The following is a 72,089-nucleotide window of genomic DNA, read 5'->3' as shown; positions in this document are numbered from 1 at the left end:
GTAAGGGCAGATCCCTACAGGGAGTGGCCAAAACTACAGCAACAACAGGACAACTCTTATGAAGCAAAGCAAACAAACAAACAAAAATCATGTGCAAAGACAAACTAGCGAGGAACATTTAAATAGGAAAAGAGTGGGTTCTGAAAACTCTGTTTATGGTATTTCCATACTTTCCCAGAATCCTTATTATTCTCTTTTCTTGCAATCACAAGTTTCCTGTGTGTACAAGTGTGTGTGTGCATGTTTACTTTGAGCCAGAACAAGCATTGCTCAGGGGGTATTTCTAACTCTGCACTCAGGGTTTCACTTCTGGAAGCTTTGGGGATCACTAGGATGCAGGGAACAGAACCCATGTTGACTGTGTGCAAGGCAAGTATTTGCTGTACTTTTGCTCCGCGCCTTCCTATATAAATCTCTACCAAAAATACCAGGAGTCCTGTACAAAGATCCCCACCCCGCAACACACACACACACACAAATAAACAAGTATCTTCCTTCAAACAAAAAAAGGAAAAAATTTAAAAAACAAGAACAAAAATCTTTACCCTTATATTTATCCCAATAGTCTCGGGTCACCCGCTCAGGAAGAGATGAAGAGTGGAGGATGCTTTGCAACTTGACATGAGGGAGATGAAAATCGTGATCTGAAAAAAAAACACCAATATTGTGGTTGGACAGACAATGAAGTCTGTATGGTACTTGCCTTGACCCGGTAAATTCTCCGCATACCGATGTCCCGCAGCAAAACCAGCAGGAATCATACCTGAGCCCAGAGCCAGAGGTAGCCCTGAGCACTCTGGAAATGCCCCCTCCCCCAACACCCCCCGAAAGAACCCCCAAACCAAAAATAGCCCCAAGAGAACATGTTCACTGGTAAACCCCAGCCACCTGCAGGTCCACTGCCCCCGAATGTCACGGACCAACGCGGCGGCAATTAAAATGATGAACAGCAAGGTGACCCTTGCCATCGGGGGAGAAAGGTGAGGGTGGCCTGAGGCTCTGCCCTTCAAGTCTGGAGGTACTTCAGCTATGAGATTAGGGCCAAAACTTCAATATGGGACTGCCGGGAGGGTAGGGACAGTCAAGCCCCCCGCCCTGTGCAGGTCCCGCACCCCCGTGCTCAAACCCAAGCTCATACAGCTCCCCCCACTGCCCAATCACAGAGCTAGAGGCCATCGTGGCCTCAGTGGCCCCCCAAGACCACGCACTCACACCTGCAACATTGCACCTCAGTATTGCCTCCTCCACAGCACCCCCAAATCTCCGCGTCCCCCTAAAGCCTCCACCACACCTCAGGAAAACCTGGATGTTGGGGAACAAGTGAGAAACCAGGGTGAAAGTGTCCCCCACGCCAGCGTGTCGCTCAAAGTGCAGAGAGGGAGAGTTGACCCCGTCCTACCCCAAAATTGGCCTCCAAGAACTGCCTCCAGCAAGTCCCAGGCCGCCCTTCACCCACGTAACAATAGTGGGACTGACTGAACCATCTGTCAGCAAGAACACAGGTACCAGGAAGGCCCTGTCTGTGACGTCACTTCCGTTTCCACCCGCAGCCTTAGAGGGCCAGGCTCCAGGTGCAGAGAGTTACTTTTGGCACACCCAGGGGATCCTATGCTGCAAGGGGCAGGGTCACAAAAAGGAGGGGGATGCAACTGCTGGGGAGGCCAGTCACACCATGGGTCTCTGGGGAGTAAGAAGTGCCCTGATCCTGCACTGGTCAGTCAAACATCGAACCAGTGCACTCATGCACGTGTCCATCAAGAAAAATGAAGCAGGTTGTTTCACTAACTGGCAGGTAGGTAACAGGTGGGGACAGCGAGTTTCTCAGGGAAGTAATAATCCAGATAGGAGTGAAAACAGTGACTCCAAAGCCAGTCTTGGAGAGGAATAGAATAAACCTGAGAGCAGCCACCAGAGAGTTGGAGAGAAACTGGAACTGGAGAAAAAGGCTGCTAAGAGTATCTAGAACACTATAGATTCAACGCTCTACCCTCTGACAACACGCCAGCAGTGGACACCTACCTACAAGGAATGTTCCACGAGGAGGCTTCAAAAACACACATTTTCAAACGCAAAGTATGGATCAGGTGGGAACAGTTTATTGCACTGGACTTGGTCAACTCAATCTCCATCCCTGGCATCCCAAATGTTGACTAAGAGTCAAAGAGTGACCCCTAATGAGTGCCAGGTGTGGTCCCCAAATAAAAATATTATCTAAAAACATAAAACCTAGCATAAGGACCAATTCGAGAATGGAGTTATACACAGAGTTCAGAGTTAGCAAATCTTACTGATCATTTTATAGCTTTGCTATCTAAGTGGCTTTTAGCATTTGAGTGGCCACTAGATTATTGGGATTTTAGTGCTTCCAAAATTAGATGTTTCTGGGGCTGGAGTGATAGCACAGGAAGTAGTGCATTTGTCCTGCACGCGGGCAACCTGGGTTCGATTCCCAGCATCCCATATGGTCGCCTGAGCACCGCCAGCGGTAATTCCTGAGTGCAGAGCCAGGAGTAACCCCTGTGCATCGCCAGGTGTAACCCCCCCAAAAAAGCAAAACTAAATGTTTCTGGTTTCCTTATCTCTAATAGTACTGAAATGAGAAAGGAGTGTTATCCAGGAATGTGACCACCCTGTATATCAGTAAGCACAGCTGAATGGAATTACCTGCTGGGATGGAGAAAGCTTGAGGTCTCTCCCATAGCCCCACCATTTGTAAAATATTTCACTCCAGGGACCCCCTTAACCCTTTAAAAAACTTGCACAAGTTCTTCTATGCACAATAAAATGAATTTAAACTGTCTTCCATCCTCCCTATGAAAGATTTCCAGGAACATTTTCTTAAGATGACAGTTTTTGGAAATAACATTCTCAATACTGATTTGAGTCTTCAAAAAATAAAAATCCCAGAATACAAGATATGCAAAGATGCAACAGTGGAAAATGTGCATGTCAGATATCCTGTATTCCAACCTCAGTGCTCCACAATATATGAGAATTCTCCCAGGTATGTAGCTCTTAGCTGAGAGCCAGGTGTAGGGCCTGAGCACAGCGCCCTACAATATATCACAGAAAGGCCTGAAGAATGAAGGTTTGGCTGATTTTTGATTGAAGACGATTCCCTGCAGCACTGCAGTTGGTCTCTTCCAACCCCCCCCCCCAGAAAACAGTGTTTTGGGTCATGCCAGGATCAGAGCAAAGAATGGTCCAGCGGTGAACCTTGACAGTCCAGAGTGAGGGGTGGTTATTTATTTACTTTACTAAAGAAAATTAAAACACCAGTTGTTGATACAATTGTATATTAAAATTGATGAGACAGGGCTGGAACGATAGTTCAGTGGGCAGAGCAATTGCCTTGCATGCGGCCGACCCGAGTTCGATTCCCAGCATACCATATGGTCCCCCAAACACCAGTAGGAATAATTCCTCAGTGCATAGCCAGGAGTAACCTCTGTGCATTGCCAGATGTGACCCAAAAGGCCAAAACAATAAATAATATTTAGGAGATAACAAATTTGCAATATTAATATCAATAGATGGAGAAAACAAATTTATGTGAACATTGTTATATCTGGTTGTAGGGCTGGTAAGATTGTCTCATTCATTTTTAAAAGCTTTTGTAGCTTCAAGAGGTTTTTCCTATTTATTTTTGGTACTTATATAGTCACTTTCCACCTGGCTTCCATCACCAAGACTGTTATTTACAAGTTAACATACATGTGAAGTTCAAATGCCAGGACACTGGCATAACTATAACCCTGCCCTGCTGATAATCACCGAGTACTTTTCCCTTATAGGTTGATGTCACGGGAAGCTTGTCATGCTGGATTCTCAGCTTCTTGTCTGCACTTTTGGAGCCCCCCAAACATCCTGGTCTAAATAAAATGTGTCTTCCCTGGGGGATTGTTCTGAACTTGGGGATAGTACTTCGGGGTCAACTCACCCCATGTGCATTTTACAATGACTACAAAGGCTAGAGAGGCACACAAAGGCCTTCCTACATTACAAACATGAGTTTTCCCTCCAGTATGTATTTTCCTATGGATCGTAAGAGTTGAGGGTTGAGTGACAGCCTTCGCACATTCCTGACATATGTAAGACTTCTCTCCACTATGAATTTTTCTATGCATACTAAGGCTTGAATATAGAGCAAAGGCCTTTTTAACATGTATAGGGTTTCTCTCTGGTATGAAATTTTCTGTTTAGGAAGACATCAACTTTGAATGAAGGCCTTCCCACAGTCCTTCCATATGTAAGCTGTCTGCCATATGAATTTTTCTGTGATCACTAAGGCTTGAGGACATAATGTAGGCCTTCCTGCTTGCCTTATATACATAAGGTTTCTTTCCAGTATGAATGTTCTTATATGTAATAAGGAGTGAGAGGTAAGTGAATGCCTTCCAACAGTCCTTACATATATAAGGATTCTCCGCAGTGTGCGTTTTCCTGTGCTTAGTGAGTTCTGAGTACAAAGTAAAGGTCTTCCCACAGTCCTTACACGAGTAAGGTTTCTCTCCTGCATGAATTTTCCTATGCACAGAAACTCCTGAGAAGGAAATAAAGGTTATCATACATTCTTTATCCTCACATGAATAAGTTTTCTCTAAATGAATTTTCCTATGCATACCAAGTCTTGAGGTCTTCCCATATTCCTTGGATGAATAGCGTTTCTCTCTTGTATGAATTCTCCTATGTATAATCAGGTATGAGGATCCATCTAAGTCTTCTCACATTCTTTACATGTCTACAGTTTCTCTCCTGTGTGGATATTCAGATGATCACACTTGTGTAGTGGCTGATTTAAATTGTGTTCATGCTGCTAACAGCTCTGGGATTTTTCCCATCTGAAGACTTCCTGCCTGTCTCAAAATCCCCACAGTGATGCAGACACCACTGCTCACTCGAGACTGTCACAGTGCCCAGGATCAGAGACATTCCACTGAGGCTGGTTGCTTCCCTGGAGAAGAGCAGAGGAGGATTCCGAATTTTTCTTGATTTCTTGAGAGTCTTCATGTAAAAAAAAATGTCAAACCCTGCAGGATTGATGTCTAACATTTCCACCATGGAAATACAATTATCGACACATATATGGCTTTTCCTGGAATGACCAAATAGTTTTGTAAGAAGGACATGCAAAATTGACAAAAGTGTTGTAATTAAACGTGTGTACATTTTTTTCTTAACTCAATGAAGATCACATTAAGTGGAAATAATTTCTATACTGAAAAAGGAAGCACCAGTTTTAAGAAAATAAAAATACACCGGAGTCTGGGTTTGGTTGTAGCTCAGTATGGAGCTCAGGATGAATGTATGAAGGCAAGGCTGCGTCCCCACAAAGCTGAGAATGCAGGGGCCATTGAAATCATCTAACCGAGTTGAATCAATGTCAGGATCAATGAGGATTTTGGGGTTTTTTGTTTATGTTTATATGTTGGGACAGTGTCACACAGAACAGTGCTCATAGTGCTTTGCAACTGGCCATTAGGAAGCAGAAATTCTTGACCTAGAAAAAAAGACATAAAAGTTGGGACGAGAGACAGTAAAGCGGGTAAGGGACTTCGCCTTGCACGTTGCCAACCGAGATCAATCTGAGGCATCCCATATGATCCCCGAGTACCATCAACAGGAATTCCCAACTGCAGAGCCAAAAGTAAACCCTGAGCATCTCCAGATATGGTACACAAGCCAAACCAAAAAAATTAATGAAGGGGCTGGAGCAATAGCAGAGCCGGCACAACATTTGCCTTGCAAGCGCCCGACCCAGATTTAATTCTCAGCATCCCATCTGGTACCTTGAGCATCGCCAGGAGTAATTCCTAAGTGTAAAGCCAGGAGGAAACCCTGTGCATCCGCTGGGTGTGACACAAAAAGAAAAAAAAAAGAAAGAAAAAAAGAAAAATAAAGAACGAACAAAGAAAAAAAGTTTTACTTCCAAACCTCACCCACCCACAGGGAATGAGCCACTGGGTGGCCTTTTCCCATCACAACAGCCAATCAAAGGACAGAGGAGAACTGGGTTTCCTGCTGCAAGGGGGTTGGGGCCCTGCCCTTGGAAGTGAATCTGAAGGTTCTACACTAGTGATGCCAGGGCCAAAGGCTCTGGAAACAGCCCAGCTCGGCCCAGTGCTGGCAGGTTTGAGAGGGCTAAGCTCCGCCCTGTGCAGTTCCCTCAGCCCCACACTCACCCACCTCTGAGCCTTCCCGGAGCTGGAGGCGATCCTGGCTAAGGGGACCCTCCCACGATCAATTGCTCACACTTGCAAACCTTGAACCCCAGCACAGCCCCCACTCCACTGCCCAAAGCCTCTGGGTCCCACTAAATCCTTTGCCATACCGCAGGAACCTCCAGGATATTAGAAACGAGTGAAAAACAAGGGCAAAAGCACCCCCCATGCTGGCCCACCTCTGCACTCACAGTGCAGGAGACTGGGAGGCTGCTAGTGTCCTGCCACAAAATCAGCCTCCACAGTCCCCCCTCTGAAACGAGCTGCCAATTCCTCCTCTACCCACGAGACCAATGGCAGCCTGAGCCAGGCAACCACAACTAGAATAGAAAGGATGTTGAAAGTACCGGTTCTGTGACATCACTTCCGCACCATACAGGATCCTTAAAGGGCCATGGTCCAGATGCAGAGAGGCCCTTGGTCCCCTTCCAGGTCAATTGGTGCTTTAAGGGGGCTGGGCTGGATAAAGTAGTGGAGAGGCAGCTGCTAGAGTGGTGGTTCACACAGTGGGGGCCTGGGGTAAGGACACGAGCCCTGATCCTGTACCAGTTAGTCAAACATTGAAACAATGCTCTCACAAACAGTCCATCAGGAAAATAAAAAACATGTGGGTTGATTCAAGGTCAAACAGGCAAGTTGGTACAAGGCACCTGACATTGAGTTTCGTGAGGAAGTAATCAAGATTGGGTGAAAGCAGTGACTCTGAAGCCAGCCCTGGAGATGCAGAGAAGAACAGGTCTAGCACCAGCCCAGAGAGCTGGACAGACACTGGAAAGGGGAAAAGCCTGTTAAGACCATAAGAGAGCACTGTCCAGCCAACATGCTACCTCTTGAAAACGCCAGACCAGTGGACTCTTGCCTACAAGAAAACCACAGGAGGCAGTTTCAGAAACACACTTTCAAGTCCAGAGTATGGACAAGAGGAATGGTACAGTGGGGTAGGCGCTTGCCTTGCATGTGGTCAATCTAGGTTCAATCCTCATAATTCCAAATGGTCCCCTGAGCACCATCAAAGTGAAAATCAAGGAGTAAGCTCTGCTCACTGCCAGGTGTGTACCACCAACAAACATACATATATATATATATATAATATATATATACACACACATATATATATATATAACACATATATGGAGCGATAGCACAGTGGGTAGTGCGTTTGCCTTGCAAGCAGCCAACATAGCGTACCCTAGTTCGATTCCTCCGCCCCTCTCAGTGAGCCCGGCAAGCTACCGAGTGTATCTCACCTGCACAGCAAAGCCTGGCAAGCCACCCATGGCATATTCAATATGCTAAACACAGTAACAAGGAGTCTCAAAATGGAGACGTTTTTAGGCCCGCTCGAGCAAAATAGATGAACAACGGGAGGACAGTTTTTTTTGACATATATATAATATGGAGTATTTGTATTATACATAATATATAACATATAAAATACATATATATCAAATTTATACATATGTACGGCAGAGTGTCCTGCCCCCGTGCCTGGCTGTCCCCGCCGGGGCTCCTTGGAGGGGAGCGAGTTGAGTTTCCCTCCCCGCCTGACTAGGGCTCCGGCAGCCGAAGACCTCCAGAAGCAGTCACCACCACGCTGAGACCACTCTCCACACGCATGAAGATACTGGCAGAGGAACAAAGGCATGCAGGTCCCAGGGCTGAGATCTCCAAGCCTGTTCGGATCAGGGCTGAGCATCCTCCACCCAGATCCTCCATATTCCAGTAGGTAGGGGTCACACCCACCAACTAGCCCCCTGGACAAAATGGTAGGCTACCGAATGTAACCTGCTTATACGACAGAGTCTGGCAAACTCCCCATGGTGTACCCAATATGCCAAATACCGGTAACAATGATGGGTCTCATTCTCCTAACCCTGAAAGAGCCTTTAATATTGCACTTTTTGAAAAATCTCAGGGCTAGGACGAAGGAGACATTACTGGGGCCTGCTCGAGGCAATCGACGAAGAACAGGATGGTCGTGATCATGATCGCGATATCCATGTACATGTATGTATACATAAAAACCTAGAGTATATTCCGACCCTAAGAATGGAGGATAATAGGCAGCAAACCATTCCAGTCACTTTGGAGCCTTTTTGGCCTTTAAACAGATCTGAATCCTTTTTATCATTTTGGTGACTACGAGATTGATGGAACTTTGCTCATTCCAAATACAATGCTTATTTTTTTTTCTCTGATATTATTGAACTGACGGGTGGGATCCAGGAACTTGACCAACCTTGTGAGTAATCACAGGTAAATGGAAGGTCCTGCTTGGATGTGGGGAGACTGGGGGGTGCTGGGATGTGGGGAACTGACCCATATTCCCAACATTTGTCAGTCATTTGAATCAAAGGACCCCTTCCATCCTTTCAAACATCTTTCTTCTCTTAGTAATCTTCATAAGCATTTGCTTGTGATTTAAAAAAAATTATTAGTGAAACACCATGAGGTACAGTTGTAGACTTACAAATTTTTGTGCTTGGGTTTCAGTTATACAATGATTGAGTACCCATTCCTCCACCAGTGCCCATTATCCACCACCACTAATCCCAGTATCCCTCCCACCAGCCAATCCCTTCAGTCCCCCCATTCCCCACCCGCCTCTGTGGCAGAGCTGTCTACCACCACTAATCCCAGTATCCCTCCCACCCCCCAATCCCCTCAGTCCCCCATCCCCCACCATCCTCTGTGGCAGGGCATTCCCTTTTGTTTTCTCTTTCCTTTTGGGTGCTGTGGTTTCAGAAGAGGCATTGGGTGGCAATCATGTTTGGTCTATAGTCTACTTTCAGCATGCATCTCCCATCCTGGGCGGATCTTCTGAGCACCCTTTATTTGGTACTCTCTTCTCTATCTGAGCTGCCTTTAACCCTAGAGTGTGCGGCTGGCCTCGAAGTATGTAAATTTAGTGACTCTATTTTTTCACCATGACCACCATTTTTTCATCATGACCACCATGACCAAGTGGGATTCATCCCGGGGATGTGAGGATGGTTTAACATTTGGAAATCAATCAACATAATCCATCATATCAACAAAAGAAAAGATAAAAATCATATGATCTTATCAATAGATGCAGAGAGAGCATTTGACAAGATCCAGCACCCATTTGTGATGAAAACACTCGACAAACTGGGGATAGAGGGGACTTTCCTCAATATAGTTAAAGCCATCTACCACAAGCCTACAGTAAGCATCATGCTCTATGGGGAAAAACTTAGAGCCTTCCGCCTAAGATCAGGAACGAGACAAGGATGCCCACTGTCTCCGCTACTGTTCAATATAGTACTGGAACTACTTGCAGTCGTGATTAGGCATTAAAAAAATATTAAGGGCATCCAAATAGGAACGGAAGAAATCAAGCTCTCATTATTCGCAGATGATATGATACTATACTTAGAGAACCCTAACACCTCTACCAAGAAATTCCTAGAAACGATAGACTTGTATAGTAAAGTTGCAGGCTATAAAAACAATACCCGAAAGTCCATGACTTTCCTATACTCAAATAGTCAGAGAGAAGAAAATGACATGAAGAAAACAATGCCGTTCACAATTGTACGCCAGAAAATCAACTACCTAGGAATTAGCTTAACTAAGGAAGTAAAGGACTTGTACAAAGAAAACTACAAAACGCTGCTTCTGGAAATAAAAGAGGATGCGAGGAAATGGAAAAGTATCCCCTGTTCATGGATCGGGAGAATTAATATTGTCAAAATGGCAATACTTCCCAAAGCACTGTACAAATTCTCATCAATTTTAATCCTAAAATTTTATTAGCAGTTGCGGATTTTTCTCATTAGTAAATTAAATACATACATGCATAACCACCCCTCACTTTGGACTGCCAAGTTTCACCATTGTCTCAGTCTTTGCTCTGATTCTGCCTTGGTCCAGAGGCCCTGTTTTGAAGGAGTTTATGGCAGAGATCAATCATAATATTGCCGAGAATCATTGTAAATCAAAAATCAGGCAAATCTTGATTTTTCCCGACTTCCTGTCTTATGCCTGAGGGAGCTGTGGTCAGCTGTGGTCACCGTCGTATGGAGTGGGATGGCAAAGTGTGTGCAGGTTACAGGTGATCCCTGACTTGTTGGAATATCTCCCCAGTTGTGAGATACTCACAACTGTGAGATTATTATGAGTCCAACTTAATTTTTTTGCTTTGTTTGTTTCATCTTGGAGGCCAGCTGGTGATGCACATGGTGACTCCATGTTCTGCACTCAGGAATCACTGCTGGTTTGATCCTCGACATCCAATATGGTCCCCAGGCATGACCGGGTCTATTTCCTCAGCCCAGAGCCATGAATAAACCCTATACATTTGCTGTGTGTGACTCAAAACAAACCAATTTGTTTTGCTTTTGCTCTTGGTATTGTTTCAAGGACACACTTGGAATTTTTATTTTCTCTCATTTGAAACTTTTAAATTCCATTCATTTATATTTTGGCTATTGGGCCACACTCAGTGGTCATCAGGGGTTACTCCTGGCTCTTCCCTCAATATTTACTCGTGGCAGTGCTCAGGGACGATATGGGATCCTAAGATTCGAACTCCGGTGGTTTGAATGCAAGCCCTGCCCGCTATGCTGTCATTACAGCCCCTAACATCATTTATTTCTTAGAGTCTCACACCCTCATCCCAGCATCCCATCAGTGGTGGGGGTCACTTCACGTGATCTTGGGAGATCAGGTGGTGCCCAGCATCAAATCAGAAGTTCCTGCATGCAAAGCATGTTTCCGAATCCTGTGCATTGTTGCCCTGCCTTCATTGGACTCTTTTAGGTTTTTAAAAATTTGTTTTGGGCCAAACCAGCAGGACTCAGGGTTTGCTCCTGGTCTCTGCACTCAGGGATCATGCCTGGCTGGTGATGGACAGTATGGGGTTGTCGGGGTTCAAACCTGGTCTGACCATTGGCAAAACCATTGCCCCACTTGCTACCCTCTGCTGCCCTCCCCTTTGTCTTTAGCTTAATATAAATTTGGGACAAAGCGACAACAGTCAGGCAAAACTGTCGATTGAATATGATGTGGTCTATTTCGTTGTGGAATCGTCCACCGGGAGACTCCCATGTCCATCGTTTAGATTCTGCCTTCTGGAACTGTGAGTTACCATGAATGGTCTTGGTCAACATGATGAACTCAGACAGTCTCTCACCCTGTTCATTCCGTTCTAGGCCATGGGTCCCGATGTGAAGTTCTTCAGCTGATCTTCTCGGTCCTATCTTGGCATTAAAATCACCCACAATGATCTTGTAGAAGGTGTGGTCTCCTTTATAGAACTTCTCTAGCTCCATGTAGAACCTCGATTTCTCTGTCATCATAATGAGATGTTGGTGCGTAGACAACGAAGATAGAAACTGCAGGCAGTGAGTCACATCTATTCAAATGTAAACGTCCGATTCGTGTTGTTAGGCATTCGAATGAATCAATGCTCTTGGCCAAGTTTGTGTTGACAAGGACACCGACGCCTCCAACACCTCTTTTATCGCATGTTCCGAGGAACAATTCTTCTCCAGTGTCGAAAACGGCATGGTGAGATTCGTGCCTTCTTGTCTCGGTCAGACCAATGATGTCATACTTGATCATTCGCGCTTGTACCATCAGTTCCTCGATGGATGCATCTGATGCTAGCGTACGTGCATTGAAAGTACAGACGATCATTTTTGTCTTCCTTCATTGTGGCAGCCTACGTCGGCCTTGAGATTTTGCCGGCCTCAACTTTCTCATCCTTCTCAGTGCTGTTATGTCGGTGAAGCCTTCAGGGTCAGGTGAATGAGACCAGTTGTAGTTACTGGTTTTGGCATATCGAATACACAGCGGATAGCTTGCCAGGCTCTTCCGTGCGGGCGGAATACTCTCGGTAGCTTGCCAGTCTTTCCGAGAGGGATAGAGGCTTTTGGGGCGACCTCTGATCACCCTTGTAGGTGTTACCATATTTGAACCCTATCAAATATGGTACGACATTTCCGGAAGATGGGTATTTAGTGTCTTATGATGTGTCGCGCGGGGTTCTAGAAAGCGTCCTGCAGTGTGGCGACGGCTGGGTAGTGGAAGTAGTGGAAATAGTGTCCCAAAATTTCGAACGGGATCGGACCACCGTCTCCTTTGTGCAAAATTCTACTTAACAGAGCGGGGAGAAAGGGCTGCAAAGTTCAAAAAGAGAACTCCCAGAATGACCACCAACTGGGAACTCTTTGGTACTATTGCGGCAACATGGGAAGATGCCATTGTTGACAACATTGACGAGGAATACGATCAACTGGTTCAGCACCTCCATGAATGTGCGAGGAACGCCAAGAGAGAGATAGCCACAAAAAACCGCCTATCTTTGAAAACTCTTAAGCTAATTCGCCAGCGTGGTTTGGCGCATGCCTCAGGCAACCGCAAGCTAACGTCCGAGCTCGCAAAGCAGTGCAGAGATGCGATCAAGGAAGACCTCAAAGAGAGAAGAGCAGAAGTACTGGTAGATGCGGCAGAAGCCGGGAAAAGTATTCGTAACGCCCGCCTGTTCTTCGCCAACTACAAGACCAAGATGACTGCCCTCCGACGTCCTGATGGATCCATCACATCCTCCAGAACGGCAATGGAGAAGATTATCCATGGCTTCTACTCAAATCTCTTCGATAACCATGTCTACTTGCCGACATACCAAATTCCACAGGATGGATATGTCGTTCCCAACGTTCTCCCTTCCGAAATCCAACACGCCATTTCGTCGGTAAAGAAACAAACAGCACCCGTCCCAGACAAGGTCAGACCTGAACACCTGAAAAACCTGCCGTCAGTACTCATCAATACACTGGCTCGGCTCTTCACTCGCTACCTGTCTGAATGCAAGGTTCCGTCCCAATGGAAAACCAGCAGGACCGTACTACTGTTCAAGAAGGGAGACATCCATGACATTGGCAACTATCGCCCGATCTGCCTGTTGTCTGTCATCTACAAGTTGTTCACTCGAGTCATCCTAAATAGGATTGGCAGAACACTAGATGAAGGAAAACCATGCGAGCAAGCCGGGTTCCGCAAAGGATTCAGCACCATCAACCATGTCCACACAATAACCAAGCTCATTGAGGTTTCTCAGGAGTTCAAGATGCCGCTCTGTTTAACGTTCATTGATTTAAAGAAGGCCTTTGATTTTGTTGAGATGGAAGCGGTCATTGAAGCCCTAGCCAATCAGGGCATTCAAGCCCAATACATCAGGATCCTCCGTGAGCTGTATTGCAGATTCACTACCAGGATCTCAGCATTCTACAAAGAAGTGATCGTTGATGTCAAGAGAGGGGTGTGGCAGGGTGATAGCATTTCACCGAAACTCTTCAGTGCCACCCTCGAGAGCATCATGCGATGACTGGAATGGGAAGGAATGGGAGTGAAGATAGATGGTCGGCAACTACACCACCTCCGCTTTGCTGATGACACTGTTTTAATAACACCAAACATCAGCCAAGCGGCACAAATGCTGGCCGACTTTGACCGTGAGTGTGGAAAGGTAGGACTACAGCTGAATCTTACGAAGACAATGTTTATGAGAAACAGCCTCGTTCCTGATGCCCCATTCGCTCTCAATTGAACGACCATCTCCGAATGCAACAGCTATGTGTACCTAGGTCGAGAGGTCAACATGACAAATGACCTGGCACCCGAGCTGCGCAGGAGGAAGAGAGCGGCTTGGAATGCCTTCAAGAACGTCGAAGAAATAGCTAAGAGGACGAAGAACCTCCGGCTCCGGGCACATCTCTTTGATTCCACTGTTCTTCCTGCATTAACATATGCCTCAGAGACCTGGGCCCTACGCAAACAAGATGAGAACGCTATTCAGGTCTCCCAAAGAAGAATAGAAAGAGCTATGCTTGAAATATCACGTTTCACTCAAATGAGAGAAAGAATCCGGAGTTCTGACATCCGTCGACGATCAAGAATCAGGGATGCTGTCTCATTTGCCAAGGTGTCGAAAATCAGATGGGCTGGTCATGTAATGAGATTTAAAGACGACCACTGGACTAGAGCTGTTACCAACTGGATTCCACGGGATGTCAAAAGACCGCGTGGCCGCCCACCTTCCAGATGGTCAGACTTCTTCGTCAAGATCATGAACGATCGGTTTGAGGTCCTTCATGTTCCTGGAGCGAACAGATGCCATTGGGCTACACTAGCACGCGACAGGGACAAATGGAGACGTTACGCGCCCGCTCGAGCAAATCGACGACTAACGGGAAGTTAAGTGATAAATTTGGGGGGCTTTCCATCCTTGTCCTTGCTTGGATGCTTGGGTTTACTCCTGACTCTGCACTCAGTGAGAGTGAAGTCAGGGCCTCCAGTTGCTGGTATCCTGGACACAGGGCCCAGCTGTCATTGTTCTTGTGGGTAAAAGACATAGTAGGGTCTCGTCTTGGAAAGCTGACTGTGAAGGCCATTTTGCGGCAGGAGACAAGGCCTCGTGTGAACACCCACACTTCCCTGTCTTTGCACTATAAGGGGGGTGTCTGCACCAGCTTGGGGAGAACTTTCACACTTTTTTTTCACTTGTTCCCTGAAAGTGGAGAAACAAAGAAATGGGAACCACAGATTGATGATCAAAATGGCCCATTTCATGCAGAGCTGAAAGCATACTTACAGAACAACTGAGGGGGGTGGGACACAGGACTGCATTTAGCTGTGAGGGTCATTTGCAGACATAAAATGTTGCAATGGGGGTAATTCTTTTGGGATTAACTCAAGAAGACATTCTGTCTGGCATCTCTGTGGGTTTTATTTTTTCCCTGTAGTTGTACGTATTCAACAAATAAGTTTATTTATGAACACTTGCAGTTATTTGGATTAGTTACAACCTCAGCCCTGAGGGCAAGCAAGGGTACTACTGTAAGTTTTCAGGCTGGTTCAGGTTTTCCTACCTCTTGGAGGTCCGTTTCCTTAAGTTACAAGACTTTCATGAAGACTGTGCTTTTATGCTTTCTAGACTGTCCCGTTTTGATGCTGGGTAGCTTTGCCGCTCTCCCCAGGTCCATCTAAGACCGTTGATGGGACCCACCTTTGTTGAGTGTTAGGAATTATGGCAACGGATGCTTTGTCACTAATTTGTGATTCGAGCTCTGTGGGGGTAGGGCATTCCCTTGGTGAAGGCTTCAGTGACCTCCTGGCTGGAAGGAGGAGGTCTGAGACCAGGGAGGAGAGGCATGTGTGCAGGTGTCTGAGGACCCTCCCTGGCGGAGCTCTGGACAGTGTGGGGGTGCCCTGAGTGCAAGTGAAAAACGCTGCTGACCCCGGGAGCCTCGAACTCCTGGATCCAGTCCTCTGTGCTGTGCTCACACTGCTCTTCACTCGTCTGGACTCTCCCTCAATTATGATCCTGCACTTTAGTTTCTTGGCATTGTTATTATTTATCCTGATGTGTTAGTGCATACGAATCACAGCCCTTGGTGTCCCGCCCCCCCTCCCCCAGTCTGTACATTAGCAGCCTGGCAGCACAGCCTACATTGGTCGGGTGCCTGCAAAATATCATTTGCCTTTTTCTGTAAATAGTGAATGAGTGATCCCGTAACAAAGCTAGTTTGGCCCTGAGTAATAGTATAGTGGGGACTGTGCTTAACATGTACTCCGCCGAACTTGTTCAATAATCTGCATCCCATATGTGTCCCCAACATCACAGGGTCTGGTCAAAAAGTAAAACCTGAACATCTTGTGTGGATTATCATGCTGCTCACACCCATTGTCTAATCAGATCTTCTGTTTGCTGTGGGCCTGTTTGGATTATGAGAACCAAGGAGATGTCCTCCACCCACACTGCCTCATTCAACTACATTTCTTTCAATGAATTCTTATACTGCGTATTGCATTTGATTTCAGAACTCAAACCGCAGATTCAGGATTTGACACTGCAGCAATTTGATATGGCAATGGTGTCACTGAGTATGAGTGAGCTGGTAAAATTTGGAACAGATATTATGCCGACAGGATACTTGGTGGACCAAGCATGTGATTTTTTAAAGTGGAGGGCTGGGCACTACAGAGAGGAAATCTAGAGCCTAATGCTTGGGGTTGAGGCTCTTAGCTTCACTGGGTGGTGAAATCACTGCTCAAAACCTAAAGAAATTTTATTTTTTCCTGAATCAAAAACTTGATATTCATTTGATTGAAACTGGAAAATTGTTTCAAAATAACTATTTGGGGCGGGAGCAGTAGTACAGTGGGTAATGACCCTATGGGGTGCCAGGGGCCCACTGCTGATCTTGTTTTTTTGTTTTGTTTTGGGTGATTTTGAAGAGGATGAGCCACACCTAGTGATTCTCAAGGGTTACTCCTAGCTCTGCACTCCAGTTATTGCACCTGGTATTGCTTGGGGGACCTATGAAATGGCTGCAGCCACCAGCCCTACCCATTGTCCCTGGCCTGATGTCCTTCTTCTTCCTCCATTATGCTGCCTTGTTTTCTTCCGTATTTATTTTTGTGCCACAGTGGAGGCGCTCAGGGCTTCATCTTGGCTCTGCCCTCTGGGTTCACAACTGATGGAATCAGGACTCCCAGGGTGTGTGGGCCCCATAAGTACCCTGGAAGCTACAGTGACTCAGTTCAAGGACATGTGTTTCCCCTCTTTTGTCTTTTCTGCTCTGGAGAGCCTTGCCTGCTCTGTCACACAGTCACATTCACACGATGCTGTGCACAATTCCAGGGATGGTCCCAGGGAGATGGAGCAAAGGACCTTTGGGACTGAGTCACTACTTTCCAAGACAGATTTCTGGCAACCCTGAACCAGGATTCTGAGTTCTACAGGCACATATGTCACACAGAGCTTTGAGTACCTCGCTGAACATTGAGTTTCCCTTTTCATTCCTAGGACAAGAGTTGTGTGTATGGGGGAATGCTTAGTGTTTGGGGCCACATCTAGGATCACTTTATTGGTCTCTTTGGGTCTGTGCACAGTTGTTATTCTGTAGGGCTCACTGGATCAGTGGGTTTGGCCATGGGGTATCTGTGTGTAAGGCTGACACCTAACAGGAACTTTGTACTATAGATTTCTCACATTTTATCAGATCCAGCTTCCTTAGAATGATTTCTGGGGCCTATCAGCAGGAATTTTGAGTGGAGGCTCGTTCATCCTGAGGGGAGACACCCTGAGCTGAACCCTTCTACATTCCTGGTGGTCTCCTCCTCACTGCCAAGGGAATGGGCTGGGGATAGACCCTGATTCCTGCTCCTATATGTGTCCTGACTCAGGATACAGTAACCTTTACCCATGTGGCCGTCACCTTCACCCCAGGCGTGGATGTGCCTGGCTGTATATGAGAGAAAGCTCTATAGGGATGTGATACTGGAGACCTATGAACATCTGCGGACTGTTGGTGAGAGCTGCGTGGGAGCATGTGCCAGGAGAGACCCATAAGTCATCTTGGGGACTGGGCTGGGTCTGTGGCCATTACTCTGACAGGCCAGGATGTTTGACAGCTCTGCATTTCGCTGTTTCTCTACATCCTTTCCTTTTCTCTGTTTTTGTTATTGGGCCACACCTCATGATACTCAGGGATTACCACGGCCCTTTACTCAGGGATCACTTTAGGTGGGCCTTGAGGTCCATCTGAGATGCAGGGCATTGAACCAGATCAACCACATGCAAATGAAGCATCCTCCGCATTGTACTGTCGCTCAGGCTCCTGCAAAATGTTCCTTCCATTGCTAAATTAAATTCTTATACTACCCTTCACTTCAGTGTGTTTGCTTTGGTTTTGTAAACTTGTAAACTAAATAAATTTCATATTCTTACTGTAACAAGCACCAAATCATCATAGCCAAACAATAGATCAAGAGATCAACATGTCTGAAAAAGAGGCTTTCTCCGGTACAACTACTCTACAGTTATTCTTTCCCACTGGTTCAAATTTGGAAGAATTATAGCTTAATAAATCATCTAGTACTAAAATATTAAAAGACTATTTAGCTGCACAGCAGTTAAGGGACTTTCCGTTCATTTGTCTGATCCATGTAGAATTCACAGCTAAGTAGACCTTGAGCAGTGTTTGAAGAGTTGCTACGCACAGCTCTCAAGGAATAACTGGAGAGCACCCTTTGCTCTGAACACACACAAATACATACAAAGGAATTTTTGCTTACACAAATATCTTCCCAGTCATCACCAATCCCTGAGTCCCCTTCTGCGGTACCCTGACCCCTTTCTGAGCCACGTGATTCACTTAGTTTCTGGCCCTCTCCTATCATTGTGAAAATAAACAGTTGAAGCTACTCAAGACCTGGACTTTCAGTGTGATATAAATGAACTTGAGGACTCAGAGAGAAGGTCTGGGTGGCTGTTTGCAAAGAAAATGAATTTTAGTTCCTTCGTCAAAACAAAGCCTTCCGATGGACGTGCTATCTGTCCAGTCCGTCACTCTCCATCTATCCCAGACCTGGCACACATCAGATGTCCTGATCACCTGATCCTATCCCAGAAACCTTTTTGACCAGGCAAGTACCTGGTCAGGAATACTTGAAGCCTGGCCCTTTAAGGCTCTGGGCGAACGTGCAGGTGACGTCACAAAATCCGCGACCTTTATCCGCTGGCCTTGGCGTTCAGGGCGGAAGTGCCGGCGGGTCTCGTGGTTGTGGAAGGTGAGGAGCGGGTGAGGGGGCACCCAGGGAGGCAGGGGGGTCCTGGGAGGTCGGTTTTACCGTTGCCCGTCCGGGTGGTCGCTCTGAGCGCCTGAACCTCCGCGGGCTCCGCCTTGGGGGCTGCGGGGTCGCTTGGTGGCGGTGGCCCGGAGTGGCGGCCCCTTACCTGGGACGCACCGAGCACTCCTGCCGAGAGTTTTATCTTCTTTATAAATTGATTTTGAGGGAAAAATGTTCGTTTTTACTGAGGAGAACTTACTTAGAAAGATGCATAAGGGGGGAACGCGGCCGGCCGGGTTCGATCCCGGCACGCCACAGTGTCCCGGGACCAGCCTGGTGTGAGCCCAGAGCCCGGAGTAACCCCTGAGCAAAGCCCCAGACCCCCCAGTAATGAAAGGTGGGTGGGTAGAGGAAGCACGCGGTGGAGGAGAAAAACGAATTGGAAGCGCGGAGGTCGTTCTGAAAGTTCCAGAAACAAGGACAATAACCGAAGGAACAAGAGAAAAAAATTTTTTTAAATTTTTTATGTGTTTTAGACCCTTACCCGGTGGCGCTCAGGACCCCCTCCCTGGGGATCCGAGGACCCTTTGGGGTGTCGGGATTCGAGGCCAGCGCCCTTCCTGCTGACCCATCACTCAGCCCCGCACAAAGCAGAAAGCATCAGAGCTAGAGGGAGCCCCCGTCTCCCCCCAGATCGGAGCTGGCGGGTGAGGGTACCTCAGCGTTATCTTAGTTTCGGGGCGGCTCCAGCACCTGGTCAGTCACAGGGGTGGTGGATCATCCCAGCAGTGTCCCCAGGACATCCTGTTCCTTGTCCCCTGTCATTCCTTAGGCGGATTGTGGATTCGGGCTAAAGCATGGGATTCCCTCATCAAAGGGACCTGGGGGTGCATTCTTTTTCCTCGTGGGGGGGTGTTGAGCCCCACCTGGAAATGTTCAGGGGTCAATCCTGGGGTTGCTCAGGGTACCCCATATCTGGATCAGCAGCATGAAGGAAAAAACACCCTCCCCTCTGTCCTGTCGTTCTTGGGGGGTAGCCGGACTGGATGGGGGAGGGGTGCGGTATATTCTTTATGTGCTTGGGAGTCAAAAGCATTTGGCAGAGCCTTTAATTTTCACTGGTTCTTGTGCATTCAGTGGGTTCTGGGAGTTCAGGGAGGTGGGGAGCTTCTCTTTCCTTTTTATTTATTTATTTTGCATTTTGGGTCACACCCAGCGAGGCATTGTGGTTACTCCTGGCTCTAAAACCAGCAAGCACTCCTAGTGGTGCTAGGAACCATGAGGGATGCCCAGAATTAAACCCAGGTTGGCCACCTTCAAAAGAAATGCTCATTTGTCTATGTTGTCACTCAGGCCCCAAGGTGTGGAGCTTTAAGCCAACTCAGGTTGCGGTCTGGAGGAGTGCAACAGGGTGGTGCTACAGTGGGTCTTGCAACCAAATATGCAATCTTAGCAGGAAGTAGCTTGATCACTTCCAGAGTGTGCCCTAACCCCTCTAATAATGCCAGGATTCAAACTTGGTTTGGCTGAGTGCAAGACAAGCACCTCACCTGCTATAATGTGTCTCCAATCTCTTTACACAGAAAATTCTTTTTCTTGGATTTTTAGGGTCACACCCAGTGATGCTCAGGGTTTACTCAGGCTTTGCATTCAAGAATCACTCCTGGCAGTGCTTGGGGACCATACGGGATTTTGGGAATCGAATCCGGGTTGGCCGCATGGAAGGCAAACTCCCTACCTGCTGTACCATCGTTCCGGCCCCAGAAATGTCTTCATTACTTAATTTATTGTACTTTTATTGACCACAGAGCACTCAGTGCTCATGGGTTACTCTTGGTTCTGAGTTCACGTATCATTTTTAGCAGTGCTGGAGTGGGTGAGCGTATGTCCTGTTGCATATTGACCCCGGCTTAGCTGCTTGAAAGAAAAGCACCCTATCAACATATTAGCTTTGCTAACCCTATGTGATTATATTTCCTCAGGAAAAAGAATTTCTGCCTCACCTGTCCAGATTCCAGGCATCCCCACTGTCCATCTCTCCAAGACCAGGGGTGTGCCCTGCTGTTGAAGTGAGTAATTGCAGAAAGGGGTTTTCAAGGGACCAGCTGCAATAGGTTCTAAATGCCTCACACTTAGGGGCTGGTGCAGTAGTACAGCCAGGAGGGCGTTTGTCTTTCTTGCGGTGATCAGAGTTATCCCTGCCACAACATCTCTAGGTGATATTGTCCCCTGAGCATCACTAGGTATGACTCCAACCCTCCCACTCCAGAATTTGTCTTGACACATGAGCATTCTTTGAGAAACTCTCCGCCTCTTGTGTCTGTGTGTCTGAGATGCAGGGGGAGCCATGCCAGGTTCCCCAAAGGTAAATGAGGTGCTCAGCCCTCTGAGCTCCTCTCCTTGGGTGTATCTCACTACTTGGGGAGCAGATGAGGTGAGATTTGGGGCCACATCTGGTAGTACTTGAGGTCTGTGCCCTGCTCTGTGCTCAGGGGACTAGTAGACACTGGATACCAGGGAAGGCCCTCTGGGCTCCCAGGTGGCTGACATCTTCTTCAGTCTGGTGTGCTCTCTCCTGTTTATACCTTAATGGAAAGTTCATACACGTGAAATTTCTTGAGCCCTTTCAACAGATGGCTGTTAGGGGAAAATGAAGGAGTTGGAGGCTCTGAGCAAAATTTTGGACTTTAAAATCTCGTTTGGGCTAAATTTAATTTTTCTTTACTTTTGTTTTCTTTTTCCTTTTTGGGACATAGCGGTAATGCTCAGGTGTTATTTCTGGCTTGGCACTCAGGAATCACTCCTGGGACTGCTTGGGGGACTGAGTGTGAAGCCGGGGACCGAACATACGCCCTGCCAACTGTACTATCACTCTGGATCCAAGTATAATTTTTCATCCTCTTTTTCTTTGATAAAATCACGTACCCATAGGAGTAAAATCCTAGTCTGAAAACCTGGCCTGTAAGCTCTGAGCACTTCTGGATGTGGTCCCAAAACAAAACAACAAACCCAGAGGACTGTCCGTTCAGAACATATTACTAGATTTCACACCTGTTCTGTTGGCAGTTAACTCCTCATTCCCTTTATTTGGGCAGGAGGAGGATTGGCTATGCAGGATTTTGCCAAACCCAGCAGTGCTCCAGGATCACTCCTTGGCAATTCAGGTTGTGAAGTTAAGTCTTTTGCGTTCATGACAAGTGCCCTGCCACTCACTGTCATCTCGTCAGCTCTTTGGGGCCGCTGCAAACCTTTGAAATTGCAGCCTGTACTATTGGCTCAGGTTTGAACCAGAAGGCTCCAGGTGCCAGCAACCCTGCCCTGACCTCTATCTACCAGCTGGGGCTCAGCCCTGCCCCCTGCCTGTATCTTTCCCACAAGGTTCACATTATTTATATAGAATTTGAATTCCTGGGTCAGAGATAGGCCAGGAATGCAGGAAGGGTCCTTGCAAGCAATCTGCCATGGTACAGTCTCCTGTACAACGCGGGATTCCCCAAGCACCACTCAGGTAAGCTCAAAGTTCTGCCACCTGTAGCCCCAAAACCCAAACCTGCATTCTACAAAACTGGTTGGTGGAGGTTGACTTGTGAACAAATTACATATATATATATATGTATATAGATATACATATACACACATACACAAACACACACATATATATGTGTGTGTATATATATGTGAATATATATATATATATATATATATATATATATATATATATATGGTCATACCCTGTGGTTGCTGCCAAAAGGTACCAAACAGTACTCAGTATGGTACTGGGATATACAGGTCAGCCGTGTACAAGGCCAGTACCCTACCAAACTATAGTTCTGGCACCTAAATTTATTGATTTATTTTTGGTTGGCTACACCGAATGGAGATTAGAGTTTACCCCGGCTCTGTTCTCATTGATAATGCTAGCTTTGGGGACCCTGTGAGGTGATAAGGATTGAACCCTGGTCAGCTATGTGCCCGACAAGCAATTCAGGGTCTGTGCTATCCCTGTAGCCATCATAAAAATGCTTTTGCTAAGTCGAGAAAGTTGTGTTTTTTTTTCTGATTAACTACACAATTCCCTTTTTGGGTTTTTGGGTCACCCCTGTTGATGCACAGCGGTTATTCTTGGCTCATGCATTCAGGAATTACTACTGGCGGTGCTTCGGGAACCATTTGGGATGCTGGGAATCAAACCTGGTTTTGGTCGTGTCCAAGGTAAACACCCTACCCGCTGTGCTATCGCTCCAGCCCCCCACAGTTCAATTTTTTTTTTCGTATCACAGCCAGAAGTGCTCTGGGCTTGCTCCTGACTCTGCACTCAGGAGTCACTCCAGGGGGGCCTTGGGGACCCTATGAGAAGTGGGAGTTTGAACAGGATTTACACATTCACAGATGTTCCTGGTCTCTCCTGGCGGCTCTCTCTCACTGTCCACATTTGGTGCTCTCGAGCCACTTCTCCACCCTGGACAGCTGTTCCTTTGGACCGATGAAAGTAGAAAGAGTAGAATGAGGACCAGGCTGGTTGCTGATTAGTTGCAGTTTATTCAGTCTCTTGTCTCTCCAAGCTCTGTCCAACCCTCTCTCTAACTTGCTCTCCCATGCTCTCTGTGACTAGTCTCCAATCTCCCCAGCCACTCTTACTCTCAGCTCTCAGCCTTCTCTCTAAGCCGGAACCGTGTCCTCTAACTCTATGTCTCTTCTTTTCTCACTGTATCATTCTCATCCTGTTGTTCATCGATTGACTCAAGCAGGCCCCAGTAATGTCTCCTTCTTCCTATCCCTGAGATTTTAAGAAATGCCACATTTGAGGCTCTTTCAGGGTCAGGAGAATGAGAACCATCATTTTTACTGGTTTTTGGCATAAGGAATACACCATGGGGAGTTTGCCAGACTCTGTGGTGTGGGCAGGATACTTCCGGTAGCCTGCCAGTTTTTCCATAGTAAGACTAGATAATAAGATTTCGTGTGGCCGTGCACTTCCCAAAGCACGGTGTTCTAGTCTTTGGGACTTGGCCATTGGTGGTATTACATGGCACCAGGGACATTTAATGGTTGTACGCCTACAGAATGGAAGATGGGAGATCAGGATGGAGGAGGCCCAGTCCCAATAAGAACAGCTTGGAGATCTAAGCCCCAGGTCCTGCACACCTGGGTTTCTCTGCCAGTTCCTTCATGCGTGAGGCTCGTCCGAACTTGTGGGACTGTGGCTCAAACCAGAGGTCTTCAGCTGCCGGGGCTCTGCTCGGTGTGGGGAGGGAAACTCAACACACCCTCTTCCAAAGCGCCCCAGTAAGACAGCCAAACACGGAGGCAGGAGACTGCGTGTTTTCTTCTAGGAGCAGGGTTTTATATTCTCTGTGTCTTGGACATTGCTGGGATTACACAGCACTGGGGGCAGTTGGTGGGTGTAACGCCTGTATACTGGAAGATAGGGGATCTGGGTGGAGGAGGACCATCTCTTTTCTCAGTCTCTTTCATTACCCATGTCTCCCTGAAGCTGCTCTTTTTTCTCTCTAACCACGACCCCAATCCACGCCTCCCCACGGGAAGAGCCATGAAAAATGGTTTTCCAGACTTCCCCATCACCTGCAGCCCACAATGGAAAAGCAGCCCTTAAGGTGTGTTACTCCTCTCCTTAGACCAGCAACTTAATTGACATATTTAGTTTTAATTCCTAATGATTACCATTCTGTATGGACACAGTAATATATACTTTTAGGGTTGTGGGTGACACTCCTGGGGACTTCTCTTCACAGATTCAGACCACAGTGCTCAGGCCGGATCAATCACTCCTAATCCCAGCAGCGTCCAAGTCTAGTTATTACATTTTGTTTCATGACAGAATTTGTTCATGACCAGGCTCTTATAGATAAGCATTATGGTACTTTGTCCAGGCCCATTTCGATGCCAGGGTAGCTAGCTCAACACTTGCCCTGGGTCCATCTAGCCCCTCATCGGACCCTTCTTTTGGGGATGGAGGAAGTAAGGGCAACTGAGGCTTCAGTCAAGAGAGTAGATGTCCAGGATGTAATATTATCTGGAGACTATCAACTCTCAAGCTCAGGCTTGTCTTTGTAACTGTGTTCCTGTATCCATACAAAAAGCAATTGCTCTGAAATAGCTAACCATGCAAAGGACATTAAGAAGAAGAGAAAGACAATATTTCTCAAAAGTCAAAGTCTGATCAGGAGACAAAGGTAATTGAAAGGTTGTGGGCAATGAGCAAACATAAGCTCTTACCCGCCAGGGAAAAAGGGCAGACCACTATTATCCTACAATACCTGGTGATCCTCAGTGGTTTCTCCTGGCTCTACACTCAGGTAGTATTTTGGATGGTGATCCAGGAGACTCTACAGGATCCTGGGGATTGAACCTAGGTTGGCCATGTGCAAGCAACACCCTACCCAGATCTACAGTTGCTCTGGACTCAGTTGGATTGTTTAGATGCACGTAACTGTGCAGAGAATGTCGTTTGAAAGGATGGAAGGGGCACCTTGATGAAATCTTTTATAAGTGGGAATATGTGTCAGGTCCCAAGCTCCACACATCCCAGCAGACCATTCCGTTTACTTGTGATTACTCACACGGTTGCTCACATTCCTAAGTCCCACCCATATCACTTTACTAAATATTAGAGGAAAAAAAGAGAAACATTTATGATTGGATAGGGCAAAATTCCATCCATCTATGAGTCAGATGGTGCTCAGGGGACCTTATGGAGTTATGGACATTGTACTAGATTGACTGCATGCAACGCACTGTACTAGCCTGATACTCTCACTTTGAAATCATGTTTCTGAAACTGCTTCCTGGGTTTTTCTTTGTAGCTGAGAGTCCCCTGCTCACGTGTTGTTAAGGGGTAGAACGTTGGCCGGACCTTGCTCTCTGATGTTCTTACCAGTCTTTGCTCCTATTTCATGTCTCCAACTCTGGGTTTCCACTAGGCCAGTTCCTCTCTGAATCACCAGGGTTGGCTTCGGAGTCACTGCTTTTATCCCCATCTCGATTTATTACTTCCCCAAGAAACTCATTGTCCTATACCCTACCAGCTACGTACCTGCAGAGCTTGATTTCTTTTGACATGAAAATTCTCATGTCATAGACTAATGATTGGAATTCTTCTCTGTTATTCTACATGGAAGGAGCCATCCCTGCTGGAATGTCTCTTCCTGCACACTGTGATAAAGGCTCAAGTGAGCAATTTGGCCCTCATCCCCACAGGGATTCTGAGACAGGTGGGATGTCTTCTGAGGTTGATCAGAAGATCGATCACTCTTCCCATTTCCACAGCACCATCACTTTCCCATAAAAGTCCATATTGGACAGAATTCCCAGAAATATAAGCACTGAGGACAAACTTTTGAGTCCAGCATCACCCCGGTGGGACTATGTGAACATCCACACAGGAGAGAAACCGTTTAAGTTTAAGGACTGTGGGAAGGCCTTCAATGGATCCTCATACCTTATACACAGGAGATTTCATACTGGAGAGTATCTATGCATGTAAGGAATGTGCTGTGACCTTTCTCTGACTCATACATCTTAGTATGCACAGAAAAAGTCACACTGGAAAGAAACCACATGCATATACGGAGTGGAAAGTTTTTGCTTATTCCAGAAGCCTTAGTACACAGAAAAACTCACACTGGAGAGATAATTTATACTTGTGAGCAATGTAGGAAGGCCTTTGCTTCTTCCTGAAATCTTAGTTTTCATGATTTCTGTTTCGTAGAAAACCCTTATATATGTGAGGTAGATGGAAAGGCCTTTCATTTCTTCTCAGATCTTTCTGAGCATAGGGAAGTTCATACAGGGGAATGAAACACTGTTCGTGTCACTACTGTGGGAGGGTCTTTACTTACTATTCAAATTTTTTTGTTCGTAAGAAAACGCACATTGTAGTGAATTCATATATATATATATATAATATATATATATATATATATATATATATATATATATATATATAAGGAGTGTGGCAAGGCCTTTGCTTATTTCACAATCCTTTTGTGACACTGAAATTTTCATACTGGAAACAAACCTTGTGTTTCTAAAGACTTTGGAAAAGCCTTCACTTTCCCCTAACTCCTTATTAAACATAGGAAAATTCATACTCGAAGAAAACATATGTAGGGGTGTGGGAAGATTTTTGCTCAATCCTCAAGCTTTGCTGTGTGAGAAAAAATTTATCCTGGATTGAGGCCTTATATATGTAAGGACAGCAGGAAGATTTTGATGCAATTGGCATAGCTTTCTGAACAGAAACATTCACAGTGCAGAGAAACCTCGTAAGTGTAAGGAATGTGGAAAGGTGTTCAGTTTGTCTTCAGCCCTTACTGGGCATGTGAAAAGTTATTTTGCAGTGAAACCTTATATCTGTCAGGAGTGGGGGAAGGACTTTCCTGGATGCTCGGGCCTTATGCATAGGAGAATCATAATGGAGAGAAGCTATATATAACTACATATTGATATATATATGTAAGAATATATATATATTTGTAAGAACATGGAAAGCGCATTATTCGCACCTGCGACTTTAAAGAGAATCCTGGAGAAAATACTGTAGGTAAGGAATATAGGAAGGCCTTCATGTTCCCTCAAGCTTTAGTAAATATAAAAGTTATGCTGGATCAATCACTTCCATGATAACAATGGCTGTCGTCAGAACAGGGCCCTGAGGTAAAACAATTTTAGTTTTAACAAGTGGGTGGGGGATTGATACAAAAGCACAGTAAGGAAGGAAATAATCCTGTTACGTGTGAAAGCTTCCTGTGATACTAGTACCATAACTGAAAGGTACTTGCTGATTATCCCCTGCACCATGGTTATGACAGTGTCCTGGCATGTGGACTTCCCAGTATGCTAACTGGTAAATAATGGTTCTTAGTGATAAAGCAAGGTAGAAGGAAATAAATAAGAAGTATATAGGTACAAACATTGCATTTTGCTGGGTAGGACTCACCATGGTTTCATTCTTTGCGGTGACTCTCACTTGGCTCAGAGGCCCTGGTTTGCAGAGGATCATGGCAGAGATCAACCAGGATGCTGTGGTGAGCCCTTTTGAGGTTGGATAGACAGCCAAACCTCCATTCTTCAGGCCCTTCTGTGTTCTGTTCTGGGAATCACATCCTGCTGTGCTGTCCATAATTTGTGTCCAGGTCAGCCACATGCAAGTAAGCACTTCACTCGCTGTAGCATATCTGCACTCATTGTATTCAGTTTTCCCGTTTGATTTACACAAACATTGAGGGTAAATGTTTTGAGACTTACACTTTGGAAGAAGTAAAATCCTAACAATCTATCATACACCAAAATGGGACCACATAGAATCCTGATGATTGAACCAGGGTCAGCTGCATACTAGGCAAACACCGTATCCACTGTGTTTTCCCTGCAGCCAAGGAGCCTTACATATTTACCTGCATTTTCCTAGTTGTTCTCTGCGCAGCTGGAGTCTGGCCCTTTAAGGCTGCTTGCAGAAGTGGAAGTGATGTCACGGCAGGGCATTTAGGTGTTTGTGTGCAAGAGTCTGGATCAGGCCTTCATTTGTTACGCAGGTGAAGGGAGAAGAGGCTGTCCCGCGTGGAAGGGGTCTGTGAAGTCCATTTTCATGGCAGAACACTAGTGGCCTCCAGTGAGCGCCCTGTCCCGCACCTCCCAGTCTCCTCACTGTGAGGGGTGGGGCCAAGCCAGCTCTAAGGACACTTTTAAGCTCCTTTTTCAACCAATATCCAGGTGGTTCCTGAGGCGCGCCAGGGTTTTTTTGGGGACGGGACACAGAACTTTGGTGAGTGCAGTGGGGGCTGTACCATAGTGCAGGGGTCGCTGTGTGAGTGTGTGGTTCTGGGGATCCCCTAATGCCACAGTCACCTTCAGCTCCACCATGGGGCAGTGGCGGTTTGTGCGGGGTGAGCACAGGGGCTGCAGAGCGTCAGGGCTGGGCCGTTCTGACCCCCCCAGCAAGGGACTGCTCTGGGCCTTGTCCAGGACGCTTTGACCCGGATCTCACAGCTGTAGAAGCTGCAGATTCTCTTAGAGGACCGGAGAGATAGCACAGCGGTTAGGGTGTTTGCTTTGCATCTGGCCCACCCAAGGTTAATCTCGGAGCTCCACCAGGACGGGTGCCTGATCGCAGAGTCAGAAGTTTCTCGTCCATATCGCCGGTGGTGCCTCCAAAACTAAAACGACTGTTCATTTTTGAGGGGCAGCTCCCTAATGGCAAATGACACTGTAGCCCTCGGTCACTATTCATTAGTAGTCTTGGTTTCCAGACCGTCCATTGGGCGTGGTTCTAGGGGTGGTTGTGGTTTGCAAATGAAAATTTACTTTGGGGCTATTTTTGGTTGTATTTTGGGCACATATGTGGAATTACTTTGGGAGCATCAGTCTGGAATTCTTCTTTTTTCTTTTTTAAGTTCTTTCCGGGTCATGTGAGATGCCGAATATCGATCTGGGTCAGCATGGGAGGCGCCCCTCCCAGTTTACTGTCTTCTGACTCCACATTGTTGTTTTTCGTAACGAAGAATTTCTGTATCCTAAAATCAACTTGAAAATTGCACCCCGACTCTTCATCTGCCCCTGATCAAGCAAAACTTGGTATTACACTGAGTACTGAGAGTTGAGTTCAAATAATGTCTGGACATGCGCTGCGTGCCCTTGGTGGCTGTGATTGGTCTCCCCACACTGGCCGGTGAAGGGTGACAGAGGATCGAAGAAGGAAACAGGGGCCAGGCTGATGGTGATCTGCTGGATATTAACCCAAAGTGTTTTAGGCTTCATCTGTGAAATGCCCCTTTTCCTCCTCCCAGAGAAGCTTATCATGCCCTTGCTAACATCCCTAATTTAAAGTTTATCTTTAACCTTTCCTTTATGTTTTACCTCGCGTTGTCTCAGTTCCCCAGGTCACTCTTAATTACTTATAAACCATGACTTTCTGGTAATTTTCAACTTTGTATTTGTACTGGTTTGCAGTTGAAGGCTGTGTATTTGTACCTGCTTTTCTATTTCCCCTATAGATTATTTATATTTTTACTATACAGAATGTTTTTTGGTTAAACAGAGTAAGACCATCAATGCTATGCTCCTAATATTTGGGAGTTGATTGAATCTGAAGTCATCTACTCCAGTGCATAATTGCTTGGTGATCATTACTTGACTCGGGCTTCAGTTGCTGTAGTTCCTAACACCCCAAGAGGGAGGTTCTGCCGTGGGACTTGGATGGACCTGGGACAAGTGGCAAAACTACCCCAGCTTCGAAATGGCACATTCTAGAAACTGTTACAATGCTAGAGACAGGATCCCCATGGGGAAGGACAAGCTGAACTGGCCTGAAGACTTAGTCTGGGATTTACAGTAAAAGCCTTGCTTGCTCTCAGAGTCCAGAGAAGTAAGTGTTAAAAGCCTTATTTGCTCTGGGGGCTGGGGAGATAGCACAGTGGGTAGGGTGTATGCCTTGCAGGCGGGTTTGATTCCCAGCATCCCATATGGTCCCCTGAGCAACGCCAGGAGTAACTCCTGAGGGCAGAGCTAGGAGTAACCCCTTGTATCACTGGGTGTGACCAAGAAAGCAAAAAAAAAGCCTTATTTGCTGTCAAAGCCCAGAGATTTAAGGGTTGGGATCTTTGTCTCTTACTGTGTTTATCCAAACAACTACAAGTGTTGATCACTTATACAACTAGAAGAAAAAGATAGAAGCAACCTGGGAGACAGAGTGTCTCCTTGGGTGAATCTCCCCATGAGAATTTCCTCTGCCAAATGTTTATCTGCTTAAATGATCAGTCACTCCTATGTTATGGTGCTTACCTGTCCCTTTTCGATGCCAGAGTAGCTCACAGCTATCCTGGGTCCATCCAGTCTCTTGCTTTTGGGGTGCTAAGAACAAAGGGCAGCTGAGGCTTAAGTCTTATAAACATGACAATGCCCAAGAGTATATACTATCTGCAGTCAATTAACTCTGAAGTTACAAAAGCATAGTATTGCCTTCCTTTATCTATACAAAGCTGAGGGTTGGGGGCATGGCCATCCCAATCCTCCCCGCGCAATCCTCCCAACATGGGACTGCACTGGTCCTTGTCCAGGAGCAAAAAGGGATATTTGTCTACAGTAAACTGCAGAGGATATAAAGGAAAGAGAAAGTCAACGTTTTACTGCCAAATACAAAATGCAGAGATCTCTGAAAAATCTGACTGTACAATTCAAAGGTTGTGGTTCTGGAAATGGGTGATTGACATATAGGGGAAGCAGAGCACAGGGAAGTTAAAGATGAATACTAAGGAAATGGGAGTGATTGGGATGGGTGTTACTCAGTAATCCTAAGCTCCTTGTAACAGAGAAGAAATGATGAACCAATGTTAAACCTAAATTGTTTAGAATTAGAATCCAACCAGGGTAGAGGGTTTTGTATTTTTAAGCAAGAAAGTTTTGGTTTTCAGGAGTCAGGACATTTGCTCAGGAATCCCACTGGGTGTGCTAGGAGCACATTTACTTAGGGCTGGAGCCATAGTACAGTCAGTAAGGACTTAACCATCCAAGCGATCGACCCAGGTTCTATCCCCGGCATCCCATATGGTCTGTCCCAGATTGATTCCTCCGTGTAGAGCTAGGAGTAAGCCCTGAATATGCCAGTCGTGGCCCCGAAACAGAAATCACACAAAGTCACACTTATATATACACATATATATGCACAAACAATGCTGAAAGAACAATAGGGATTCAGGAGAAACTGTGAGTTTCTGTAGCAGGGATAGATCAAAAATAGGGGATTTTTTTCTTTTTTAGGTCACACCTGGCGATGCACAGGGATTACTCCTGGCTTTGCACTCAGGAGTTACTCCTGTCAATGCTCAGGAGACCATATGGGATGCTGGGAATCGAACGCGGGCTAGCTGCTTGCAAGGGAAACGCCCTACCCGCTGTACTATCTCTCCAACCCCCAAAATAGGAAATTTTTAAGGACCAGAAATTTGACACTTTTAATGGTTCACTCTCAAATTTTTCTTTGTACATCATTTTCCCCCCCTTCAGTAGAATTTGCCTTTTTTCTTTTTATATTTTTCACCACAGCCTACAGTGCTCAGTGTTTACTCTTGTCTCTGAGCTCAGGGATCATTTGACAAGATTCAGGGTAACATTCTGTGTTTCGATATCATTGGTTCGATGTTAGGTGACAATGCAGGATCAGGGGACTTCTTAACCCCAGGCCCCCAGTGTGTGACCAACCAGTCCAGCATTTGCCTCTCCACTCCTTTATTCGAATCCATCCCCCTTGCAGCACAGATTCACCTACGTGGCAAAAAGGTTCTCAGTGCCTAGACTCTGTCTCTTTAAGGCACCTTATGGAAATGGAAGTGATGTCATAAGTATGTCATGGTTCATTTTCCATCCATGACACAGATACTGGGGTTTTTGCTCAATTGGAAAAGGACAAGTAAATTTGCGCTCCATCCAGAAAGGGGAACTCTGAAGGCGTATTTTGTGGCAGGATTCAAGCAGCCTCCTATGAGCACCCCACACCTTCCCATTTCCACACTGTGAGCGGAGGGGCTGAGCCAGATTGGGGGGCATTTTTGTGCTGGTTTTTCAGTTGTTCCCTGACATCCGGTGGATTCTGAGGTGCAGGGGAGGCTGTAGGGGAATGCAGAGCTTTGGAGGTGCAGTGGGGGCTGTATGAGGGTGCAGAGGTCGCAGTTGTGAGTGCTTGATCCTGGGGGTGCCTCTTGGCCACGATCGTCTCCAGATCAGGATGGGGCAACAGTGGGTGAATGTGGGACTCAGCCAGGGGTTTGGCCGTCCCAAACCTCCCAGCAGTCCCATGTTTGGACCATTGGCCCTAAGCTCGCTTCTGTAGAATCTCCAGATTTGAAAGGCAGAGCTTCAGCCCCTCCACCTAATGAAAGGAGACCTGTTGCTGGTCATCTTCAGAGTCTGCCGTGAGAGCCTGGTTCATGCGGAGGATGGGGGGAAGGGGACTTGCAGGTGGCTCAGGTTTGCCAATGAAATTGTATTTGGGGGGCTATTTTTGGTTCTTTAGATTTTGGGGGGGAGAGAGGGCACATACCCGGAGATGCTCATGACTAACTCGAGTCTCTAAGCTCAGGTATTATTCCTGGAGCTGCTGGGGGCCATATGGGATGCAGAGGATTGATCGGTTCATCTAGTCAAGCACCCAATTCACATTATTGTCTTCTAACCACAATACCGGTGTTCTTTCTCCGGATCATGAATTTCAGCTCCCTCACATCAAGCTGCAAAGCACCTGTGACTCTTCATCTCTCCCTGAGCAGACGACACCTGGAGCTTCCTGCTGATCCTCAGAACAACAGAGACAGGAGAAGATGGTTACACGGATTCTGATAAACCGTTCCCAGGTAGGAATAGAGAGATAGAATTACATGAGGTAGTACCAGGAATGCCCAGGCTTCCTGGCCCTTCAGTTTTGAGTTTCTTTTGGACGAATTCCAAGATGAGACTTCTGATCGGACCATCCCATTCTGCCGTTGGAAGCTCCTTTTGTGTACATTTGTTTTGTTTTATTTGGCTTTGGGGCCGACCCAGTGGTGCATGAGGAGTACTCAAAGCTCAGTACTCAGTGCTCATTCCTGACAGGTCTAGGTGACCAATGGGATGCTGGAGGTCCAAAGGTTTCATCTTGGGTTTTTTGTTTTATTTGGGGTGGCAGAGCAAGGATTCTCGCAATCATTCCTTGTGCTGCCCATTGGCATTGCCCCTGGCAGTGCTTCTGGAACCATATGGGATGTTGGGGATCACCAGTCCCACATGCTGTCCCCGGAACAGCTGTGCTGTTATGCCAACCTGCTGCTTTGGCTTCTTTTGCATTGTTTTTGTCATCAGCTGTCCTGTTGACTCTGCTCTGGATTCACAAGTGACGGGCCTCAGAGCACTCTGGGGTGTGTTGGCCCCGTTTGGGCCCTGGCAACTACAGTGACTTAGGCCCCCAGACTTGCTTTTCTCCTGTTTTGTCCTTCCTACTTTGGAGAGACTACCTGCTCGGTCATAGAGTCTTACGTTCACATAATCTTATGTGTGGATTTCTGGGCATGCACCGATCCCAAGGAGAAAGAGCCAAGGATCTCTGAGGCCAGTAGAGATGTTTGGGTAAAGAAAGTTCTACCTTCTTTTAGCGGGATTTGGGGCGGTCCTGAGCAGTGAGTTCCTACAGGCACACATGCCATGCACTGCTCTGAGTAGTTGTCTATATGGACTGTCGAGTTCTCAATCCTAGTGGTCCTGTGCTGTTGGGGTGCAGCGGTGAGCATGCCGTGTTTTTTCCTACACCCAGGGATAGTCTTTTGAATCGTACAAGTCTGTGTTCAGGTGATCCTCTCTACAGTGCTCACTGGTACAGTGGTTCTCGAATTGGCCCTGGGGTTACCAGGAAAGGCAGATACATCCAAGAACCTTCTGTATAACATTCTCCCACATTAGCAGATCCAGCTGCCTTATGTGATTTCTGGGGCCCATCAGCCATGCGTGTGCATGGATGCTGGTTCATTCGGAGGGTAGAGGCCCAGCGACATTATAGGACCCTGGGTCCTGGCCTCAGAGTAGTGGGAATGAGGCTAAGATATACTCTGACTCCCACCCTCTCCGTGTGCTGACTCAGGACGCAGTGACCTTCAATGACGTGGCTGTGAACTTCACCCTGAAGGAATGGTCATGCCTGGAGGCCTCTCAGCGGAAGCTCTACAGGGACGTGATGCTGGAGACCTACCAGAATCTGCAGGCTGTCGGTGAGAGCAGTGTGGAGCCAACCGTGTCTGAAGAGACCCGTGTGCGGTCCCTGGGGTTGGGCGGCAGCTGTGTGTCCAACAGTAGCTCTGTGACGCGCTTGGATATTGGACAGCCGTGCAGTAGCTCTTCCCTCCCTCGTTTTGTTTTGTTTTGTTTTGTTTTTTTTAGGGTTCACCTGTGGATACTCAGGCCTTACTCTCAGCCTTCTCCTCAGGAATTACTCTTGTGGGGTCGCCAGATCCTATGGGGTGATTCAGATCATCCCGTGTCGACTGTGTCCATGGGAAGATCACTATCTGGCCAGTTATCGCTCAGGTCCCTTGAAATAGATCCATCCATTGGTGAATCAATTTACTTTGTGTACTACACGAACTTTTGTGTGTTTAATTGGTTTTGCTGTTGCCTTTGTTTGGGGGCACAGTCCACAGTTCTCCTGGCTCTGTGCTAAAGGATGACTCCTAAGAGTGCTCAGGGGCCATGGGGTACCGTGGACTGAAACCTCTTGGAAACTTAAAATGTTGGTGACTCACCCCCAGTACTTTTGGACCAGCCACTCAACGTTTTGGCATTTTCTTTTTTCCTTAGGGATTATGGATTATTCCTGCCTGTGTATTCAGGATCCACACCTGGCCTTGCTCCAAGACCATATGGGCTGGCTGGGATCAAAGGCACTTGTGTGTGCAGCGCTTCTGTCCTATATGCTGTACTATCTCTCTTCCACCACAGGGGATTTGATATTTCGTCTCTCAACTCATTAGACGCTGCCCTATTTCAGTGCTTGGATTTACTTCTAATGGTTCTTGTGAGACTTCAGCAGAACTTAAGGTTTTCTTCTGGACTTTGCACTCAGGGATCACTCCTGGCTGGCATGAGGGACCCTAGGAGATATCTGGTATCGCAACTGGAATTTCCGTGAGAAACTCCTGCTGTGCTCTCTTTCTGGATACATTTTTAGCTTAAAAAATAAGGGTCTCTTCCCACCCTTGGTCATTTCCAGATTTATTATGCACTTAGTTTTACTGAAATCCCTGATGAGTTAATGAGGGGCTCAGGAAACTCTATGTGCTTCTGGGCCTAGAAAGACATTACAAGGAGGAAAATGATTTTCTTGCAAGCGGCGCACATGGGTTAAATCCCCGGCAACTCATGTCATTCCTGAGCACCAGCAGCAGTGATTTCTGAATACAGAGTCAGGAGTCACCCCTGAGCATCGCCAGGTCAGATCCCAAACAGGACAAAAACCAACAACATATTGTGCTGAACAACCCCCTGTCGGCCATACACAAGGCCAGGTCTAGAATATTTGTGATATTTTCTTGGGTCTTAACTCTCGAATAACTAGAAATCTGTGGCATTTTGGAAATGGACATTCTGTTCATGCCGTTCAGATCCTTTCCCAGTTATATCAGGAAAACATGGGGATTTTCCTGTCACCTTTTCCCTGTCACTTATCCATGCCTCTGTCTCTGTCGGGGCAGGTCACTCAGGGATGAAGCCTGCGGTGATCTCGTGGCTGGAAGAAGGAGCCCTGAGGTCGAGGAGGAGAGACATGTGTGCGGGTGAGTGTCTGAGGACCCTTCCTGGCTCAGGCCCTGTGCAGTGTATGGGTGTCCTGAGCATGTATGAAACATGCTGCTGAGACCGGAGCCTTCGTCTCCTGAATCCTTGGGTCTGTGCCTCACTCACACTCCTCTTTATTCCCCTGGAATGTCAGTCACAGAATAATCCTGTAATTTGCTTCCATGGCTTTCGAATAAGTAAGACCATAACAGATCTAGTTTGGATCTGAATGATAGTCAGCAGGGAGTGCCTTGCATTGCCTGAAGGTGATCTGTTCAATAATGTGTTCAGTAACCTGGTTCTCCGAACATTACCTGGTCTGCTCAAAAACAAAAACAATATCTTGTGTAGAATTGCCAAGATCCTCACAGTTTTCCACTATCGAATCTTTTCTTTAGTGTGGGACTCTTTGGACTCTAAGAATCACAGAAATGTATTCTTAACTACATGGCATCATTTTGCTACAATTTTGGACAAGTGCTTGAATTGTATGTTTTGTTCACTTTCAGAACTGAAACCGCGGCTTCAGGATTTGGCATTACAGCACTTAGATTTGGGAATGGGGTCAGAAAGTACGAGGGAGTTGGTAAGATTCACTAATTCAGAGTAAATATTATTATGCCAGCAGGAATGGACCAAATGTGTGATGGTTAAGGTGGAGGACTGGGAATGGCAGGGAGGAATTCCAAAGCCTGATGCTTGGAGTAGAGGACCCTTAGCTTTGTTAGTTGCTGAAATCAACCATGTATAAATATACTGTGCGTTTTGATTTGCTTGACAGTGGTAGTTGTTTAGAAAGCTAATTTGTGCGCCCTAGAGATGGTGCAGTGAGAAATATAGTTGCTTTGCTCAGGGATGGATGGTCCTTACCCAGCACGCCTTGTAGACACCATAGACCCACAGAACTGATCCTAGACACTGCATGGAGTGCCCCTCCACCCACCCAACCCTCAATAAATAGAAACTACATAACAGAAAGAACAAATAATGTCATTGATCCTGAAAGGCATCACTTGTGGTGAGAGCTTTGCAATGGCCACGTAGTCTGTCTCAGCTGTGTGACGATGCAGCGTAGTCTTCACCCCTGCATCACAGGTCCACTCTGAGCTTTAACCAAACCCACTGGGGATGTATTTCATTTTCTCTTGAAATTGATGTGTCCGTTTTCTATAGAAGGAATTATTTCTAGTTGTATTCCTTCATTAATTTAAAGGGGGGAAGTCACAGAATTTACTGACACTCTATCCATCAATGTTGTGTGTCCAACTTACAATAACATGAAGTTATTTAATAGTAAGACAATTCATACGCCAGTAATTGCATTTTTGTGGTGCATATGTGTGAAACCACATCTGAAGGGCTCAGTTTTTTTGACAGGAAGACTCAGTGAATAAGTCAATAATTAGAATCCTCTGTTGTTCTACAGGAAAGCTTCCACCCCGAGTGGAATGTCTCTGATCCTGCTCTGTATGATAATGTCTCGTGTGAGCAATCCTGCCCTCAGCCCCATGAGGACTCCGAGACAGGCGGGATGTCTTCTGAGGGTGATCAGAATGGCGAGAGCTACCTCACTCTGAAGAAGCCCTCTACTGGAAAAAGTTCCTTGGAGTGTGTTATTCTCAGTTCACAGACAGAAAATTCCCCAGTGGAGAACCTACTAGGGAGAGGAGCACTGTTTATAGTGAGTCCCTCACAGCAACATACCCTCAACCACAGTCACCGTGAGCAGAACCCATCTAAGTGTAAGGAATGTGGGGGAGCCTCCCCATGTTCTCAGCACTGTGGTGTTCCCTTAGAAAACCACAGTGGACAGAATCCCCAGAAAAGTCAGCCCCGAGAACAAAGTGTGAGTCAAGGGTTACTCCATCATGACCATATGAATATAAATTCAGGAGCAAAACCTTTTGCATGTGAAGAATGTTGGAAGGCCTTCGATCAATCATCACATCTTATTATGCATAGGAGAATTCACACTGGAGAGAAACCGTATATATGTAAGGAATGTGGAAAGGCCTTTGCTAGAGCTTCAAGACTTACTGTACATAGGGGAATTCACACTGGAGAGAAACCGTATATATGTAAGGAATGTGGGAAGACGTGTGCTGCAGCCTCAAGTCTTAGTGCACATAGGAGAATTCACACTGGAAAGAAACCGTATATATGTAAGGAATGTGGAAAGGCCTTTATTCAATCCTCAGACCTCAATATACATAGGAGAATTCACACTGGAGAGAAACCATATATATGTAAGGAATGTGGAAAGGCCTTTACCCAATCCTCAGACCTCAATATACATAGGAGAATTCACACTGGAGAGAAACCGTATATATGTAAGGAATGCGGAAAGGCCTTTGCTAGAGCTTTAAGACTTACTGTACATAGGAGAATTCACACTGGAGAGAAACCGTATATATGTAAGGAATGTGGGAAGTCCTTTGCTGAATCCTCAAACTTAAGTGTACATAGGAGAATTCACACTGGAGAGAAACCGTATATATGTAAGGAATGTGGGACGGCCTTTGCTGAATCCTCAAGACTTCGTGTACATAGGAGAATTCACACTGGAGAGAAACCGTATATATGTAAGGAATGTGGAAAGGCCTTTGCTAGAGCTTCAAGACTTACTGTACATAGGAGAATTCACACTGGAGAGAAACCGTATATATGTAAGGAATGTGGGAAGTCCTTTGCTGAATCCTCAAACTTTAGTGTACATAGGAGAATTCACACTGGAGAGAAACCGTATATTTGTAAGGAATGTGGGAAGGCCTTTGCTGAATCCTCAAGACTTCGTGTACATAGGAGAATTCACACTGGAGAGAAACCATATATATGTAAGGATTGTGGAAAGGCCTTTGCTGTAGCCTCAGCACTTAGTGTACATAGGAGAATTCACACTGGAGATAAACCGTATATATGTAAGGAATGTGGAAAGGCCTTTACTCAATCCTCAAGCCTCAGTATCCATAGAAGTATTCACACTAGACAGAAATCATATATATGTAAGTAATGTGGAAAGGCCTTTACTCGGTCCTCAGGCCTCAGTATACATAGGAGAATTCACACTGGAGAGAAACCGTAATATATCTAAGGAATGTGGGAAGGCCTTTGCTACATCCTCAAAACTTACTGTACATAGGAGAATTCACGCTGGAGAGAAACCATATATATGTAAGGAATACGGAAAGGCCTTTACTTCATCCTCACAATTGACTGTACATAGGAGAATTCACAGTGGAGAGAAACCGTGTATATGTAAGGAATATGGGAAGTCCTTTGCTGAAGCCTGCTGATTTTCACCCGGTCTGCACCTATTCCAGTATTCTTGTGCTTGGAATTTCTTGTGTGTTAACTTGTAAATTATGGGTCCTGGTGATGAAAATAAGGAGGAAGGTGACTGAATAAACTGGTACAGAAACACCCCCCTGCTCAGAGCTGTCATGGCTCACTACTCTGTTATTGTTTGCTATGCTTCTGGCTTGGCCCAGAGGGGCTGGTTAGCAGGAATTATGGCAGAAATCAAGCAAGATGCAGCATTCAATACATTGAAAATGGAAAAACAGGAAAGCCTCCATTCTTCAGTCTTTCCTGTGTTAGGATTTGGAATGCTTGAGCCCCCTGAAAATCCTGGTTTGGGAACTTGAGCGCCAGGTCACGCCAGCTTCTATGGTGCATTCACGCTTGTTTCTTACTTGTTCTGGATATCCAGGATTTAGTGGATGTGGAGCTTTTGAGGGGTGCATTGGATGCTGTTCTGTGGCTCAGGTGTCATGGATGAGGGTGCGTTATCCTGAGGGCCCGTGCAGCCATGATTGCATCCAGTTCCAAGATGGCACTGGAGGGTGGGCATATGGATTTCAGGCCTTGGTGTTGGTGTGAGGAGCTGAAGAGAGTGGGGGTCTTGGTCATCTCATTCCTCCCTACTCGAGACTCTACAGGACCCTGTTTGGAGCCTTTGGACTAGCCATAACACTTATCGAAATTCCAGATATGTTCATGGGCAGCCCACAGAGGAAAGGGACACTTTTGCCTTCGGTCAGTTTCATTGGCTTCTGTGCTCGGGTTTGGACAAGTGAGAGGTATTTGCCTCTGAAAATTTATTCTTTGGATTAATTTTTTTTTTTTGCTTTTTGGGTCACACCCAGCGTTGCACATGGGGTTACTCCCAGCTTATGCAATCAGGAATTACTCCTGGTAAAGCTCAGGGGACCATATTGTTGCTGGGATTCGAACCCGGATAGGTCACCTGCAAGTCAAATGTCCTACCCACTCTGCTATCACTTCAGACCCTCTTTGGATTAATTTTAATAGCTTTTTTATTCAGGGGAGTTGGAAGGGATTCTTTGATGCTCAAGGTTACTTCTGGTTCTGCAGCTCAGGAATTATTCTGTGGTGTTTCTGGGTTCCTATGGGAGGTGGAGGTTTGACATGGATCAGCAAGGCACGCTCAAGGAAATTGACGAACAACGAGAGGGCCTTTACCTTTACCTTTACCAGCAAGGCAAGCATCCTACTCGCTTTACAGTGAGTCCAACCCCACTATTGGAGTTTTTTTCCATATATAGAATTTCTACTTTCTGCGTGTATGGTACCACCACCAGGTCAGTCTTCCTGTAAGGCGAGTGCATCAGCAGCCTGATGGCACCGTCAGACTTCCAGATACTCCGAAATTGATGCTGTGCCTTTTGCCAGATAACAAAAACTTTGGGCAAAGTCTTCCAAGACAGTAAATGGCCAAAAGGTAGGTATGTGCGTGACACACCAACAAACCATTTCCGGCTCAGCTATATAATTGGAGGCCAGGTCTTTGTGGTTCCTGATCAAACTGCTTAAAGGCTATGATCCCAGAGACTCAGACACAAATCTCGGAACCCAGAAGCTGTTTTCAGAGATGCTCCCGGTTCCCGCAATGAGCTACCAGTGACAGATCACCACAAGGGGGAAAGAGTTTGTATCTCCACCTGATCCCACTTGGTGGCTCGGTGGCCACCATCTTCCAGAGGCCATTGGAGAGACAGGTTTGGGCCTGCAGTGACAAGACATGCAGGGCCCCATGGGATTGGGGTGGACTCTGCCCTTTCCTCTCCACCTCAATGAGACCCCGAGTCTCTGCCCATGTACGGACTCTGGCTCTTTATCACTTGGCCATGATCCCAGAGTCTCAGTAACAAATATCGGAACCCAGCGGCTTGCAGCAGAAATGTGTCTGGTCCCCACAGTAGGTTACCAAAGCTGGGTATTTCAGGTGGCAATAGGTTTCGTGCCTGGCGGCTCAGTGGCTGCCATCTCTTATTGCTTCTGGACGGTTAGGTTTGGGACTTTTGTGAGGAGATATGCAGGGCCTAACTGGATGGTGGTGGAGCCGGCACTTTTCTCCCCACCCCAACGAAAACCCGAGTTGTCTGGCACCTATTATTGACCTCTGTGACTCATGATCAAGGTGCCTAATGGCTCTCATCCCAGAGATTCAGAGACAAATCTCGAAACCCAGCGCATTTTAGCAGAAATGCGTCTGGACCCTGCAGTAGGTTACTGTCCCCGGTCCACCCCAGGAGGAATTGGTGCTATACCCCCAACTGCTCCGAACTTGGTGGTTCGGTGGCCTCCATCCTCCAAAGGCCTTTGGAAAGTCACGTTTGGGCCCACACTCAGGAAGATACGTGGGGCCTCTCAGGATGTGGTGGAGCCTCCCAATTCCTCCCCACCCCAACATGAGCCTATGTCATTCCCACGAACCGCCTCTCTGGCTTGTGGTAAAGCTGTTTAATGGCCATAGTCCCAGAGACTCAGGAACAAATCTCGGAACCCAGCAGGTTTTGGCAGAAATCCCTTCAGATTTAGTTGTTAAAATTTCAGAATTCCAAAAATCATATGTTATTTTAACCAGCAATCGAAAAAGAATAGTCTGCTGTTGCGTTTTCGCCAGATCTGAGTGCTGGGGTAAAATCCCAAATAATAATGGTGGGTCTCGTGTCAAAATATTGAATGTAATCAAAGTAGAGAGAAGAATTTGGAAATTATCTGCCCCACAGGCAGGGGGAGGCTGTGGAATGGCGGTATATTTCGGTTTTTAGTGGTGGGAAATGGGCATGGTGAAGGGACGGGTGTTTCATTGTATGACCGAGGCTTAAACCTGAAAGCTTTGTAATTGCTCTCCCATTTTTTCCCGTTTTCTCCCATTTATTTAGAAATGGCCAGAGCAATTGAAGGGCAAGTAGCATGCTTGCGTTGCATGTGGCCAACCCAGGAGTCCTCCAATCCACAACATCTTTGAGTTGCTCATTGGACATTGAGTATCCCCTTCTCATCCCTAGAACATGTGATGTGGAGGTGTGGCATGGGGTAGGGGTGTCTTCTCCCCAGAGCTGTTCATTTCGGATAGAGCCTGTGCTTTGCTTTCTTGACTTTGTTGTCATTCTTCCTTATCTATCAGGTATGTCAAGTAGTCCTTGTGTTCCCGGCTGTATAACTAGCTTGACTGTACACCTAAAGGGTCGGGTGCCCTTTCTGGACTTCGCTCAGTCAATCTGACACCATGCATATCTTTGCTTTGGGTCATTGCCATGGTTTTGTGAATATGGGAAGAAATTTAGTTTTCTTTTATTTGTGGGCCTGCGGATGGTCAGCAGTTATTCCTGGTGGTTCTCGTAAGTTGCTTTTGACAGTGTTCAAGGATCAACCCCTGTCAGCCTCATGCAAGGCAAATGCTTACCTGCTGTATGCTTGTATGCACCAAAAATTGTTTTATTTTGTGTATGTTAAATTGTGACTGTGAGCCCATCGTGAAACTAATTCGAACCAGAACAGCAGTGCATCACGGAGGGTGCTCGCCTTACAGATGCCGCCTACCTTCAATGTCCAGCATCCCCTAGGGTATCCCAAGCATCACTGGGTCTAATTAAAAACAAAATCCAAAAGGCTTTTTTTGGGATTGCCGAGCTCCTCCCAGCAACAATTCCTGCAGATTTTCCCTTTCTGTAGGCTTGCTTGGACTGTGAGACTATGGAAATGTTCTCCACCTGCTTGGTCATTCAACTGCATTCCATTCAACATTGGACTAATTCTCATTGTGCATTTTGTTTGATTTCAGAACTCAAATCACAGGTTCAGGATGTGGCATTACAGCAATTTCTTTAGAGAACAGGGGCATTGCATACAAGTGTGCTGTAAGATTCTCTTGTTGAAACTATTATGCCATTGGAGTGCTCAGTGGACCGAGCATGCGACTCGAAAGGTGGGGTCCGGCTCCATCCTCACAACCACATCCATGGTCTCAGCATCACAGGAAAAATATCGGAGCCTAATGCTGGGACTAAAGGGTCCTTTACCTCAGTGGGTGCTGAAATATGGAAAGTTATTTTATTGTATTGCTTTTTAAAGTTTTCATTAAAGTGCCAGCATTTTCAAAGTTATTGATAGTTGTGTTTAGACGTACAATAATTGAACACCGATCCCTGCATCAGCTTCCCTCCACCCGTGTTCCCATATTCTCTCCCCACCCCAGTCCCCACTCTACCCCCGCCTGTCTTCTGGACAAGCACATGACTAGGTTTCAATGGTTACAGCTTAGAACTCTTGTTTTCAGTTATTTTGCATCTGTGTTTTGGGTAAATGGTTATACCCCTCACTCATGTCACTGGCATAAATGAATCCCTGTTCCCTGTAAACTTCTGGTTCTGTTCCAACCCAAATTTCTTTCCTTCTTTGTCCGACTTCTCTCTAAACACTGGAATCAGGGATGATTTAAGCAGCCCCTTTACAGTACATTTCCACATCCAGTGTTCGGTATTCCACAGATGAGTGAACATCGTCCTGTTTTTGTTTCTTTTTCTGGATAACTTCACTCAAGACGGTATCTTCCAGTTCCTACCGTGTTGCTGCATAAAACCAGAAATTCTAAAACCTAAAAAATATATCACTTGATCACTTGATCGCCCTTTATTCATCGATTTATTCGAGTGGGTGCCAGTAACGTCTCCATGCATGCCTGTTGCGTGCTAGTGTAGCCCAATGACATCTGTTCATTCTAGGAACATGCAGAGCCTCAAACCGATTATTCATGGTCTTGAAGAAGAAGTCTGAACATCTTGTATATGGGCGTCTACGCAATCTTTTGATGCCCCGTGGAATCCAGTCAGTAATGGCTCTAGGCCAGTGGTTGTCTGTAAGCCTCATTCCGTGTCCAGCCCATCTGATTTTTGATGCCTTATCAGATGAGACAGCGTCCCTTATTCTTGACCATTGACGGAGATCAGAACTCCGGATTCTAACTCTCATTTGAGTGATGCATGATTTTCCAAGCATAGCTCTTTCAATTCCTCTTTGAGAGACCCGAGTAGCGTTCTCATCCTGTTTTTGTAGGGCCCAGGTCTCTGAGTCATATGTTAATGCAGGAAGAACAGTGGAATCGAAGAGATATGCTCGTAGCTGGAGGTTCTTTGTCCTTTTAGTTATTTCTTCAACACTATTGAAGGCATTCCAAGCCGCTCTCTTCTTCCTGCATAACTCAGGTGCTGGGTCATTCATCATGTTTCTTTCTTGAACTAGGTATATATAACTGCTGCATTCGGAGATGGTGCTGCATTGAGAGCGAATGGAGCGTCAGGAACGAGGCTGTTTCTCCTAACCATTGTCTTCCTAAGATTCAACTGTATTCCGACCTTTCCACACTCACAGTCGAAGTAGGTCAGCATTTGTGTCGCTTGGCTGATATTTGGTGTTATTAGAATGATGTCATCAGCAAATCGGAGGTGGTGTAGTTGCCGGCCATCTATCTTCACTCCCATTCCTTTCCATTCCCATCATCACATGATGTTCTCGATGGTGGCACTGAAGAGTTTTGGTGAAATGGTATCACCCTGCCCAACCCCTCTCTTGACATGGATAATTACTTCTTTGTAGAATGGTGAGATCCTTGTAGTGAATCCGCAATACAGCTCACGGAGAATCCTGATGTATTGAGTTTTTACAGCCTGGTTGGCTAGGGCTTCTATGACCGCTTCCATCTCAACAGAAAAAAAGGCCTTCTATAAATCAATGAACGTTAGACAGAGTGGCATCTTGAACTCCTGAGAAACCTCAATGAGCTTAGTAATAGTGTGGATATTGTAGATGGCACTGAATCCTTTTCGGAATGCGGCTTGTTCACATGGTTGTTCTTCATCTAGTGTTCTGCTAATCCTATTCAAGAACACTCGTGTGAACAGTTTGCAGATGACAGAAAATAGGCAGTTTCGGCAATAGTTGCCAATGTCGTGGATGTCTCCCTTCTTGTATAGTACAAGAAGGAAGGAACCTTGCATTCAGCAGGTAGTGTGTGAAGAGCAGAGCCAGTGTATTGATGAGTACTGATGGTAAGTTCTTCAGGTGTTCAGGTCTGATCTTGTCGGGGCCAGGTGCTCTTTGTTTCTTTACCGACAAGATGGCATGTTTTATTTTGGAAGGGAGAACATTGGGAACGATATGTCAATCATGCAGAAGGTGATATGTGGGCAAATGGACGTGGGTATTAATGGGATCTGAGTAGAAGTCATGAATAATCTTCTCCATTGCCCTTCTGGAAGATGTGATAGATCCATCAGGATGTCGGAGGGCAGTCATCTTGGTCTTGTAGTTGCTGAAGGGCAGGCGGACATTATGAATGCTTTTCCCGGCTTCTACCACATCTCCCAGCATCGCTGTTCTCCTGTCTTTGAGGTCATCCTTGATGGCTTCTCTGCATTGCTTTGCCAGCTCGGACATTCACTTGGGGTTGCCTGAGGCATGTGCCAAGCCATGTTGGCGAATAAGTTCCACAGAGTTCAAAGAAAGGCGGTTTTTTCTTCGTTATCTGTCTCGGCCCCAAGAGTTCCAGCAGCAGAAATCCCTGAGCAATGCTGGTGTGACCCTCTCCCCACCTAAGTAAATAGAACAAGTTAACAGAAAACTCATTGATCCTCGCGAGGAATCTGCTTCATATGAGATATTTTCAAAGGTCTGTCTCGGCTATGTGGGGATGCATCATTGCCTTCGCACGTGTATGCCACTAAGCTATCCCACTAAGCTTCACACTAAACTAGTACCAAACCCAGTTTCGGGCCCCTTTTATTTTCACTCTACACTGGTGCATCAATTTTCTGCAAAGGGAGTTATTTCCAATTACTGTGTCTGTTCTTTGAGTTGGAAAATATTACACATCTATGTGACCTGCCGTCGGTCTATTTTACTTGTCCATCTTGCTGAAACGTCAGGTTGTTGCCTGGAAAATCCATCCATGTGTCAGAATTGCAACCGAATCGGGAAAATGTTAGAAACCAACCTGCAGGTCTAAAATTTTTTGACAAGAAGACTATCAGGCACAGCACAGTAATTTTAATCCTTCTCTGCTTTTCTTCGGGTAGCAAGAGCCCAGGTGGAATTCTTCTGGTCATGCACACTGTGACAAAATCTGGAGTGAGCAGTTATGCCTTCAGCCCCATGAGGATGCCAAGAGAGGTGGGAATGTCTTCTGTGGGTTACCAGTAGGAAGTGAGCGCCCACGCTGCAAAGAAGCGCTCCCCTGGGACAAGCTACTCAGAGACCGTTCTGCTCAGTCCATGGACACAAACTGCCCCAGGGGAGAAGCCCCTGGACTGTGGGAAAGGAACACTGTTTATAGTGAGTCCAGCTATGTACCAGTTATGTACTCCACAAGATATGAAGACTGGAATAGACCCCAGGTTACCCAAGTGAAAGAAAGCTCTGACACTCTGGCTCTCCATACAGCCCCATGATCATGCCTGAGTGCTTCCTGAGTGCAAAGCCAGGAGAACCTCTGTGCGTTGCTGGATTTGTGGCCCCCAAACCATGAACAAATCAAAATAATCCAAAACAGCCTCATTTCCTTATTGAAGGATTAGCTCACCCCAACGTGGGTGTTTCTGAGCTGTATCTTGCTGTATCCATGATGCCTCTTCCTCGTAGAAGAGGGTTGGGTACCCTCAGAACGTAGGGTGTTGAGGTGTGGATTGCCCATAGCAGGAAATATTTCTAAATGGTTTCGTCGCAGACATAACAAAGTGGCTTCAGATGTTTTTTAGCTCAGAGTGTCACAGTCACTGTCCTCCCATTCTTCATTGATTTGCTCAAGGGGGGCCCAGTAACATTGTGAGACTTGTTACTGTGTTTGGCATATCGAATACATCACTGGTAGCTTGCCAGGCTTTGCCGTGTGGGCAAGATACTCTTGTTAGCTTGCCGAGAGGGTGGAGGAATTGAATCCAGCTGGCAATGTCGGCCGCATGCAAGGCAAACGCCCTACCCGCTGTGCTATGGCTCCAGCCTTGCAGCTTTGCCTTGCTCTGTCCACGTCAGGTTCAATCCTCTGCACCCCTCTGGGTCTAGAGGCAAAGATGGAGCAGCCCACTCAACTCCCGAGGTGATTCAGCCATGTATCCCACAAGATCTGAAGGTGGAAATAGAATGCTGGTCACCCATGTGAGAGACTCAAACCCTCAAGGCTCTCTGACCACTGCCCCTTTGAAGCTCCATGCTTGATCTTTAATTACCCCATATTTAACACAGAAGCAAACCTAAGGGTGGAAAATTCTTAGAGAAATGGGCCTGGAGAGGGACGGGATCACTCACAGCTCCATCTCATGGCGTTCCAGCATAACTTCCACGGTCCAAATTTTCCGACGTTTAAGATTTTCAGCCCTTCTCTTTGCTTAAATGTTAAGTATGGGGTCATTAAGGATCCAGCACGCAGCTTGGGCCGCTGCAACTGGAGCAGAGTGGATAGGGCTTTTGCTTTGCATCCATAGGACCTGGGTATAGTCATAGATTTCCCCTACGATTCTTCAGTCATGTCCATAGTGATTCCTGAGTGCAGAGGCAGGAGAAGGCCCTGAGCATATCTGGGTGTGGCCACAATCATAAAGGAACAAACAAGAAAGAAAAGTAAAACACAGAGCTTCAGTTCCTTGATGGCGAATTCCATCAGCCCAACTTGAGGGTGTCAGAACTATACATTCTTCCATTCCCCACAACGGTGTAGAAGACAGAGTACCCTCCTAATGTGGGGTGATGGGATGTAGGTTGCCCATAACAGGAAACATTCAAAGGGCTCGGTCACAGGCATCACAAGGTGCATTCAGAACCTTTCTTGTACAGAGAGAAAAGAACAATTAATGTGAAAAAATAAACTTGCCTTGCTCATTAAAGGTTCAGTTCAATCCTCTGCACCCCATCCAGGTTTAGAGACAAAGCTAGGGCAACCCACTCGGCCCCCAAGGCATTCAGATATCCTCCTCACAAAGATCTGAAGTCTGGAATCGAGCCCAGATTACTCAAGTGAAAGAGAAGCAACCGCAGGCTTTCCTTCCTACTGCTGCACCTGTGAAAGAGGCTTGCTTGATCCTTTATTACCCCATACTCAACACTGAAGCAAACCCAAGGGTGGAAAATTCTTAGAGAAACGAGCACGTTTTGTTACTTTATGTTCCCCAAATGAAAGCAATCTTTCTATGTTTGTCCCTTTCTTTCAGACTAACACAAGAATAGCCAAGACAAGTGCCAGGAGGTTAATTCCATCGCATGGAGGTCAGCCGCACACGCTAGGGAAAAAGGTTGCTCAGATAGAGAAGGGAGCACCAAATAAAGGGTGCTGGGAGGATCCTCCCAGGATGGGAGATGCATACTGAAATTTTACTATAGACCGAACATGATTGGCACTCAATGCCTCATTTGCAAACCACAGCCCCCAAAAGGAGAGAGAGAACAAAAGGGAATGCCTGGGGATGGGAAGGGGAGGGATTAACTGGGATCAGTGGTGGTGGAGGGAAGTACTCGATAATTGTATAACTGAAACCCAAGCACAAAAATTTGTAAGTCTATAAGTGTACCTCATGGTAATTCACTAATTTAAAAATAAATAAATAAATACAAACAGAAACAAATAAATAAAAACAAAGCAACGATCCTGGAGAGGGACAGAAACGCCCACAGCGCCATCTCGTGGTCTATCGGCAGAACTTTCGCAGCCCACCTTTCCCACGCTTTAGATTTCCAGCCCATTTCTTTGCTTCAGTGTTAGGTATAGGGTCATTAAGGATCAAGGAAGCCACTTGGGTCGCTGCAGTGGGAGCAGAGCGGTTAGTGCTCTTGGCTTGCAGTCACAGGCCCTGGTTCTTTCTCCGGCTCTCCATACAGCCCCACCATCATGCCGGATTCCTGAATGCAACATCAGGAGAACCTCTGCCATTGCTGGATATGTGTCCCCCAAACTATGAACAAACCAAATACAACCAAAACAGCCCCAGTCCCTTATTGGGGGATGCCCTCACCCCATCGTTGGGTTTTCTGAGCTGTATCTTGCTGTATCGATGCTGCCTCTTCCTTGTAGTAGAGGTTTGGGCTCCCTCAGAATGTGGGGTGCTGGGGTGTGGGTTGCCCATAACAGGAAATATTTCTCAACGGCTTGGTCACAGACATAGCAAAGTGGCTTCAGAAGGTTTCTAGCTCAGTGAAGAGAACAAAATTGAAAATAAATGACTTCGCCTTGCTCTTTCCACATCAGTTCAATCCTCTGCACCCCTCGTGGTTCAGAGACAAAGCGAGAGCAATCAACTCGATCCTCAAGAAGATTCTTTCTTTGGCTCTCCATACAGCCCCACCATCATGTCTGAGTGATTCCTCAGTGCAGAGCCAGGAGTGACCCTGAGCATTGCTGGTGTTAGGCCTCCAAACCATGAACAAACCAAATAAAACCAAAACAGCCTCAGTCCCGTGATGGCAGATTCCCCCACCCTAACTTGGTGGGTTCTGAGCTGTATCTTGCTGTATCCCTGACCCCTTTTCTTTGTAGAAGAGAGTTGGGGCATCCTCAGAAATTGGGGTGATGGCACGTGGGGTTGACTATAAATGGAGACCTTTCCAAAGAGCTGGGCCACAGACAGAACAAAGAGGGCTCATAACTTTTCTTGTTCGAAGTGAACAGAACAATGACAAAATAATCTCACCCTGCTTGTAACCAACCAGGTTCAATCCCAGGTACTCAATGTTTCCCAGAACCCTGTGGGCACGCACCAAAACAGTCTCCCCCCCCCCAAAAAAAAAACCCTCAGAGCCAGAGCTACAGTGTAGCTGGTAGGATGTTTACGTTGCATAAAGCCAACTTGTGTCCAATCTTGGGCATCCCATATTGCCGCAGACTGGCTCAGTCGAAGACCACCAGGCTGAGGGGAGACCAGGCGAAGGTGCACAGGAAAGCAGGAGATTCGGCGCGTTTGAGAGACAGACACCAACACAAGAGAGGCTGAGTGCTGCTGCGGTTTATTGCATCCAGAGTTCTTCTTTTTATACAGTTACAGAAACAACATGGCAAAGCACACATTACATCAGACCATGGGTCATGTTCCCGAAACATCAAGGGGCACGTACACGTTCCGCTTTAAGATTAGGGCAGAAGATCCGCTTGTCCCAATAAAATATCTGGGTGAAATATTATGTTCCTTATAATTCCTTTATTGTCTACTTTTACTGACATTTAAGTTTTTACTTCCCTAAAAACGCCTTCCCATAAACTAAAAAAATATCAGGACTTTACAAAAGCTAATATTAACTCTACTTTACTAGCAAGCATATAAAAATCAGGACTTTACAAAAACTAATATTAACTCTACTAGCAAGCATATTTCCAAGGCCAAAAGTTAAATCAAAATATCTTATTACAAACTATGTTATTAATCATCAAAATTAACTAACAGGCAGGCTCCTATTCCCACAGAATGGCAAGTGAAGACTGCATGTCAGAGGCGCCTAGAAAACAGAAAAAGGGGGCTACCGGAGGCATAGACCCGTGGGCCGCGAACCTCCCATTCCCAGGGACCCAGGCCCTTGCCTGAGCCCCCTTGCAGCATGTTGCTACGTGGGCGACGCCATAACCGGCGTGGCAATTCCTCCCTTTTTATTTTTTAGACGCATGGCATACATGCCAACCCGAACCTTCTGCATAGAACGAAGCACGCTTCAGAAAAAACAGGGAAGAATACAAATAACTACTCCTACTACTAAAGCCAATAGGGCAAAAACAATAATATAATGAATCAAATCAAATGGATTGAGGGCCTTGATGCCTTTAGTCAGACCGAATCCAGATCACATAATTCAGATGTCTTATCATAAGCCTGGCTCATAGCTGCAATATCCCTCTGTATGCTCTCCAGGTCATGAGTAATAGATTGATCCTGCCAGACTCCCAGCAGGTGATGTTTAACCTTATTCCAACCAGAAGAAGTGTTATAAGGCAAAGGAGTGACACAGATGTCCCTGAATTGTTCATGACAACGAGTATGCATCACTCTTTTAAGATTTTCAAGATCCTGACCAAGAGCCAGGACCACTTCTTCCAAAACATTAACCTTTGCTTCTAATTTCTTATCAATAATTACTTGTTCAGATAAGGCAAATGTAACATTCTTATTCAATTCATTAACAAAATGAGCAGTATGAATTTCCTCAACTAAAGCAGTTGTGGCAATAGCAAAGGTGGTAATGATAGATATTAAGGCCGTAATGCCAAGAATCAAAGTGGCCACAAACCGTTTGGGTCGAATTAAAGCATGTAATTCCTTGAGGACCTGGATAGCAGAATTATCATACCAGGTCATGTTGGGCAAATGTACGGGCAGCATGACAAAAGATGGCCTCTGGACAATCAACATAATATCCTTATTAGCATCATGGTTAGGAGAAACACAATTGGTTAATTCACAATTTCGACAGGCCACATGATAAGAATTGGAGCCAAAAGGAATAATATACATATCATCATGATTTGCCAATAATAAAGCATATGGATAGGATACACAACTTCTCACTGCCAGTACAGTATAAGAGGCCTGTCCAGGGCGTTTCTGAAGAATCATATTATAGGCGGCTGTAAGGCGGAACAGATCGCGATGGACTTTTTGCCCAGCAGGACTCTTAGCCACCCAAACGGGCTCCACATAGCCGGGCGAAAACCAACGAGATAAAGCCTTGTTGGTTGGAGAGGAGAGTACAAAACCATGATACTTGTTAGGATTATTTTGTAATTGCTGCCTAATACATGATCTATTATTAGTGGAGGAGGAATAATCCCAAATAGTAACATTAGAAATAGCAGTGGGAGTATACTGTACGGCGGTTGAGTCAAAACCGCAATCCAACCATTTGGGAAAAGGAGAAAGGTTACTGTCCCAGAATTGATCAATATCCCGATATTTCTCTACACATTTTTCCAGAGGCATATTTGGATCTGAGACAAAGACATCCTTAAGAGATGGCACACCACCCAATGTTGACATTTTTGTTTCCCACACCCAACGCTTGCCCTTATCAGGGGTTTCACCTTTCACTCTGCGAGGGGAATCAGTCAAGAAGGTACGATAGCTGACAATCATACAACCCTGAGCACCATAATTCCCCATGGCAAAGAAAATGGGAAGAGAATCTGAGTGACCAGAAAAATCAGTCAATCTAGACACATATTTTCTATCAGACGAATCCTGAAGGCCTCCCATGAGCTCAGAATGATTAGTAAGTACTTTAAGGGAGGTTTTGTCAAGCCATCCCACAGGGTGTAACAATGGGGGACTGGGCACATAGGCCCAATAAGCAGTTGATGATGAACCCGCAGGGGGAGAAGGCAAGGCCTGTCCAGCTGACAGTAAGGACAGGATTGCCAGGAAAACACACTCAGCTGTTGGTTTAGGCATCTTCTTCCTCGCTAGGGCTTTGGCATGCTGCATCAGTCTCCGGAATTGCGTCCAAGTTGGCAGGTCCTGTGGCTGGAGCGACAGCCTTTCCATCTGCTTGACCAGGGACGCTGCCGTCTGCTTTTTCTTCCTTTTTTTTCTTGCGCCTGCGGTGCCGGCCTGACAAGGCGGTCCGGGATCCAGATGGGAGACTCGGCATCCTGAGGAAAAACACAAGCATAGCCTCGGCCTGAAGCCAGTAAAGGATCGGGCCCTTTCCATTGGCCCATAAGGAGGTCTTTCCAGAGCACGTTTGCTTGTGCCATGGGGGGCATCTGCCAGTGCCTTTGAGCAGGAGTCTGCCCATCAGAGTCGGCATTCAGGTGATTGATCACAAAGAGGCCATGGCTCAAAAGATGATGTGGCGAGTGATACTGCTGTGCGTCTTGTTGACGCTGCAGTTGTATTTTTAACACTTGATGAGCTCGCTCAATAAGAGCCTGCCCTTGAGGATTGTAAGGAATGCCAGTGGTATGTAAGATACCCCATCGCTGGAGAAAAGAGGCAAAGGACCTAGAGGTATAAGCAGGTCCATTATCTGTCTTGATATGTAATGGCCTTCCCATGATCATAAAGCATTGTAAGAGGTGTTGAATCACATCTTTCAAGGCCTCTCCTGTTCTTGCAGAGGCAAACATAAAATGAGAATAAGTATCAATAGTTACATGAACATACTTCATCCTTCCCAAAGAGGGGACATGGGTTACATCCATTTGCCAGAGGCTCAGAGGTCGTAGGCCTCGGGGGTTTACCCCCATTTTTGGCCCCCCTGAAGGAGGGGGACAATGAGCACATTCTTTGACAATTTGCCGTGCCTGCTCTCTCGTGATTTTAAACATGTGTCTTAAAGCATTGGCGTTTTGATGCTGTAGCGCGTGGCTCTCCTGAGCCTCTGTCACTGACAGTATGTGGCTCCTAGTTAATAAATCAGCCATGTGATTGCCCTGAGAAAGACCCGCGGGCAGCTTAGTATGGCCGCTAATATGTCCCACATAGATCCGGTTAGTCCGGTTTTGCAAGATGGCCTGTAAATGTTTAAGTAAGGGGAGAATTGTTGAAGGTCCTGAGAGCAAAGCAGTCTCAATGTGTGGGAATAAATTAGCAACATATTTGGAATCAGTATAAAGATTCAAAGTTTGAGGAAAATGGGCTAAGGCAAGGTTCACTGCTTTAATCTCTGCTTGCTGAGCAGAGGTCTGCTCTCCGTGTTCCACAATGAGGTCTTGACCTTCAATATACACAGCAGAGGTGCCACTGGAGGAACCATCTGTAAACACAACTATACCTCCTGCTAGCGGGACAGGAGAACATATTTTTGGAAAAATTAAATCAACTGACTTTATAAATTCTAGTAGAGGATCCTGGGGATAATGATATAGAATTTGTCCTGTATAACCCATTACAGTCAACACCCAATCATCTGATTCCTTATATAACATTTCGACTTGATCTTTATTAAAAGGAGTGACAATTATGTGGGGCTCCTGCCCAAACAATTCCCTAGATCTGACTCTACCTTTATAGATTATTTGAGACACCATAAAGGGCAAAGAGGCTACTGTCTTTTTCTGATGGTGAGGCAAGTGCAGCCATTCCAGGATACCTTGCTGCCACAGGCAGGCAGTTGGAGAGTAAGGTGTGGCGAACACGAGCAAATACCATGGTTGATTGTAATCTAACTGTTTAACCTTAGCCTTTTCCAATGCCTGTTCCACCAGCTGAATGCCTTTCAAAGCAGCAGGTGTTAATTCCCTTTTTGATGTTGGGTGACTGTCCCCCTTTAAGATGTCATATAGGGGATCCAAGTCTCCTGTGGTAATATGTAAATAATTTCTAATCCAGTGAATATTACCCAACAACTTCTGAAAATCATTTAGGGTTTTTAATTTATCAGTTTTTATGGAGGCCTTTTGAGGGACAATAAAGTCATTTTGGAACCACTGTCCCAGATATCCTATGGGCTTGTCACATTGGACTTTATCAGGAGCAATGACTAGCCCTTGAGCCGTTAATTGTTCAATGGTATCATGCAGAAGTTGCCGAGCCATATGCTCCTTTGGATGAGCTAACAAAATATCATCCATATAATGAATGATATAGGCCTCTGGGTATTGCTGTCGAATTGGAGAAAGAGCCATATCAACATATTTTTGACATAGGGAAGGGCTATTTTTCATTCCTTGCGGCAGAACCTTCCATTGATAACGTCTGTAAGGCCGCTTGTAATTGGTTGAGGGGATACTAAAAGCAAATCTTTGACAATCCTGGGGTTGTAACTTAATAGTAAAAAAGCAATCCTGCAAATCAATAACAATAATTTTCCAATTTTGAGGAACGGCAACCGGTGATGGCAACCCAGGTTGCAAAGCCCCCATGTCTTCCATAGTCACAGTAATGGCTCTTAAATCCTGCAACAGTCTCCATTTTCCTGATTTCTTCTTTATTACAATTACAGGGGTATTCCAAGGGCTATTAGATTCCTCTCTATGTCCTTTATCTAATTGTTCCTGCACTAATGTTTCTAAAGCCTGTAATTTTTCATCAGGTAGGGGCCACTGACTCACCCACACAGGCTGATCATTCTTCCAAATAATAGGATCTGCAAAGATGTTAACTGCAGTGGCCCCTATAAAAAACTTTGTTCTTGTTCTGACTCATGTTCTTTAGCAGTCAGGACACAGCCTAGTGCCTTTAGCAGATCTCGTCCCCACAACATAAAGGGTAGGGAGGCAATAACATAAGGCTGGATAGTCCCTTCTTTCCCATCTGCCCTCCAGGTTAAAATGGAGGAACTTACTGTGGCTCCCATGACAGCTCCAACTCCCATAAGGGTGGCTCCGGTAGTGTGCACGGGCCATGAAGGAGGTCAGTCCCTACCGGCTATGCAGGTCTTATCGGCGCCGGTATCGAGCACTCCTCTAATCGGCTTTCCATTAATGTAAATAACTTTGAATGGTGCGAAATCCATCTCTTTAACCCAGGCAGCGACGTCGGCTGGAACCTCAGTCGCAAGGGCTGCTACGTCTGTAGACCCGAACTGTCCCGAGCCTCTGCTTCCTGTAAGAACAGGTGTCGGCAAGGGAATATAGGGCAGTACTAACAGCTGCGCAATTCTCTGGCCTTTATGCAGCTGTACAGTTTCTTTCAAAGGTTTTACCATTACTTTTATGTCTGATTCAGTATCTGAATCAACCACCCCGGGCACAATTTCCAGATGTTTATTAATGTTGGAGCTTCTGCCAATGATAAGCCCCATGGTGCCGGGGGGCAGTGTGCCCTTGGTACCTGTTGGAATTACTGTAATGCCATCCCATTTAGATAATATAATATCAACAGGACAGGCCAAGTCCAGACCAGCACTCCCGGGTGTTCCTCTGGGTAGGGAGTGGATTGTAGGAGCATCTATTTTTAACGGAGCCGCCTTTTCCGCCGCTCCGTTCCCCTCTTTTTGTGTTGGGCTAAGGGGACGCCCCTCATCTAGTTTTTTGACTGTTCCTTATTTTTATTCCCTGTCAGTAGCACTCCATCCTTCGTAAATTTAGACTTACTACCATCTCCTGGGAACCAAGGACAAAGATGCTTGACCACACGCAAAAATTCTGACAGAGCTGAATCAGTAACTTTTAAACCTTTTTCTAATAACATGCACTGCACGACAGCTGCAAAGAGCTTGTCGTCTTTTGACATCTGTACACCCATGATTACCTGATTACCTGATTACCTGCACTTAACCGGTGAGCCTTTACCGGCGGATCCGCGGAATCCTGGCAGGAGCCGATCTCTGCTTTGGGGAGAGAAAAGAAAGAAAGAGGGGGGATTACCTGTCCTTCGGGTCCCTGTTGGGGCGCCACCTGCCGCAGACTTGCTCGGTCGAAGACCACCAGACTGAGGGGAGACCAGGCGAAGGTGCACAGGAAAGCAGGAGATTCGGAGCGTTGGACAGACAGACACCAACACAAGAGAGGTTGAGTGCTGCTGCGGTTTATTGCATCCAGAGTTCTTCTTTTTATACAGTTACAGAAACAACGTGGCAAAGCACACATTACATCAGACCATGGGTCATGTTTCCAAGACAACAGGGGGCACGTACACATTCTGCTTTAAGATTAGGGCAAAAGATCCACTTGTTCCAATAAAATATGTGAGTGAAATATTATGTTCCTTATAATTCCTTTATTGTCTACTTTTACTGACATTAAGTTTTTATTTCCCTAAAAACGCCTACCCATAAACTAAAGAAAATATCAGGACTTTAGAGCTAATATTAACTCTACTTTACTAGCAGGCATGTAAAAATCAGAATTTTGCAAAAACTAATATTAACTCTACTAGCAAGCATCTTTCCAAGGCCAAAAGTTAAATCAAGATATTTAACAAGCAGGCTCCTATTCCCACAGAATGGCAAGTGAAGACTGCATGTCAGAGGCGCCTAGAAAACAGAAAAAGGGGGCTACCGGAGGCATAGACCCGTGGGCCGCGAACCTCCCATTCCCAGGGACCCAGGCCCTTGCCTGAGCCCCTTTGCAGCATGTTGCTACGTGGGCGATGCCGTTACCGGCGTGGCAATTCCTCCCTTTTTAGTTTTTAGACGCATGGCATTCATGTCAACCCGAACCTTCTGCGTAGGATGAAGCATGTTTCGGAATGCTACGTCGATGCCGTTTCCGGCGTGGCAAGGACTGTGGGTCTGTGGACAGCGGTTAGGGCTGGCAATACTGCCATCCCTTATAGTTCCTCAAGAACTGGCAGATGGAAATCCAAAGTACAGAATCAGAAATAACCTGAGAATAACCGGGTTTGACCCCTCCCCTTCAACATCTTTCAAAAAACCCAAACAAACAAATAAGTCTAATCAGCATTGGACCCCTGGCACCCTATATGGCCGGTTCCCCAGTCCTGAGAGGAATAATCCTTGAGCACCACTAATATGGCCCATTCAAATCAACAAAAAAATAAAACAGTGGCCTCAAACAGAGAGCTGATCAATTAGGCTAGGAACCGGATCCCCTGTCTCCTTCCTGAAACAACCAGATACTATCGGCCTTGGAAGCCTGTGCTACATGTCACTGCACTGCGTCATCTTCTCACTCTCCTGCCTGAAGATGACGTGGCAGAGGCCATCTCACCATCTCCTGCCTGTTTTTCCTGTGGACCAACAGGAGGCTCCGTGTAAGGACCTGAGCTGTGGGCACCAGAGGAGCACAACCAGCCCTGGCCCCCACCTGACCAGAAGTCCCTGCATTGGAGCCAGAAAGGTAGTGACCAGCCGGATGTTTGGACACTGGCTCACAGAACCATCCACGGGGAGAGGGGAGACGCTGCCGGATGTTCCTGTCTCTCAGGGGACAGAGAAGTGTGTTGTGACCCAGCTTCTGTCAGGACAGGAGCAGTTGAGGCCTACAGGGGAGGAAAATGCTGCACTGCCCAAGCCCGGGACTCTACCCTGGGAACCACACAGTAAGGTCCCTAACACTAGAGACTAACTCTGAGGCCAGGAGCTCCCATGCAGCTGCAACCCCTGCAGGCCCCAGTGACCATAGCACCATTATTCGCTCTGCCGTGGGGCCAGCAACAGGGACAAACCTTCAGCTGCCCTCTTGCAAAGGGGAAGGGACACAGGTCTGGGCGCTCTCTTCCAGGGACCAAGGTCACTTCTGTGCTCGGGTAGGCCCCAGGTAATCCCAGCTCTGACCCTCTGGACCAGGACCCATCCTGGTCGTGATTTACTGAAATCCCCCTATCAGCACAGGAGCCTCATCCAGCTTCAACATGGGACTGCCGGGAGGGTCGGGACAGCCAAGCCCCCCGCCCTGTGCAGGTCCCGCACCCCCATGCTCGGCCCCAAGCTCAGCCCCTCTCCCCCGCCCACCCACCGCTGCCCCATCACGGAGCTAGAGGCCATCGTGGCTTCAGCGGCGCCCCCCCCGGACCACTCACTCGCACCCGCAACACTGCACCCCAGTACAGCCCCCACCGCGCCCCCAAAAGCTCCGAGTCCCCCTAAAGCCTCCACCACGCTAGCACATCGTTCACAGTGCAGAGACGGAGAGTCGCCCTGTCCTGCCCCAAAATTAGCCTTCAAAAACCGCTTCCAGCCAGTCCCAGGCTGTCCTTCACCCACGTAACAATAGTGGCACTGACTGACCCATCTGTCAGCAAGAACACAGGTACCAGGAAGGTCCTGTCTGTGACATCACTTCCGTTCCCACCCGCAGCCTTAAAGGGCCAGGCTACTGAAGCAGAGAGATCCCTTCGGGACACCCAGGGGATGCTGTGCTGCAAGGGGCAGGGCTCACAGAAAGTACGGGGAGGCAACTCCTCCATGGGAAGGCTTCAGAAACACACATTTTCAAACACAAAGTATGGATCAGGTGGGAACAGTATATTGCACTGGACTAGGTCAACTTGATCTCCATACATGGCATCCCAAATGTTGACGAAGAGTAACCACTAATGAGTGCCAGGTGTGGCCCCCAAATAAAAAATATTACCTAAAAAAATAAAACCTAGCATAAGAACCAATCCCAGAATGGAGGTATACAGAGTTCAGAGTTAGCAAATCTTACTGATCATTTTATAGCCTTGCTATCTAAGTGGCTTTTAGCATTCGAGTGGCCACTAAATTGTTGGGATTTTAGTGCTTCCAAAAGTAAATGTTTCTAGAGCTGGAGTGATAGCACAGCGGGTATTGCATTTGTCTTGCACGCGGCCAACCCGGGTTCGATTCCCAGGATCCCATATGGTCGCCTGAGTACTGCCAGCGGTAATTCCTGAGTGCAGAGCCAGGAGTAACCCCTGTGCAACGCCAGGTGTGACCCTCCCCCCCCAAAAAGGAAAGTAAATGTTTCTGGTTTCCTTATCTCTAATAGTACTAAAATGAGAAAGGAGTGTGATCCAGGAATGTGACCAACTACTGTCAGTAAGCACAGCTGAATGGAACTGCCTGCTGAGATGGGGAAAGCTTGAGTTCCCTCCCATGACCCCACCATTTGTAAAATATTTCAATCCAGGGACCCCTTTTACCCTTTCAAAAAACTGGCACAAGTTCTTCTATGCACAATAAAATGTATTTAAACTGTCTCCCATCCACACTAATAAAGAAGATTTCCAGGAACATTTTCTTAAGATGATAGTTTTTGGAAATACACATCCTCAATACTGAGTTGAGTCTACAAAAAATAAAAATCCCAGAATATGAGATCTGCAAAGATGCAACACGGAAAATGTGCTTATCAGATACGCCGACCTGTATTCCAACCTCAGTGCTCCACAACATATGAGAATTCCCCCAGGTATGTAGCTCTGAGCTTAATGCTAGGTGCAGGGCCTGAGCACAGCGCCCTATAATAAAACACCGAAAGGCCTGAAGAATGACGGTTTGGCTGATTGTTTGATTGAAGACAATTCCGTGCAGCACTGTGGATGGTCTCTGCAAAACCCCCCAGAAAACAGGGTTTTTGGTCCATGCCAGGATCACAGCAAAGAATAGTCCAGCGGTGAACCTTGACGATCCAGAGTGAGGGGTGGTTATTTATTTAATTTACTAAAGAAAAAGAAAACACCAATTGTTGATACAATTGTATATTAAAATCGATGAGACAGGGCTGGAACGATAGTTCAGTGGGTAGGGTAATTGATTTTCATGCGACCTATGAAGGTTCGAATCCCAGCATCCCATATGGTCCCCCAAGCACCTCTAGGAATATTTCTTCAGTTCATAGCCAGAAGTACCTTCTGTGCATCGCCGGATGTCACCCAAAAGGCCAAAAAAATGAATAAAATAAATTTTGAGATAACAAGTTTGCAATATTAATATCAATAGGTGGAGAAAACAAATCCATGTGAACATTAATATATATGGTTGTAGGGTTGATAAGATTCTCTCATTAATTTTTAAAAGCTTTTGTTGCTTCAAGAGCAAAGGCCTTTTTAACATGTATGGAGTTTCTCTCTGGTATGAAACTTTCTGTTTAGTAAGACATCAATTTTGAATGAAAGCCTTCCCACAGTCCTTCCATATGTAAGCTGTCTTCCATATGAATTTTTCTGTGATCACTAAGGCTTGAGGACATAATGTAGGACTTCCTGCTTGCCTTACATACATAAGGTTTCTTTCCAGTATGAATGTTCTTATACGTAATAAGGAGTGAGAGGTAAGTGAATGCCTTCCAACAGTCCATATATATATAGATATATCTATATATATATATATAGATATATCTATATATATATATGGATTCTTTCAGTGTGCGTTTTCCTGTGCTTAGTAAGTTCTGAGTACAAAGTAAAGGTCTTCCCACAGTCCTTACATGAGTAAGGTTTCTCTACTGCATGAATTTTCTATGCACAGAAACCCCTGAGAAGGAAATAAAGGTCTTCGAACATTCCTTATCCTTACATGAATAAGTTTTCTCTAAATGAATTTTCCTATGCATACCAAGTCTTGAGGTCTTCCCATATTCCTTGGATGAATAGTGTTTCTCCCTGTATGTATTCTCCTATGTATAATCATGTATGAGGATCGATCTAAGCCTTCCCCATTCTTTACATGTCTACAGTTTCTCTCCTGTGTGGATATTCAGATGATCAGACTTGTGTGGCGGCTGACTCAAATTGTGTCCGTGCTGCTAACAGCCCTGGGACTTTTCCCATCTGAAGACTTCCTGCCTGTCTCAGAATCCCCACAGTGATGCAGGCACCACTGCTCACTCGAGACTGTCACAGTGCACAGGATCAGAGACATTCCACTGAGGCTGGTTGCTTCCCTGGAGAACAGCAGAGGAGCCTTACAATTATTTCTTGATTTCTTGAGGCTCTCCATGTAAAAAAAAAGTTGAACCCTGCAGATTTGATGTCTAACATTTCCACCATGGAAATACAATTATTGTCACATATATGGCTTTTCCTGGAATGACCAAATAGTTTTGCAAGAAGTTCATGCAAAATTGACAGAAGTGTTGTTATTAACATGTGTCCATTTTTTTCTCAACTCAACGAAGAACACATTAAGTGCAAATTATTTCTATACAGAAAAAGGAAACACCACTTTCTTTTTTTTTGACACGGAAACACATTTTTATTATATACTAAATTTAAAAATACAAATCTTATTAAAAATGCTTATGAAACATTGTATACATAAGTCCGTCAAATACTATCCAATCATGACATTATATACATTTGCTGAAGTTAATCAGAAACAGAACAAAGTACTTAACTTTGCTGATAAACGAATTTCAGAAGTCAAACATTTTTAACATTTGGCAACTATGAAGTAGTGATCTGCACAGAAAGGTATCTGCAGAGGTAAAATAGTAAGAAAATAAACGGAATAATGCAAATAGTCCTGCCCTGTGTGTTAATAAGTAGATCTCATTCTTTAAATCTCATTTCAACAGAAACTAAAGTGCACAAAGACCACCAGGAATACTTGATTTGGTTATACCCTAATATATATGACAGCCAATGTGCTGCCATATTGAGGGTTTCAATTCTTTGTACTGTTCCTAAGGGTTCAGAAGTGAATTCTGATGTAGCTAAGGGAAGAGAAGCCAAAACTTTCTAAATTGCACCAAGAGGCCTTAAAGTGTAAAAACGTCAAAGGTTTTTTTTTTTTTTTAAAAAGAATTAATTTGGGGATAGTCTCCAGGAAATTATTCCTTCTTATTTTTTTCCCTGGGAATAAAATTAGAATAAGAACCTAGTTTTACCTCTGGAAATGCTTATTAAAAATCTGCTTCAATTAAAAAAAATCAGACATGTAGAGCAAGCACCACAATACTGTCAGTCACTGTTCACCACTTACTACATCATAAATACCAGGGGAAGCACCACTTTCAAGAAAATAAAAATACACCCGAGTCTGGGTTTGGTTGTAGATCAGTATGGAGCTCAGGATGCATGTACGAAGGCAAGGCTGAGTCCTAACAAAGCTGAGAATGCAGGGGCCATTGAAATCATCTAACCTAATTGAATCAATGTCAGGATCAATGAGGATTTTGTTTTTTTGTTTATGTTTATATGTTGGGACAGTGTCACACAAAACAGTGCTCATAGTGCTTTGCAACTGGCCCTTAGGAAGCAGAAATTCTTGACCTAGAAAAAAAGACATAAAAGTTGGGACGAGAGACAGTAAAGCGGGTAAGGGAATTTGCCTTGCACGTTGCCAACCCAGATCAATCCCTGGCATCCCATATGATCCCCAAGTACCATCAACAGGAATTCCCAATTACAGAGCCAAAAGTAAACCCTGAGCATCTCCAGATATGGTACACAAGCCAAACGAAAAACAATAATGAAGGGGCTGGAGGAAAAGTAGTGGCGGCACAGCATTTCCTTGCATGTGGCCGACCCAGATTTAATTCCCAGCATCCCATCTGCTCCCCTGAGCATCACCAGGAGTAATTCCTGAGTGCAGAGGCAGGAGTAACCCCTGTACATCACTGAGTGTGACCCAAAATGAAAAAATAAATAAATAAATAAATTGGGCTGGAGCTATAGCACAGCGGTTGGGCATTTGCCTTGCATGCAGCCAACAAGGCCAACCCGAGTTCGATTCCTCTGCCCCTCTCGGAGAGCCTGGCAAGCTACCGAGAGTATCTCACCCACACGGCAGAGCCTGGCAAGCTACCTGTGATGTATTCGATATGCCAAACACAATAACAACAATGTCTCCAATGGAGACGTTACTGGGCCCGCTCGAGCAAATCGATGAACAACGGGGGGGGGGCAGCAAAGAAAGAAAGAAAGAAAGAAAGAAAGAAAGAAAGAAAGAAAGAAAGAAAAGAAAAAGTTTCAACTTGCAAACCTCACCCATTCAGAGGGAATGAGCCACTGGGTGGCCTTTTCCTACCACAACAGTCAATCAAAGCACAGAGGAGAACTGGGTTTCCTGCTGCAAGGGGGGGGCTGGGGGCCTGCCCTTTGAAGTGAATCTGAAGGTTCTACACTAGTGAAGCCAGGGCCAAAGTCTCTGGAAAGAGGCAAGCTCAGACCAGTGCTGGCAGGTTTGAGAGGGATAAGCCCTGCACTGTGCAGGTCCCTCAGCCCAGCACCCACCCATCTTGGAGCCTTTCCCTAGCGGGAGGCGATCCTGGCTAAGGAGACCCTCCCACGATCAATTGCTCACACGTGCCAACCCTGCACTCCGGCACAGCCCCCCTCCACTGCCCAAAGCCTCTGGGTCCTCCTAAAGCCTTTGCCATACCTCAGGAACCGCCTGGAAATCAGGAACGAGTAAAAAACACGGGAGAAAGCGCCCCAAAGCTGGCCCAGCTCTGCCACTCACAGTGCAGGCGACTGGGAGGCTACTAGTATCCTTCCACAAAATGGCTTCCACAGTCCCCGTTAAAGGAGCCGCCAATTCCTCCTCTACCCACGAGACCAATGGCAGCCTGAGCCAGGCAACCACAACTAGAATAGAAAGGATGCTGTAAGTACCAGTTCTGTGACATCACTTCTGCACGCACCAGGATCCTTAAAGGGCCATGGTCTAGATGCAGAGACCCTCTGTCCCCATCTAGGTGAATCGGTGCTTTAAGGGGGCTGGACTGGATAAAGTAGTGGAGAGGCATCTGCTGGAGTGGTGGTTCACACAGTGGGGCGCTGGGGTAAGGACAAGAGCCCTGATCCTGTACCAGTTAGTCAAACATTGAAACAATGCTCTCACAAACAGTCCATCAGGGGAAAAATAAACATGTGGGTTGATTCAAGGTCAAACAGGCAGGTTGGTACAAGGCACCTGGCACTGAGTTTCGTGAGAAAGTAATCAAGATGGGGTGAAAGCAGTGAACCTGAAGCCAACCCTGGAGATGCAGAGAAGAACTGGCCTAGCACCAGCCCAGAGAGCTGGACAGACACTGGAAAGGGGAAAAGCCTGTTAAGACCATAAGAGAGCACTGTCCAGCCAACATGATACCTCTTGAAAACGACTGACCAGTAGAATCTTGCCTACAAGAAAAAACACAGGAGGCAGTTTCAGAAACACACTTTCAAATCCAGAGTATGGACAAGAGAGGTAGTACAGTGGGATGGGTGCTTGCCTTGTATGTGGTCAGTCTGGGTTCAATCATCATAACTCCAAATGGTCCCCTGAGTACCGCCAAAGTGAAAATCAACGACAAAGCTCTGCGCACTGCCAGGTATGTACCACCAACAAACATAGCGATAGCACAGTGGGCAGAGCATTTCCCTTGCAAGCGGCCAACATAGCGAAGCGGAGTTCGATTCCTCCGCCCCTCTCGGAGAGCTAGGCAAGCTACCGAGAGTATCTCACCTGCACAGCAAAGCCTAGCAAGCTACCTGTGGCGTATTCGATATGCAAAACACAGTAACAAGAAGTCTCAAAATGTGACGTTACTGGGCCTGCTAGAACAAAATACATGAACAACGGGAGGACAGTTTTTTTGACATATATATATAATATATGGAGTATTTCTATAACACATAATGTATATCATAGAAATTAAATATATATATATCAAATTTATATCTATGTACATGTATATACACAGAAAAACCTAGAATATATTCTGACCATAAGAATGGAGGATAATAGGCAGCAAACCATTCCGGTCACTTTGGAGCCTTTTATGGCCTTTAAACAGAACTGAATCCTTTTTATCATTGGGGTGACTACGAGATTGATGGAACTTTCCTAATTCCAAATAAAATGCTTATTTCATTTCTCTGGTATTATTGAACGTATGATTATTATGATAGCACAGCGGTAGGGCGTTTGCCTTGCACGCAGCCAACATGGCTGACCCGAGTTCAATTCCTCCGCCCCTCTCGGAGAGCCCGGCAAGCTACCGAGAGTATCTCACCCGCATGGCAGAGTTTGCAGGCAGAGCCTGGCAAGCTCCCCGTGCTGTATTCGATATGCCAAACACAGTAACAACAAAGTCTCCAATGGACACGTTACTGGGCCTGCTCGAGCAAATCGATGAACAACGGGAGGGCCTTTACCTTTACCTTTTTATTATTGAACTGACGAGTGGGATCCAGGAACCGATCAACCTTGTGAGTAATCACAGGAAAATGGAAGGGCCTACTGGAATGTGGGGAGTCTGGGGAGTGTTGGGATGTGCTGAACTGACCCATATTCCCAACATCTGTCAGACATTTGAATCAAGGAGGCCCTTCCATCCTTTCGAACATCTTTCTACACACAGTAAAGTTCATTTAAACTGTTTCGAGTAGGGGCCAAAGAGACAGGACAGCAGGGCGGACATTTCTCTTGCATTACCTTTAACAGGGTCCCAGAGCAACACCAGGAGTAATCCATGAGTATTTCTAGGTGTGACTCAAAAAGATGGCGCATGCCCAGAACTGCAAACAGAGAAGCGAGTGAATGCGGACTGTGTGACCGAGCAGGCAAGGCTCTCCAGAGCAGAAAGGACAAAATAGGGGAAACACATGTCCTGGGATCTGAGCCACCATAGTTGCTAGGGTGAAAACAGGGCCAGCACACCCTAGGGGACCCATGAGTGCATCAGGTGGGGATCCAGAGCACAGAGCCAAGAAGGCCTGGGCACCTCCACTGTGGCACAAAAATAAACAGGAAAGAAAATAAAGCATTGGTATGGAGTAATAGAACAGAAGGTCGGGCTGTGAACCCAATCTTCCCATATGGTCCCACAAGCACTGCCAGGTGTAACGCCAGAGTGCAGGGCCAAGAATAATCCCCAGAATAACTGGGTGTAGCCCTCCAAATAAAACAAAATACCCAGACGAAAGCGTTTGACCCCCAGCACCCCATATGTCTCCTGAGACATTTCAGGAGTCATCCTTAAGCACTAAGGTATGAGTACTCTTTAATCCGGGTGTGGTTCAAAAGCCAAAAACAACAAAACTGAAACAAACATGGCCTCGTACAGAAAGAGTCGGGCCCGCAGACAAGGAGGCACAATGCAGGATCCTTCCTGAAACAACTCAGAGACGTTTGGCCCAAGAAGACTGAGCGCTCCTGTCACTGCATCACCTTCTCTTGTCACTCTCCTCCCACCTAGGGATGGGGTATCCGATGGCATGTCACCATCTTCTCCTGCCTCTGATTTTCCCAAGGATCAGAGACCTGAAGGAGGAGTCAGAGCAGTGAGCACTGGAGAGGAGCACTACCCCCAACCCTCACCAGCCACACCCTCGGGCACTGGCTCACAGACCCGCCTGGAGGATACTGCCTAATGCTTCTATCTCCCCAGGAGAATCAAAATCGGTTGGCATCTGTGTTGCCTTTCACGACACAAGCTCTGGGCTTGGTTACAAAGGAGAAAACTCAGCCCTGTCTTGGCCTGAGGACTCCTCCCTGGGTCCCACAGAAGGCTTTCACATGCACAGCCAGAGGCTGACCCAGAGGCCAGATCACATGACTCAGCGCACCCTGCAGGCTGGCAGCAGGGCTGCCCCCCACAACCATAGCCCAGAATGTGGCTCTATCATGGGGACAGCCCTCCTCCTCTTAAAATAACCCAATTTCTACACACACACATACACAGTCACACACACCCTTTACCCCCAGTACTCACCTCGAAAAAAAGGGGTCTAGACAAGGCTTTGCAACTTGATGTGAAGAAGGAGAAATTCCTGTTCTGGCAGACAGTAAAACTAGCAAGATACTTTCCTTCTTGACACCACTCAATCCTCTGCGTCCCTATGCATCCCTATGGCCTCTAGAGCACTCCAGGAAGAATTATGAGCCAGGAGCCAGAGTAAGCCCCCAGAGTATTTTCGGACATGCAGAGCCCTCCATTCCCCACACCAAAAATAGCCACAAAAGGAAACTAAAACCCCTGTCACCTGCGGATCCACTACTCCGGATGGCCCCATTATACCAAGGAAGCCATTGAAAAAGCCGGGCAGTAACAGGATCTCTTGGCATTGCGGGAGCTGCGACTCTGCCCAAAGTGAATCTGGAGAATTTACAGCAACGAGTCTGGGGCCAAGGTCCCAACGTAGGTCAGCTGGAGGTCAGAATGGCCAAGCCCCTGCCCTCGGCAGGTCCCTAACCACCAAAGCCCACAGCCCCCTTGCTCAGCCCCGTACCCACCCACCGGTGCTCCATCACAGAGCTGGAGGCGATTGTGGCCGCAGGAGCCCCTCAGGATCACTCACATCCTGCTCCCTTGACCCCGTCAAAGATCCACCGCACCTCAGGAACCACCTGGTATCAGGGAACAAGTGAAAAACAAGTGCAAAAGTGCCCCCAAGCTGGCGAGAACCCGCAGCTCAGTTTGGACACGGGGAACTGCCAGGCGCTCACAGGAAATTGTCCCCATTCTGCCAAAAAGTTGGCCTTCAGAGTCCCACTTTCTCCCAGGGGCCCTACTCTGTCCTTTACCCATGTGAACAATGACACTGACCCAGTTTCCAGAAATAGAAGCACCAGGAAGGGCCCCCTGTGATGTCACTTCTGCTTCCACAAGCAGCCTTAAAGAGCCAGACTCCAGATGTGGAGAGAACCTTTATGCACATTCAGGTGGATCTGTGGCACAAGGGGGATGGGCTCACATAAAGCGATGGGGCAGCGGCTGTACTGGCCGGTCACACAGTGGAGGGCCAGTGACAGGTAATAAGTCCTACTGGGCAAATATGAGCCAATGCTCTCACACTCAGTCCATCAGGAAAAAAGCAGAGGGAGTTTATTCAAAACAAAAGAGGCAGATAGGGAGCAGGTGGGGCACGGGACAATGAGCTTCTCCAGGAAATCATCCATCAAGGTAGGGTGAAAGCAGTGACTCGAAGCCAGCACAAGAGCAGAGAGAAACTGGCCTAGGAACAGCCCAGAGAGCTGGACAGACGCTGGATCAGGATCAAAGGCTCGTAAGAACATCAGAGAACACTGTCCAGTCAAAGGTCTATGATTGACAACACGTGAGCAGTGGACACTCATCTACAAGAAAAACCCAGGAGGCAGTTCCAGAACCCTGAGTGGGGCTGGAGAGATAACACAGCAGGTAGGATGTTTGCCTTGCATGCGGCCTGCCTAGGTTTGATTCCCAGCAACCCATAGGGTCCTGTGAGCACTGCCCGGAGGAACTCCTGACTGCAGAGACAGAAGTGATCCCTTTTCATTGCCAGGTGTGACCCAAAAAGCAAAAAAAAAAAAATAGTAGACCCTGAGCAACTCTGGATGTGGTAGACAAGCCAAATCAAAACAATGATACTGAAAAAGTGTCATTTGCAAAACCCAGCCTCCAGCAGGGATCAAGCCATCATGTTGTCCTGCCATTTCACGACAGTCAAAGGACACACAACAACAGGGGGGCTGGGGCCTCGCCGTTTGAAGTTAATCTGAAGGTTCTACACGAGTGAGTGATGCCAGGGCCAAGTGCTCTGAAACAGAGCAGAGCAAAGTCCCATGCTGGGAGGGTCGGAACAGCCAAACCCTGCCCTCTGCAGGTCCCGCAGGCCCCAAGCTCAGCCCCTGCGCTCAGCCCTATGCCCACCTGCTGTTGACCATTCATGGAGCTGGAGGTGATGCTGGCCAAAGGGGACCACCATGATCACCCACACACACCACTACCCCTGCCCCCCTAAAGCCTCTAGTTTCCCCTAAAACATCACTCATGTCTCAGGAAATGGCTGATATCAGATATGAGAGAAACACAAGCACAAAAGGGCCCCCCACGCTGGAGTGGCCCTGGCACTCACAGTGCGAAGAACAGGAGGCACTGGGCGCTCACGGACCCCCACTCACGTACTGACAAAAAATAGGTCTTCACAGTCCCCCTTCCACAAAGTGCCACCATTTCCTCCTCTACCACCAGACGAATGGCGGCCTGATCAGGCAACCACAATGGGGAGAGAAAAAATATCTGAAGGTCCCTGGCCTGGGACGCCACTTCCACTGCTGCCAGAACCTGAGCCTTAAAGGGCCCTGTTCCAGATGCACAGACCCTTTTTGCCCACCCAGTTGAATCTGTGATCAAGGGGGATGGACTGAATAAAGGTGTGCAGAGGTGGCTGTGGAGAGTGGTGGGTCACACAGTGGGAGGGTGGGGATAAGAAGACCCCTGATTCTGTACTGCTCAGTCAAACAATGACCCAATGCTCTCACACACAGTTCATCAGGAAAAATGCAGCTGGGATGATCCAAGGTAAAACAGGAATGTTGGTACAATTCACCAGATGCTGAGTTTCTTGGGGGAGTAATTAAGATGGGGTGAAAGCAGTGACTGCAAAGCCAGCCCTGGAGATGCAGAGAGGAACTGGCCTAGAAACATCCCAGAGATCTGGAGAGACACTGGAAAAGGAGGAGAGGCTGGTAAGAACATCAGAGAGCTCTGTGTGGTCAACACACTACCCCTTGAAAACACCAAACCAGTGGACTCTTGCCTAAGAGAAAAACCGTTTCAGAAGCACAATTTGAAATCTAGGCTGTGGGGCAAAGTTTAGTACAGTGGCTTGGGCGCTTGCCTTGCATGTGGTCAATTTGGGTTCTACCCTCATAATTCCAAATGGTCCCCTGAGCATCATTGAATTGCAAAGCCAGGAGTAGGCCCTGAGCACTGCCAGGCTGCACCAACAACATCATATATTCCGACCCTAAAAATGGAGGCTAATGGGCAGCAAGCCATTTTGGGCACCTTGGAGCCTTTTTTGTCCTTTAAGCAGATCTGAATCCATTTTATCATTCTGGTGTCTACTACACTGAGGGGACTTCGCTAATTCTAAATACAACACTTAATTTTTTCTGTAATATTATTAAACTTGATGGGGGGATCCAGGAATGTGACCAACCTTGTGAGTAATCATAGATAAATGGAACGGCCTGCTGGGATGTGGGGAGCTGACCCATATTCCCGGCATTTGTCAGACATTTGATGCAAGGGGCCTCTTTCATCCTTTCATATGTCTTTCTAAAATCAGTATTCTCTGAGTATTTCAAGATATGACCCAAAAAGACGGGAAAAAAAGTTCAAAATTTAAAAACAAACTGTTTTCACGGCACTTCATTAAAGAACCTTGCCAGGGCCATTTAACTAAGATAACACTTTCTGAAACATTTATCGTTTATACTTACACAATGCTAAGTATTGTGTTTTGCCTAACCGATGTTGCTGTTGTTCCAAAATTCCAAACGGGATCAGACCACTGTCTTCTTCGTGCAAAATTCTACCTGACAGAACGAGGAGAAAAGAATGCAAGGTTTAAGAAGAGAACTCCCAGAACGACCACCAACTGGGAGCTCTTTGGCTCTGTTGCGGCAACATGGGAAGATGCCGTCATTGACAACATTGATGAGGAATATGATCGAATGATTCAGCACCTCCATGATTGTGCGAGGAATGCCAAGAGAGAGATAACCACAAAAAAATCCGCCTTTCTTCGAACATTCTTGAACTTATTCGCCAATGTGGCTTGGCATATGCCTCAGGCAACCACAAACGAACATCCGAACTGGCAAAACAGTGCAGAGAAGCCATCAAGGATGACCTGAAAAACAGGAGAGCAGCAGTACTGGTAGATGCGGCAGAAGCTGGGAAAAGTATTCGTAATGCCCGCCTGTCCTTCACCAACTACAAAACCAAGATGACTGCCCTCCAACATCATGATGAATCTATCACATCTTCCAGAAGGGCAATGGAGAAGATTATTCATGACTTCTACTCAGATCTCTTTAATAGCCACGTCCACTTGCCCACATACCACATACCACATGATGCATATGTCGTTCCCAATGTTCTCCCTTCCGAAATCCAACATGCCATCTCGTCGGTAAAGAAACAAAGAGCACCTGGCCCAGACAAGATCAGACCCGAACACCTGAAGAACTTACCATCAGTATTCATCAATACATTGGCTCGGCTCTTCACACGCTACCTGTCTGAATGCAAGGTTCCATCCAAATGGAAAACCAGCAGGACTGTACTACTATACAAGAAAGGAGACATCCACAACAATGGCAACTATCGCCCAATCTGCCTATTGTCTGTCATCTACAAACTGTTCACTCGAGTCATCCTGAATAGGAGGATTAGCAGAACACTAGATGAAGGACAACCATGTGAACAAGCCGGATTCCGAAAAGGATTCAGTACCATTGACCATATCCACACGATTACTAAGCTCATTGAGGATTCTCGGGAGTTCAAGATGCCGCTCTGTCTAACGTTCATTGATTTAAAGAAGACCTTTGATTCTGTTGAGACGGAAGTGGTCATGGAAGCCCTCGCCAAACAGGGCATACAAACTCAATACATCA

The sequence above is a fragment of the Sorex fumeus genome, unplaced genomic scaffold (genome assembly GCF_029834395.1).
Source record: "Sorex fumeus unplaced genomic scaffold, SorFum_2.1 ptg000019l, whole genome shotgun sequence".
NCBI classification, from domain to species: Eukaryota; Metazoa; Chordata; class Mammalia; order Eulipotyphla; family Soricidae; genus Sorex; species Sorex fumeus.
The sequence above is the reverse complement of the archived record's forward strand: the minus strand, read 5'-3'. Positions refer to the sequence as shown.